Source organism: Macrotis lagotis, chromosome 2 (genome assembly GCF_037893015.1).
Source record: "Macrotis lagotis isolate mMagLag1 chromosome 2, bilby.v1.9.chrom.fasta, whole genome shotgun sequence".
NCBI lineage: Eukaryota > Metazoa > Chordata > Mammalia > Peramelemorphia > Peramelidae > Macrotis > Macrotis lagotis.
In genome coordinates, this window is record NC_133659.1 from 221,030,481 (window position 1) to 221,102,569 (window position 72,089).

The 72,089-nt window shown below is 40.7% G+C and overlaps 1 protein-coding gene across 3 annotated transcripts; it reads right to left on the minus strand.

Annotated features, from left to right (window-relative positions):
- Positions 1–30,384: 30,384 nt before the first annotated feature.
- Positions 30,385–52,902, minus strand: GCGR (glucagon receptor). 3 transcript variants are annotated; one of them, XM_074224897.1, is made up of 16 exons: positions 52,454–52,532; positions 51,530–51,607; positions 43,186–43,247; positions 42,873–43,019; positions 42,641–42,743; positions 41,629–41,736; positions 41,380–41,501; positions 41,181–41,287; positions 40,555–40,711; positions 38,991–39,150; positions 38,766–38,826; positions 37,954–38,023; positions 34,731–34,819; positions 33,349–33,487; positions 33,106–33,147; positions 30,385–32,485 (listed from the first exon to the last, which is right to left on the minus strand). In XM_074224897.1, exons 4-16 carry the CDS (start codon positions 42,918–42,920, stop codon positions 32,186–32,188), a joined length of 1,506 nt encoding a protein of 501 aa, XP_074080998.1. In that variant the 5' UTR covers positions 42,921–43,019; positions 43,186–43,247; positions 51,530–51,607; positions 52,454–52,532; the 3' UTR covers positions 30,385–32,185. The 3 variants fall into 3 exon arrangements, with proteins under 3 accessions (XP_074080998.1, XP_074080999.1, XP_074080997.1); XM_074224898.1 differs by lacking the exons at positions 51,530–51,607; positions 52,454–52,532 and adding an exon at positions 52,815–52,902; XM_074224896.1 differs by lacking the exon at positions 51,530–51,607 and having other exon boundaries at positions 52,454–52,523.
- Positions 52,903–72,089: the final 19,187 nt, after the last annotated feature.

The following is a 72,089-nucleotide window of genomic DNA, read 5'->3' on the forward strand; positions in this document are numbered from 1 at the left end:
GAAAACATCAGGTATAAGCTATTAATTAGTCTGGTTCTGTGATTCAATACAACAGATATCCACTGTGTGACAAACATTGTGCTAGTTACTACAGATAAAACGGAAAAAAAAATATTCTCTGCCTTCAAATAGCTTACATTCTGCTGGAGAAGTAGCAACAAGTACTTGGAGGAGAGAGCACTCACCAGAGAGATTAGGAAAAGTTTGGTGTGGAAGATGTTATCTGAGCTGAGCCAGGAATTTTAAGAGAGAGAGAGATGAGATGAGATGAGATGATCAGGGAATACTTATGCTGGTTCTTTATTCACCTCAGGCCCACTAACCTTGGATGTCCCCATTGTTCTGTTCTGGTGCCTTTTCCCTTTTCAATCTATACTATTGGTGATCTCATCAGATCAGTTATCTCTTAAAAGATGATTACTATATCTGTATATCCCTTAGGATCGCAAAGTCAACATATTCGACTTTTCCCAAACCCTCCCCTCTTCAGAACCTTCCCTATTATTGTTGAAGACACTATCATCCTCCCAAGTTCAAAATTGCTGTCAGCCTCTACTTGTTCTCATTCCCAACACATGTCCATTTGATTGTTAAATCTTGTCATTTCTATATAACATCTCTCCTATATGTCCCCTTAGCTCCTCTCAAGGAGTTAAGTGCCTTCTCATCTCTTGATTGTGTTATCACAGTAGCTTTCCAATTAGTCTCCTGGGTCTTGAGTGGCAAGTCTTTACTCGCTGTAATCTATATTTCAGTTGCTAAAGAGATTTTTTAAAGTTGTGGGTCTGATCATGTCTCTGTCTTAGTCTACTCCAGGGACTCCCAATATTAACTCTAGGATCAAATATAAAAATCTCTGTAATGCTTTTCTGACTCCGATTTTTCAAGTCTTTTTAAACTTTGTTTTTACAAAAGGGTTATTTATCAAGAAGATAAAGCAAGAACAGAAATACAAACATATCCTTTTGAATCAGGGGTACCCCCACAGCTCTGCCACCACCTCAACCCCTGGGGGGGGAGTGAGCTCATAGTTGAGTTGGTTGTTTCAAAGTATTTGTTCTACCAATATCACTTCCAAATGTAATATAGCTGATGAATGATGAAGCCCTTCCCTTCGACAAACCAGCTTCTTGATGTCGATCCTTTCCTGAACCATGTCAAACAAGTTGGTTGAGGCCTTATTTCTTGCTGGGCTTGGCTGCCCACAAATCCTTGCTCACATACGTTCCAGTTCCTTGATCTTTAGTGTTCTCCTGATCTTTTGAAGCTCTTGAAGCTGTAACTTAATCCATTCCCTCTCTAGTGTTCCTTTGCTTAAGGCAGGAAAGAATTCACATTGATTGAAGTGGGCTACTCTCCATCCAGGCTGCCAGTTTTCCTTCTTATACTAGACTGTCTTCCATCTTCTCCATAGTCCAGCTTCACTGGCTTAATTGCTGTTACTCACACATGTTATATTCCATTTCCCTTCTCTGTGCCTTGGCATTGGTGGTCCCCCTGCCTAGAATGCTCCCTCTTCTTACCTCCTGCTCCTTGAAGTCTCAGCTCAAATCCCACCTTCTGCAGGAGTTTGTTCCCTGTTCCCTCAGTTACTAATGCCTTAGCCTCCCCTCTATCTTGTATTATCTATATATTGTTTCCACCCATTCAAATATAAGCTTCCTGAGATCAGAAATTTTTTTTTTAACCTTTGTATTTTCTGTGCTGAGCAAAGCATATTGTAAATGCTTAATGAATGCTTTCAATTTGACTGATTCTAGGCTAGGGAATGGCAAATGCAAAAGGCATGAAAGTAAGAGATGGAATATTGAATTCAGAAAATAATAGACCAATTTTATTGGAATAAACTATATGTATATGTGAGTAATCTAAAACATTTGGAAAGGTAGGTGGGAGCCAGGTAGTAGAGGGCTCTCTATTCCTGGCTGAAGATTGTATTTTACCCTAGAGGCAACAGGAAACTACTAAACATCTTTGATCGGGGAATAACATGTTCAGATTCCATCTCATTTATTTTAATGCTCCTACTCTGTGGTGGATGGTTAAGAGAGGGAAGAGAATGGGAAATGAAAGCTGGAAAGGTCAGTTAGGAGACTATTGCAGAAATAGTCCAAGACAGAGGTAATGACTGCCTGAGCTTGGATGGTGTCCATATCAGTGGACAGAAGGATACTAATGCAAGAGATGTGGTAGCACAATCAACTAGGCTAAGTAATAGATATGGGGGAGAGGAAAGTATAAAGAATGACTCTAAGGTTGTGAGCTGCACGCATTGAAACATGGTGGTACAATCAATGGAAATAGAATATATGGAGAAGAGGTTAAATTTGGGAGAATATGTAATTTCTAGGGCTTAGAGTCAAAAAATTTTACCTTCCTTAGACACTAGCTGAGTGACCCTGATCAAGTCACTTAATCTTTCTCTGCCTCAGTTTCTTCATTTACAAATTGGGAATAATTAAAGCACCTACTTCCCAGGTGGTTGTAAGAATACAATTAAATAATACTTGTAAAGTATTGAACCAACATTAAGGTGCTATATAAATACCAGCAAGCTAGCTATCAGTTGATCTGAAACTTGAAGTTTCTTCCTTTTCACCCCTCTTTACATTATTTTGGTACCAAGCAGCTCATGGAGTTAAACCCCTTCATTATATGAATAAGGAAACTGAGGCTTAGAGTGACAGTATGAATTAAAAAATAAGGTACAAAGAGATTTAATAAATGGTTTCCCTCGGCATTGGAAATGAATCAAATTTCTTCGAGGCTTGAAGGGTGCTGATTAACCTTAGAAGTAAAGAGAATGGGAGCTTGGAATAGCCCTGCCACCCATTGTCATGTAATCTTGCACAAATCATTTCCTCTTCCCTCAGCCTCAGTTTCCTCATTGTAAAATTAAGAGGTTGGAGTGTAGGATTTCTAAAGGACATTTCAACTTTAGCATTGTGTTGTTTAGATGTAACCTGTGGCCCAGAGTCCTCAGAATGCCCTGGGCTTTCACAAACCATTTCTGCTCCTAGGAACCTGACCCAAGATCAGTTTCTCTCTTTGGCTTGTTATATATTACCACCTCAGAATTTATTCCAGGGAAATCTTAGGTTTCCAGAAGCAGAAGGAAGTCCAATCATCTGCTGCTGCCTGTCTTCTGAACTGGGGAAAGTTTAAATAGGCAAAAGGGAAAAGGCCAAGAGATGACTTGTTCTCCTTTTTAAGGAAGCCTTACCCTAAAATGGCAGCTAGTCTGTTATTGTGGGGTACTTCCAGGCACTGAAAAATCAATTGAGTTTTCTTTGTATTCTTAGCAAGGTCACAGTGGACCATGGACCCATTCTTCAATGAGAAGGCATCCTCTAAATGCTTCCAACCAAATCACCTATCTTGACTCTTCATGATCCTATTTGGATTTTTTTGTGTTTTTTTTTTAATTTTTTTTTTTTGGCAAAGATACTGGCCTGTTTGTCATTTCCTTCTCCAGCTCATTTTATAGATAAGGAAATTCATACAAACAAGGTTAAATGACTTACGCAGGGTCACACAATTTTAAAAAAATTTGAGGCTGGATTTGAACTCAGAGCTTCCTAACTCCAGGCTGAGCACTTTATCCACTGTGCCCCTAGCTGCCCCAAATTATCCATACATACATACTCTGTAATCCCATCCAGTTGATTAGGGAGCTCATCTTTTGGAGGGATTTTGGGGTAGGTGGTAAACCTTACATAAAATGAAAAGTATTCTTGGGGAACTATTTCCTTTTTCCTCAGTTTGTCTTTAGCCCTCTTCTCTTTGGAGAACTCGGTATAAGGGGTGGGAGCCAAATCCTTATGAGTGGTAGTTATTTCTACTTCCAGGTAGAAACAAACAAGTACTAAGTGTCTTAGGGGTAGGAACTTCTACAAACTTCCAGAGGTCAGTGGAATCTGTCACTGAACTGACTGGTGACTCCAGAAAACCACTGCCTCAAATTATCCAACAGCGTGCCCTGGTGGGGAAAGCTTCGTGAGCTTGCCTTGACTGGAATTTTTCCCAGAAGATAAGTCATACAGCAGGTGAGGCAAGAAAATTGACTTTTGCCTGGTTCCCTGGTCAGGCCATTTCTCCCTCTTTCTTCCCTTCTTCCTGCTCTCTTTACTCCATGACCTAATCCTAGAAAGAGTAAAAGTTTGAATATCCTAATTCAGATAGTCACAATACATATATGACAATCACAACTCTTCTGAGGAGTCCCCATTATACACTGGGAAGGACACAAGTCAGAGGACCTGTGATTTAATCCTAGAGCCACTCTGGAATTACTAGCTGTGTGACTATGGTCAAGTCATTAACTTCCCTGAAGTTTATCATCTGCAAAATAAAGGATTTATATTATAGATAGCTCCCTAATGTCCCCTTCCAGCTGGAAAGTTATGATGCCGTGATCCTTCTGAAACTAGTGAAGGGGGAGGGTTGAAGTGAACAAACCTAGCCTCCAGGCAGTGAGGTCCAGAGGAGCCACTTTGACCCAGTGATCACTCTACTAAGAATATTTAAAGAGAACATTATTTGCAGGGCATGAAAAAGAGGACCTCTGCATTAAAGTATTCTTACCCATGCTACTTCATTCTATACAACTCTGGTCCTCTTCCCAGAAATCCTTCCAAAGAGGTCCCCTAAGTTTCTTCCTTTTTACCCCTTCTTACATTATTCTGGTACCAAGCAGCTCATGGAGTTAAAAGAAATTAATCAAACCCCCTCATTACACAAATAAGGAAACTGAGGCTTAGAGCAGTAATTTGCCCTCTTCTCTGGGCTTCAGCTTCCTCATGAAGGTAATAGAATATTATTGTTTCCTTAAGAAATATCAGAGACTAAGACCACAAATAAGGGAAGATGTATAAAATTAAGCCTATTAAAGAAAGCAAAGTCCAAAGCACAGTGTAAATATCCTAACAGCATCTCAGTAAATAATAATAAAGGCAGTATCAACAAGATGAAGTAATAAAATGACTTAGAAGGGGACACAGAAACAAGTTTAAATTTTCACCACCTTATTAAAGTTGATAGACTGTAAATCAAAGAAATTCCTTGTTTAATTATTTCAGTGTGTCTGACTCTTCATGACCCCATTTGGGATTTTCTTGGCAAAGATGCTAGAGTGATTTACTGTTTCCTTCTTCAGTACATTTGACAGATGAGGAAATTGAGGCAAATTGGTCTAGACACTCAGAACATGTAGAGGTCAGACTTGAACTCAGGAAGATGAGTCTTCTTGACTCCAGATACTCTTTCCTCCTACACCTAACTGCCCCAGCTTAAGAGTTTAATATATATATAGTTGTTTTTCTTGTTTGCACATTTGGATGTGTTGAATATAATTTTTTAAAAAGTTAGTAGTTGACTTGTGTGGTTTCTTCCTCCCACACAGAGCATAGGCTTTTCTCCTGTATTTCCTGATGTCCTCTGTAGGTAGCACTGCTACTCTAGGGGATAGACTACAATCTATCTCCCTAATTGGGGAGCCAGCAAAAGAGTATGTGTCTCCTCTTTCTTTCTCTCTCCCTTTTGATTTGTCTCTGCCTCTCTCACTTTCCTCTGTCTCCCTGACTTTGCTCTTTCCCTCCCTCTGTTTCTCTCTACTTCTATCTTTTCCTTCCCTCCCTTTATCTTCTTTTCTTTCTATCTTTGTCTCTATCTCCTTCCTTTCTTATTTCCTTTTCTTCCTTCCTCTCTTCCTTCTTCCCTTCCTTCCTTACTCCCCCCCATCTTTTCCACCCTCTCTCTCTGTACCTGTTCATTTCTCTGTCTCTATCTTTGTCTCTTTTTCTCCATTTTTGTTCCTGTCTGTTTGCTATCTTCAGTATTGGTGTATGTGTTTGAGTTGTGTTTGTACGCTCATTATGTATGTATTTGAACTCTTTGTTTGGATGTACTTTGAAGTAGGGGGAGGAGGAAGGGTGCAGCTGTGGAGAATACTGGACTCCAGTGAACTCCTTTCCTGCCCTTTTTTGGTTCGCCTCATTAAATGTAACCTCCATCTTCTATGACTTTTTCCTCCTTCATTCAGTTCTCTCCCCTTCCTTTATCTGACATTCCACTTTCCTGAAACTCTCCCAGATTTATCTTCTCACCCATCTCTGCCCTCTCCCAGTAGCTTCCTTTGTGGACAGAACTGGCAAAGGAAGAATTGCAGAGAATTTATAGTTAAAAAAAAACAACAACAAACCTCATAAAATCATTTGGAAGAAGTTCATTCTGTATCGGGGAAACATAAAACCAGGCACACAAAATGAAATGACCGTCTCCAAAGATATACACACTACATAACACACTATAATAACCAAGATGATATACAATAACATCTATTATTTACATCACATTTTTAGATTTGCAAAATGCTTTACATGTTAGCTCATTTGATCCTTAGAATAATTCTGTGATGTAGAGAGGTGCCTTTTACAAATGAAGAAACTGAGGCACAGAGATTTTGGGTGACTTTTACTTGGAAAGATAGCTAGCAAACATTCGAGGCAATGTGACACCTTTATGCCTATGCAGCATTACCTGCTCCTCCACACAATTCCCATCTACACAGGTACTACTTCCTTTTTATTCTGTCCATATATACACACGTTATACCTACTGTTTCCTTTGCAGTTGATCTAAGACACTTAAGCTGTACATAAGCAGCTGTCCCTTTCTTTCTGTATTTTATACATATATATTCTATTTGGTTAGTTATAACTTCCAGGGGACACAGAAGGGAAACTGGGTCACAAGGAAGAGACATCAGAGTAGCCTGTAATCTCAGAAGAAGGGCAAAAGTGTATCAAGAACACTGAATCAAAAAAAATTGACTTTTAAGTTCTTAACACTTACCTTGCCTGACCTTGGGGAAGTAATTTTCTCTAGGGGCTTCTGGAATGGGACAAATGGTATCTCAGGTTCCTTCCAGTTCAGATATGCTGTGATTCTGTGAAAGTACAAAGGGAATGGGACTTGGTCCTGTCATTGTTCTAAAGCCTTACTTTCCTGATCTGAAAAAAAAAGTTGGTGTTTGGACTCATGCTCTCTAAGGTCTCTTCCAGCTCTGGACCTAAGAGGGGAAGGAAAAAAATTTGGTGCCTGGAAGAATACTTCACTGCAAGGTGCTAGGGATGTAGCTAACAAGGTTCCCAAGAAGCAATGGCCACATTAAGTGAATGTATGGCCCAGCCTAAGAGCCTTGCCATTAAAGTGATCACCATTGGTTGGGGGAGTCCAACCCCAGCCCAGATCACTCTTAAGCCCCTGGAGGCTCCTGCTCTGTTCCTCTGAAACCCAAGCTGAAAGACCTGGATGGAGGAGGAAGAGGAAGGCGGGGGACTAGAGAGCAGCAGAGAAGGCTGCATAAGAGGGAGGGAGAGCAAAACCTGGGGCCTTGGGAGGAAGATGGGGGATGGTGGTGGGTCAGGAGGTGAGTGTGCTCTCAGCAGGAAGCATAAATCCCAAAGAACTCAGCCTGCGTGAAGGAGAATTTATGCGACACCTTTGCCAAGCCTCTGAGGCAGCAGTGTTCTTGTACTGATGGATGGTTGGTTCTGGGTATGTTGGGTGGGGGGAGGCAGAATGGGGTGGATCATAGAGTAACCCACACCTCCATTTCACTCGTTTCCCTCCCCCAACCCTGTGCAAGGACAGCCAGCAAGCCTCAGCCCTTCAGGAAAGGCTGTGCTCAAGTAGTCCACAGATTCTGTTTCTGAAAGTAGATGGCATGGGTCCATTATGCATGTGAGCTTTGTGAAAGGCATTGGAAGGCCAGAGGGAATGGGACAGCTTTAGTGCCAGAGATTTAGAGCTGTGAGTTCATGCCTGGGATGGACAGCTCAGAGATATGAAGAGAACAAACGTCTAGCCTTCTTTCCATAAATAATCTTGATGTCGCCAGCTTCAGCTTGGTGGTATCCTCAGCAGGAGGCCCCCGGCCTAGGTTTGGGACATTGTTATTGTCATTACTGGATTTGGATTATAGGGAGAATCCATAGGATGATAGTATTTAGACCTAACATCATCTCATTCAACTCCATTTTATAAAGAGGCCCATGGAGATTGAAGAATTCTTCTAAAGTCTCTCAGTGAGATACATTGGGAAACAAACCCAAGTCTGATTCCACATTTAACATGCTTTAGATTTACCTCCACCTGCACCAATGTGCAACTGTCAGCAAGAAGCAGTTCTGAATCTCACCCCAGGAACTAACTGTGATGGTGCAAATCCCTTTACTTCTCTGGCCTTCAATGTCCTCCTTGATAAAAATGAGGTTGATAGACTTAAAGACCTTTCAAATTCATTTCAGCACTTGAGTGAGAAAAATGAAAAGTCTGAGAGTTTCTGTGTAATCAGTTTATTAATTAAGCTAATAATCAATGAATTGATGGTTAATGGTTTCTCTCTATAACTAAAGACATCTAATGGAAATGCTGAATGCCTTAAATTTTTTTTTTTTAAAAGGTCTGCCCTTGATGGAGGAAATTAACTCTTAACAGGTAAAACAATGAACGAGGGGGTGAGCAATTAAATAAGAAGGTGGGCTAAAGTCTTCAGCTTCTGCTGAGAATGGATTTTGATCATGAGACTCGGCCTCCTCCAGCAATCTGGACAAAGAAATCCATCACTAGGGGCAGCTAGATGGTGCAGTGCAGAGCACCAGCCCTGGAGTCAAGGAGGACCTAAGTTCAAATATAGCTCAGACACTTAATAATTACCTAGCTGTGTGATTTTAGGCAAATCACTTAGCCCCATTGCCTTGCAAAAATTTTTTTTTTAAATCCATCACTACCCAGATCACTCTGGTAGATTTTCTTCTCTATGAGTTGGGTTACACTAAACTCCAATGGAGGGTTGCAAGGGCAAAGACAATGCTTTAGGACTAGTATTCATCTAGATTAGATTCTGTTTACACTCAGAAGTAAGGTCTTACAGCAGATTTGGGCAATCTCATTTATCTATTTTATCCTTCAGAGATTGGCAATCTGACCTACGGGGCTGTTCCCTGAATGAGGAAATAAAGAAAAAAAGCTTTGATCTTAATTTAATAATTAGTTATGGATATTGTACCAGTGCTGATAAAAAGGACTCAGCTGGGATGAGGGGAAATAAAAAAAGTGAGGGAAAATTGTAACACCTGTTAAAGGAATATTTTAAAGGCTATCAATAAAAGACCCAGGGGGTAGTAGTGAGAACCCAATCTTTATGCCTTATTTGAGAGCCTACTAATTGTAGAATGGTAATTAAGTTTTTGTTTTAGGATAGCCCAATTTAAAGGGCACTGACAGAAACAACTGAGTTTAGCACCAAGTTAGTAAGAACAATTGGTTACAATAGGAAACTCTGGTTAGTTTTGCAGAATTGCCTTTTTTTCCTTTTTTTTGTTTTTTAATCTTTGTAACAAAAGACAACAGGATAGATAGGGGAGTAGGGAAGGATATATTCAGAAAGGAACATGATGACGAAACAAAAGACATCAATAAAAATAAATTTAAATTAAAAAAAACAAAACTACCAGATAAGCTTTTTCTTCCCTTGGGAGGAAAGGGGGGAAAGTGTTACCTCAAGTGAGCATCCATAGGCAACCACTTCAGCAACAGTCTATGAGAACTTTTGGGTGGTTTTTGCTAGGCGGTGGGATTAAGTGACTTGCCCAAGGTCACACCCCTAGGTAATTACTAAGTGTCTGAGGTCCTCCTGACTCCAGAGTCAGCACTCTATCCACTGTGCTACCTGGCCATCCCTGGTCTATGAGAACTTGCACTACAATGGATCAATTTCACTCCCTCACCCATCCCAAATGAATGGTCTTAGAAAATGGATTTAAGGGTGGCTTTTGTTCTTCTTAATCCAGATGCCCATTGGGACTGGAGCCAGGGTCAGGGCAGTAAGTAGATGTTTCAAAGAACCAGTAGAGGTGAGTGTGGAAGGAACCACAGATTTGAAGCCTTGATCTCCATTCTCATTGAATCTCCAGTTCAAAGTATAAATATCAAATATTGGTTCCTGTGGATCCTTTCATACAGAATAAGATTACTATGGTAACCATCCATCATCAATATGGCAAAACTAATTTATCTCATGAACATTGGAGGAGGGATCCAGACCAGCTATCCTTCATTCCTCTCTCAGCCCTGTTTCTGATTCTGGACTTTGTTACCATGTCTTCTCTCCCCACCTTAGCCTGCATCTTACTAGCTTTCTTTTCTATTCTATCTTACCTTTTTTAAAAATGGAAACTCCTTAAGAGTAGGGGCTATCTTTTTTGCTTGTTAAATTTTCTTCTTCTCTGTTTTGTTAATGTATGTTTTTATGGTTATAATTTGTCTCCTGAAGACTGCTGTAGCTGCAGCAGTAGCTTCCAGGAATTATTGTATGTTGTTTCATAATTACAATTTTCTTTAACACCATCATTATCTATTTCTGTGATAGAGTACCAGGCCTGGAATCAGGAGTTCAAATCTGGTCTTTGAACACTTAATAGCTAAATGATACTAGGCAAGTCACTTAACCCTGTTTGCTTCAATTTTCTCATCTGTAAATTTAGCTGTAGAAGGAAATGGCAAACCATTTCAGTATGTTTGTCAAGAAAGCTCCAAATGGGGTCACAAAATATCAGAGAGGAATAATAACAACAGATGATTTGATCTTTGACCCATTCATTATTTAGGATTTCGTTATCTGCACCTGAATGTCTTTTGTTTGTTCTTCCTTAAATTAATATTCTTTTTATTGCTATGTTCTATAAAGAATGTGCTTACTATTTCTGTCTTTTTACATTTCTTGATCATATCTCTGTTCTCTAATACATAGTGAATTTTTGCAAATGTTCCCACGGTGCTGAGAAAAATATATCTACAACTATACTGTTTTATATATATATATATATATATATATATATATATATATATATATATCTGTTTCATTTAGAAGATGTCATAAATCTTTTAATTCTAATTTCTCCAGTAATTTATTCAGTTATGCATTATTTCCTTTGTTAATCTTTCTGCTTGATTTGTCCAAAATTGAAAATGGGACGTTAAAATCTGCCACTATTGCGTTATTGTCTCTATCTTCTTATAATTTACTCAATTTTTTGTTTATGAATTTAGGTGCTGAAGCATTCGGAGCATATGCATTTTATATCCATGTTGGTTTGTTGTTTTTGACTGCTTTCAACTTAATGTAGTTTTCTTGTTTATTTCTTTTTATGTTGTGAATTTTTTTTTTTATTTTGCTGATAACATGATTGCAATTCTTGCTTTTTTGGATTTACTTGATAAATTTTGATCCAGCCCCTCATTTTAATTCTGTGTATGTCTGTTTTTTAAATGTTTTTCTTATAAGTGAGAGATTGTGAAGTTTTGATTTTTTTTATCCCACCTTGTCATTTCCCCCCATCATTTTTTGGATTGCCCACTTGATTCACATTTAAAGTTATAATAGTACGTTTATAGTTTCCTCTGTCTCCAATGTTCATTTTTTTTTTTCCTGAATTAGGAAATTTTTTCCTTTTCTTTTGTAAAGATGACTCTGTCTCATCAATTATTTTGTTTAATCTACTTTAAGACAATCCTCTTCCTACAGGTTTTCTTCCTCTCACCCTCAAAACCCTTTCTCATTTGTTATCCATTAAGATGGTAAAGTAGATTGAAAGTTGGACCTGTACTCAGGAATATGAATCTTCCTGAGTATAAAACTGGCCTCAGACACATTAGCTGTGTGACCTGGAAAAGTCACTTATACTCTATTTGTCTCAGTTTCCTCATCTGTAAAATGAATTGGGGAAGGAAATGGCATACTACTCCAGTATCTCTGCCAGTAAAATTCTAAATAGGTTCACAATGAGTCAGACACAGCCGAAACAACTGAATAAAATCCCTAGTTTTGAAGTTTTGTTTAACTTAATTTATTCTTTTTCTTTTTTCCTTATACCCACTTATCTAATTCTTCCCCTCCTTTTTCTTCTCAGTTAAGTAGTCAAGTAAAATCCCTCTTCTTTTCAATTTGTTTGTTTTTACTTTTATTTTCTGTTTTTTTTTAAAAATTTTTCTTTATTTTCTTCATTATTTCTATTATTCTAGAATTATATTTTTTGATTCATAGTCCTTGTACTTATTTATTCATTCTTCTTTTAGTCTCTATTCCTCAAGGAATTAAAGCTTCTAAGGTACCTATTTTGAGTTCCTTCTTTTAAACAATTTCCATGTTATTGCCTTGTAGTAAATTTTGCTGGTCTTAGAAATATCAATTCCTGCAAGTGATAGACAAACTAGAAGTATTACCCCATGATAAGAATTTTCTTATGTCTCCAATTGTATAGTTCATTACTACCTCTTGTCTTCCCCATGATCAGTTTTTTCTGATTTACCATGCAATCTCTCCTTTGGGTCCATGCCCTCCTTCTGGGTGTCTCCCAGGAATTCCAGTTCCATTCTTCTGAGGGATGATGAATGAACTCTTTTAACACCAAATCCCAGCTGTTTATACCCATTGTAGGATCTCCATCTTCCATTATAGAATATCTTTTTTCCCACTTGGGCATAGCCTTTATTGGGATCCCCTCCTACTACTGAAATGAGAATTCTTTTCTTTCCAGTTGTTTCAGTCCTTCCCTTGTCTCCTCATCCATTCTTATCCATGCTCTCTTCTTTTGAGAGACTATAGGATTTATTCCCATTCATTGTTATCTTTTGCCTTTTTAGGGTTTTTCACATATTCCCCTCTAACTTCTTTTTCTCTTCTCCCCTTTTACAAACCATTATATTCTGAATTGTTTCCCAAAACAAAAAAAAATTATTTGTTTCTAGACAGGGTTCAGGATTGTTTTTCTTGTATTTTTTTGTTTTAGGTTTTTGCAAGGCAAATGGGGTTAAGTGGCTTGCCCAAGGCCACACAGTTAGGTAATTAAGTGTCTGAGGTCACATTTGAACTCAGGCACCCCTGAGTCCAGGGCCAGTGCTATATCCACTGTGCCACCTAGCTGCCCCAGGATTGTTTTTCTACCATTTCTTGTGCTATTTGATTTTCTCTTTTGCCCTTGTTTTCTTGCATGCTTTTAAAAAGAAATAGAATTTTCTTTTAGAAAGTTTCTTTAAGAAAGAAACAATAATTTCATTATTGTTGTTAGCCTATTTTTTGTTTTCCTTTTTACTTTCACCCCCCCTTTAATTTATTTCATGTATTTCTATACCTCAGAGGGGTCTGCAGAGCATACAATCTACTCAGGCCTGGTTTTCTTTGTAGGAATGTTTCAAATGTCTTTTTTTTTTAATTGAATGTCCCTATTTTTTTCATTGATTATTAGGTTCATGTCACTTTGCTCTTTGGAATACATTATTACATTTCTCTGCTGCACTTCAGATGGATATAGAATAGTCATATCATTTGAATTTACTTTCCTTTATATTTGAAGGTCTCTCTTCTGGTTGTTAACAAAATTTGTCATTGGAATTGATCGATTCAGCCCCTTAATGTCTTGGAATTTGCAGCATAGAGTTTTTTTATTTGTTTTTGTTTTTAGGAAATCTTTTAATTTTTTTCAGTTGGCACTTTGTTTTCTATATTCAGAAAGAAGTTCTGGGCATTTTTTCTTGCATTATGATATTCAGCTAGTTTGACTTCTTGTGCTCTGGAAAGGTATCCCTAAGGTATTCTTTTGTATCCTGTCTGATATCAGTATGTTTGGTAGGGATCATGTTTTCTGTTAATACTATTGCTTTTTCTTCTCTTCTTTCTGTGTATTGTATACACTTCTCTGTATTTGTGTCTTTGGTGAGGTTTGGCCCTGTGGATTCAGATTTTTCTATTCTGCTGCGCAGGCCATAAATGCTGCTATCACAATTCCAGTTTCTCTCTTAATTTAATATTTATTTTCATTTTGTACAAACAATTTTTTAATACATTAATAAAATACTCTTGTTTGAGAGTAAACAAAGTATCCCTCCCCCCAACCTGGCCATACCTACAATTATTACTATTATTTTTTTATTTTAATTTTTTTCGCTCCCCTTTACTTTATTGCTCTAGTTTCTCTCGTAAGCCATTCCTATGCCCTGCTTTGGTTCTAAGTTTTCTTGGGTCCTTTGACTTGTCAGGTATTAATTCATTTTCCTTTATCTTGAAATTTTATTCATAGCTATCTGGACTCAAAGTGATATCGAGGTCATATTTCCTTCTGTTCTTAATATTTTTTCCATTTGTTTATCTGCTTGTGCTCATTTTTTTCTGCCTCCTGAGATCTTTGATCATTTCATTCTTTTTTTATTATTTTTTTCTATCTTTCACTTTCTCACTTCTTCCCCTCCAATGGTGATTTTCCTAGGGGCTGACCAGGGCAATTCTTGTTTCAATGACCTCAGACTCTGCTGCAGATAACTTCTGCCAGGACAGAACTGGCCATAGCTGGTGGTCAGTTCCCCTTTTTTCCTCTATTGCTGTACAGTGTATTGCCGAACTGTAATTCCAACCAGAGCAAGCTCCTGGCTTTGGGCTCTCTGAGGTGCAAGGAAGAGGGGCAGAATGGACATGTGAATTCTTTTGCAAATCAATGAGTTAGTTTGAGCATCCTTGATAGTGTAGGGGCTGGAGGGGACCAAGGTAGAAATGCTGAGTGAGCAGATGAGAGATTAGTTTTCTTCAATGTGGATTCATCAGGTTGTTCTTTGTCTCAAAGTAGCTGAAATTGCTTTCTCTCTTGCACATAATTCCTGTTTTGAGAGGTTTCAGAGATCAGGAGGATCAGAGAAAGAGAAAGTGTCTGGTCTTCCATCTAGTTAACCCTGTATTTCTATTAGTTAGCACTTGTATTCCCAGCACTCAATGCACTAGGAAGCAATTAATAAATACTTCTTGACTGACTGATTAACTGTTAATCCTGGGTTTTCTCTCTCAGAGCTTGCATCAAATAGCAAGCCTCCTTCAGCCCCCCTCTTCAAAAACAAAAACAATCAAAAATCCCTGATACATCAGAGCTGGTGAACAAATGAATGTTTCTGCTGGGGGACCCCTAAAGAAGTCTGCACCCTCACCCTAAGAGGCTGTGATGGCCTTCACGGTTGAGGATGATAGGTGAGAGGAGATGAAAGAATCATGGGGAGGTGGTGGCCCTAGGGCAGTTGGCTTCCTCTGGAACTTTTAGGTGTCTTTCTCTCCTCAAAACTGTCTCACTCTCCCATGAGGAAGCACAAAGGTTCTGGGAGTCCTCTGCCCTGATCACTTTCTGGTTCAGAGCATTCCTTCCCAGGACAAAGACAGGACTGGTTTTTTCAAGGTTTCCTCTTTGCCATTCCTTGAAGGTCATAAGGTTTAAAGGTTAAGTGATCTAATACAACTCCCTCATTTATTTATTTTGGTTTTTGCAAGGCAGTGGGGTGAAGTGACTTGCCCAAGGTCATACAGATAAGTTTTAAGTATCTGAGACTGAATTTGAACTCAGGTCCTCTGATTCCAGGGCTGGTGCTCCATCCACTGCACCACCTAGCTACCTCCAGCAGCAACCTCATTAAAAAAAAAAATCTTTCTCTCTTGGATTTGATAGAGGAGGGTTTAATTTTTATCTAGTTCCCTCATCCTGAGTGGCTTCTGAAAAGTAGAAAAGGGAATCTAAGCAGAGCTGTAACTAGCAAATTTTAGCTCCTGGCGAAGTATAAACTGCCCAGCAAATGGGGAATAAAAAATATTTTCTGGTTACTCCTGTTAAGGATAATGGAAAGCCCTGGTTAGGTTCACTGGGAAATTATTCATGAAGTAGTCTCAGATAGGAGCTCAGTTATGCTAGAGAAGTGGTCATCTAGTATTTTTATTATTTTTCCAATTTCTTTCTGCTAAGTAGGTGTTAAGTACTATTACTTCTTGCTGGTTTTAGTACCTTTCAAATCTGTGACTTGAATCAAAGCTCTAGCTTTGTTGCTTTAGCCTAGTGATAGATCTGGGTCTGGGCAGCAGAAGGGGCCCTATTAGTTTCATAAAAGAATTCTGGAGATAAAAGACAATGGAGATGAGTAAACAACGAAAAAGATGAGAAGAGGAGACTTTGTTAGGGGTGAAGTGAGGGGTGAGGGGAATCCAGAGGGAAAAAGGACTTGAAGTTGGGTTTGGACAGTGAAGGTGAGAAGGGAGAATGAGGCAAGAGAACAAGAAGGAAATAAGGTCTCTGGAGGTTTGGGGACAAGGACATAGAGTTGGGGCATCTTTGAGAAGGTGGCTTTTGGGTGCTGGTGCTCAGTGTATGAAGAGATCAGAAGGAAGATATAAAATTTTAGAATAATAAAAAGAATTTTGGGAGGACTTTTGGACCAGAGCAGCAGGGGATTTGGAGCCTGTGGGAGGGCAGGGATTTAGGATGGGAATGGACAACAAGGATTTATTCTTTGCCTAGATCTGGTGGCGGTTTGTATGCTGAGAGAGGGTAGGATATATCGGGAGAGGCAATATCATTTGGGGTGGATGAGCCACTCCATCCATTTCCCATCGAGGGCCCCATTCATGGGTGAGTAATTCTATTTACTTTCCCTGAGAGGCCTCCTGTCTTTCCATTTGTCCAATTAGCCTTGGGATCTGCTTGAGTGGCCACGTACCTCTGTGCAGCTGTGGAGGAGAGAATCCCCTCCCTGTGCTCACATAAAAACCTCTTGACTCAGTTAGCTTCCACATCTCCTCCCATTCTGTACCTCTTGGGGCATCTGGCACTTCTTTGGTCAGTTACAACTGCCTTGAGGAAAGATCCAGAAGGAAGCTTTTGCCTTTGGGGGCTTTGCAGCTTTTCCCCTCCTTTGTCTCTTCTTTTTCTTCCAGCCTCCTCTTTCCCCTTTGATCTTTTCCCTATTTCCCTCTCCTTATTGCTACATCTGTCTCCCTTGGTACTTCCTGGGTTTCGGGTTTTCCCTACTCCTTATTAGCTTATTAAGACCTTTTAGTTCTCTTCAGTCTACTTCCTTTGCTAATTATCAATCTTTCTCTGCTCTTCCTTGTGGTACTATGGGCAGTGATTTTAGAGTCATTGGCCTGCCTTCACATCACAATTCTGCTTTTCATCATGAATCTCTCTGGGCCTCAATTTCCCCACTCTATAAAATGAGAGGATTGTACTAGATGATTTCTAAGTTTCTTTCAAAGTTTAACTTTCCAATCCTATGCAAGAATGGGACACAGTAGAGAATTCAGAATTCAGGGAGGCCACCAGCCTTTAAAATGTTGTTCATTCTTTTTTTTTAATCTCCTCAGATCTGACCTGACCAATGGAGGTAAAATGAAGTTTTAGGTGTCCCTGTCTGAGGTTACCAGATGTCCAGCACTTCCTTCCTCTTCTTCCCTTTGGCCACCTGGCATTTGAAAGAATCATTAATATCAACTATTATGTAAAATCATTCAGAACATTCTAGTAGTGGTGACTATATGAATTCTATTAGTGTTATAAGTTGAGCCTGCCCAAAGCTAGTCTGATGGTTCAGGGTCAGGATCAGAGTGTAATGGGTAGCCTGCAGTCTATTTCACAGTTAGTAAAAGAAGGTTTAGTTAGCCATAGCCTGGCAAGGATATTGCAAGGAGACAGTCCTGGCTCAGGCAGGCACAGCTTCCTTTTGTTCACACAGAAATGTGTCTGGTCAAATGTGTCAATGCAAAGTGTGATGCCTGAATGGATGAGAAACATCTGTTGAATCTTTTCCATGGTCTTACAGCTCATGGGCTGGCTTCTCTTACACCAGAAAGTCTCTGGGCATTAGGAGAAAACTAGCCTAGTCTACATGATGGTAGACTTTGGTCCAGACTGATCCTATCACATTCCATTCCTTGGTGGTAAAGTCCTAAAGGTCTTCTAGAACATGTTTAACAAGATAAATAAGAATACAGAACATCATAGATAAGGGCAGCTAGGTGGGCTTAGAATCCAGACTCATCTTCATGAGTTAGAGTCCAGCTTCAAACACTTTCTAGCAGTGTGACTCTGGCCAAGTCCCTTAACCCTGTTTATCTATAAAAAGAGCTAGAGAAGGAAATGAAAAACCACTACAGAATCTTTGCCAAGAAAACCCAAAATTGGGTCATGAAGAATTGGACATGTCTGAAACAACTTAACCAAAAAACCTAGATAATATTAACTTGTGGTTTTTTGAGTCAGTATACAACTCCCAAGGATCCTTTCTGTCTGAAATTGAGTGACACTCATATAGAAGATCTTCCAACATGATGGCTTTAGGGCTATTATTAGAAAACTTTAAATATCCAGAAAGTCCAGTGGACCACTTTAAGAACTCTCAACTATAGAAGAGCACAAACCCCTGAAAATCCAAACCCTTTTGGAAGGACTGAGTCTAAGATCTCAACAATCATTTCCATGTTGTGGGTAACACCAAATCTGTGCAGTACATGGTGGGTCTCTTGACAATGGGAGCATCAAGGCCAGGTATGAGTGTTGATACTTTGAACAGTCACTGATTCTTTCTCTTTTTTCTTTTTTTTCGTTTTTGTTTTTTGCAAGGCAAACTGGGTTAAGTGGCTTGCCCAAGGCCACACAGCTAGGTAATTATTAAGTGTCTGAGACCGGATTTGAACTTGGGTACTCCTGACTCTAGGGCCGGTGCTTTATCCACTATGCCACCTAGCCGCCCCCCCACTGATTCTTTCTCATGGATCAGGGGCATCTGTAGTAAAGCAGCCCATCCCCAGTATCTGGATCAGTACACAGATTTTCCCTATTCCACCATTCTCTCAGTGTTCCTCAGTCACCTCCACCAAGCCAGAATAGCCCTGCCCTAGGAGGGCCAGGGGGTAAGAGGAGAGTATAAAATCTTTATTCCTTTAATGGCATCTGCTGAGGGGCTGCCCTATATTTTCATAAGGATAGATAAGGACTCTTTCTAACTCTGTCTTTGTCTCTGTAAAATGAGGGGATTGCATTAGATGATTTCTAAGTTTCTTTCATAGTCTAAATCTCTAATCCTGTGCTCCCTCTGCAAGAATGGGACACAGTAGAGAATTCTGAATTCAGGGAGACTACTACCCTTTTAAATATTAGTCAATCTTTTTTATCTCCTTAGGTCTGACCTGACCAATGGAGGTAGAATGAAGTTCAGACTCTGTCTCTGTGGCTCTCTCTATTTCTTTGCCTGTCTATCTGACTGTGTCTCTCTCATACCTTCAGCCAGCCAGGAGACCCACCACATCAGCTAGAGGATCCCTTTTATTCTAAATTCACACTCATCTTAATTATGCAGAGACTTATTTCCTCCATGTTGTTAGAAAACAAAGCACCTTCCCACATATTATCCCTTGGTTCTCTCAAGCTCTTTTCTACCATCCTGATAGAAAGGAGACCTACCAAATGAGGGGGACACAGGATGTGTCCTCAGGATATACAGAATTGTCTGAGGTGGTAGAGAACTTGAGGTTTGGAATAACTAAGAGCAAGGGAAGGAATAAGGAAGAGTTGGAGAGAATCAACTGGAAGTAGGTGTAAAAGCAGTTTGCCCCTTATTGGGTAAATCTTCCTGGAAGATGCATCTGAGAAACAGCTGGCCCAGAGAGCCTTGCTAGGGGGTAGCATGGTTTCTAGGAGGTGGAACACCTGGCCCTGATAGTCAAGGACTTGATGACAAAGCTCTTGTTTAGCAAGGGCAAACCTCTGATCCAGAATGAGGGACCAATTTGTCAGTTAGGAACAGGTCAAGAACTGCCTGGCTCTCAGATAGACATGATAAGGATTGTGGGAAAGAAGTAACTGTTTCCTTGGTTAACCATATCATCACACACTCTGCAAAACAAACCATCAAAGTCTGCATGCCATGGTTGGCAATAAACTCCATCCTCGACTTGTGCTTTTCCCATAATGACTTCACTCTGTTTCTTTAGTGCAGAAGAAGGAAGGCATATGATTGTTGCTCACATGCCTCACAAACAACTATAGGAAAGTTGTAGGAGAGACATTGATGGAATTTTCTTCCAACTCTGGAATTCTGCTTTTCTGATTCCTTTATGGATCCTGACCCTGAAGGGGAGCATCTTTGTCAATCCTGCTTTTTCTAGTCCAAAAATCCCTTGGCCAGACCCTGGTTCCTCCTAGGAATCAATGCAAATGAAGATCTTACCCCACTATCCCTCAAGGCTTTTTTCAAAACCTACACTTGGGAAAACAACAGACCAAGAATTAAGGTGTATTTATATGTTTCTGGCTAAGAATTAGAAAGGTAGATCAGTGGAATACAGTAGACATACAATTCACAATAGTAAATGATAATAGTAATCTTATGGTTGACAGATGTAAAGATTTAAGATTTTGAGATAAGAATTCACTGATAAAAATTGTTGAGAAAATTGTAAATCAGTTTGGCAGAAACTAGGTTTTAGACCAATATCTTACAGATCAAAATGGATGCATGACCTAAATATGAAAAGAGATATCATTAGTCAATTAAAAGAAGATGGAATATATTACTTATCAGACATATGATTAGGAGAAGAATTTATGAATAAACTTAGAGACAGTATTGTGAGATATAAAATGGATTATTTTGATTACATTAAGTTAAAAACAAAGTTTTATACAAATAAAGCAAATGTAGCCCAAATTAGAAAGCAGAAAATTAGGGGGAAATTTATAGACAGTTTCTCAAATAAAAGTCTCATATCTCAAAAAAATAGAAAACTTTATCAAATTTATAAGATTATGAATCATTTCCCAACTAAATTAGGGCTAGAGTGCTAGTTTGGAACAAGAAAAATCTAAGTTCAAATAATGCCTCAGCTGTGTAACAAATGACTTAGCCTCTCTCAGAATCAGTTTTAAAAATTGATAAATGGTCAAAGGATATGAAGAGACATTTTTTGATGAATAAATCATACATATATATGTATATAGAGACATATATATATATGCTCTAAATTACTATTAGAGAAGTGCAAATTAAAACAACTTTGAGATAACATCTCATACCTATCATTGGCTAAAAATAATAGAAGGGAAAAATGACGAATGCTGGAAGGAATGTGGAAATGTGGAAAAATTGGAGCCACTAATACACTGTTAATGGAAAGCAATTGGGAATTATGCCCAAAAGTTATAATTATGCCCAAAGAGTTATAAAACTGTTATCCTTTGACTCAGAAATAGTACTATTAAGTCTGTTTCCCAAGGTGATCAGGGAAAAAGGAAAAGAATCTATATTTTCTAAAATATTTATAGAACTTATCTTTGTGTTGACAAAGACCTGGAAACTGAGGGGATGGTCACCAATTAGGGAATAGCTAAACAAGTCATGGTATATGATTGTGATGGAATACTACTGTGCTGTAGCAAATGATGATTTTAGAAATCATGGAAAGACTTGTATGAAATAAGAGTGAAATGAGCAGAAGAGAAGACAATGTATACAGAAATAGCAATTTGTTAGAAAAATTGCTATAAATGACTGAGTATTGTAAATATTTCAGATCAACTGCAAAGGACCTTGAAGAAAGATGCTATCCACCTCCAGAGAAAGAACTGATAAATAGAAATATGTATGCATAAACAAGTATATTTGTGGTTTTACTATATATCTATATCTATTGTGCAGGGTGGAGAGGGATGGAGACAGTTTGGAACTTAAAATGTAACAAAAATAAATAAATAAAATTTAATTAAAAAAAAGGCTAGCTGTACAGTTTATATCTCAGCTCATTGGGAGGAATTTCTTTCAGGGTAAACCACATTACTAGATTAATTTCTGGTTTAACCAAAATCCAGTTATATATGCCTTTCTTATAGTAAATATTGTCACTGATGAATCAGACAAAATGACAGTCTTCATAGATGGGACTTGCAGATGAGATAGGGTGTCAAATCTGGGATGGGAGACTTCATTCAGTTTCTGGTAGAGTTGCAGACAACTGGGCAAGTATGTTTTGACTGCACTACTTCCATCTTGTTAGAAAGACTATCTTGCATCATCTCCCTTATAAGAGGCAACTCTAGATGAAAGGTGTCATCTATTTGATGGCAATGAAGGTCCAATTACAGGTGAGCAATTGCTTTTCATAAGTGGAACAGAGAATAGCCTCTTTAAGATGTTGCAGCTCTGTAAGCCTGATGGTTATTTGGTCTGGCCACTCCCTAGGATACTTCTTCTTATGAAGAGACTTCCAAAAATATGGGCTTCATGGTATCATAAGGACCCAGGGGGAGACTGTTGGATGATTCAGTTTAGGTCTTTTGGGGCTAAAGTTTATTCTAGGTCCTTCTCAAAAGAAACAGATTCATAGTTACCTGATAACTGGGAGCTATCAGGATACTCAGATGAGGAATATTGGTTCTCTAAAATTTAAATAATCTAATTCGCATGCTTGTCATGGCATCACCCCCCCCCCATGTCATGGTCTTTGAAAATGAAGGACAAACATTATTTTAAGATCATCAGGAATAGCAATTATTGTGCTGTTCTATAACATAGAAGATAATAGAGGTATATTGGGTGACTTGGCCCTCTCCTAGATGGCCCTCTCCTATTGTGCTTCTCTAGCTCTTGTGTCTACTTCTTGTAAGTTTTTCCACTTATAATAGTTTTTCTGGTCCTTTCCCCTTTTCAGGTCAGCCAGCTCTCATTCCTGGTGGTGTTCCTTCCTTGAGTAGCCACCCCAAATTTACTTCTAACTTGCTATTGATTGGGAATCTAGATAATAAAGTTTATGAGAATTGTATCTCACAAGTAAGAGGAAATTGTATCTCAAAGTAACAGGTGCTGATTGAGGGTCTATATGGCTCTTCTGTAAGTAAAAGTGCATGAACTTCAGAGCATGGAGGCTATGGTATCTGTGTTGACAACTCATAAGCAAGTCTTTATTGCTTTTTTTCTGATTATCAGATATATTTACATAGTTGAAGTTGCCAAATGGCAACTCTGGATTTTTTGTATGAAAGGAATTTTATTTCTGTGATTATTCTCTTGGGTCATTCCATGTCCCTTTTTATTCTTCATTTATATCTTTAGAAAGTTCCTTTGAATACTCTGACATTTCTATTTGGATTTCTTATTAAATTTTATTGTTGTTATTTCAGTTGTGTCTGACTCTTCATGACTCCCATTTGGGGTTTTATCTGCAGAGATACTGGAGTGGTTTGCCATTTTCTTCTCCAGTTCATTTTACAAATAAGGAAACCGAGGCAACGAATTAAGTGACTTTCCTAGGGTCACACAGCTAGTAAGTGGCTGAGGTCAGATTTTAATTCAGGCAGAGCATTCTTCCTGATTTAAGGCCTGGTCACTGCGCCACCTAGCTGTCTTGTCTTACCAATACCTTATACTCAATAGAAACAAAACTAAGTATTCATTATTTTTCTTCAAAAATCTTTTCATCCTTATTCTGACTCTCCTATTTCTGACTTTGTCATCACCATTTACTTAGGTTCACATTTTGATAACTTTGATATCTTTGACTCTTCCCTATTCCTTATTTCACATCCAATTAATTAACCGATTTTGTTGCGTTGAACTTATAACTCCTTTCAAGAGTATATTGTTAAATTTTCAGTGTAAGTATTTACACTTTGGAAATCAATAAATGCTACAAATAAGAGATTGATTTATTGTTTTCTTGATTTTTTTAGACTTAATAAAGTGATGAGAAAATTTTTATAATGCAGAGTAAGCTTAAAAGCATGTACATTTTCTTCCCAAAGAGTCTGTCTTTCAACATTTGTTAGAATGCCACTGCAAACATGTAGTCCTGCCTCTTTATTCCTAGGACTGTCATCCAAGAATAAGTGCTGATTACTGCCAGCCTGGACTCTAGTTATTGCTTCTCAGAGTTATTTTTTTGTCTTTCCCCTCTATTACTCTCCCCTCCTCTAACTCATCCCTCAGATCACTGCTAGAAAAATCTTACTTACATATAGATCTGACTATGTCATTCATCTGTCCCAAAATTTTCAAGTGTCTAACACAGTGTTGGCGGTCCTGCTGAGACTTGTATATTAGCAATACATTGAATATTCTGTAAAAATGACAAATATGAAGAACAAATGGAAATATAAAAAAAACCCTTTGTGAAGTGATGAAATGTGAGTTCAGCACAACTCTAACCATATACAGTCAATCCTCAACTTTTGTAGGGGTAACATTCCTGGAAAATGGCATAAAAATAAACGCAAATGTTAATACATTGCTTATATGGGAAATAAGGGCTAGGTTTCTTTAATCACAAAAAACTGTAATCTTTCACTAGAGAATACTGAAAAAATACTTTTCTGCATACAATTCATTCTAATAAAAAATTAATTCTGATATGTACTTTTCCTAACACAGTAACCATGTATCCCTAAAGTGCAGTACACAAAATAAAATTGGTAACATGCAAAACAATTTTTACACTGGTAATTCCCTAGAATTTTGTGACCTTGTTATGCTAATATCTCAATTAAAAATATTGATTTTGGACAATATTCATTTTTCACAATATATGTATTATACATGTCATAAATACTATATGACAAATAAAATTTTTAAAACTAAAGCATGTTTTGACTTGAATCTTACCTTCTATTTTGTTGGATGATAGTGTGAATGTATTGTATTGTAGCCTACTATAAACCTCTCTACATTGGCCACCATCTAAAAATCAATGGAGAGGTTACTAAGACTTTAGTCTTGTTTTTGGAAGATGCCAAGACTGGTGAGATCTTGACATCATGTTAGAGCCCAAGGACTTGAACTATGCTTTGGGAGCATAACTGTAAACCAAAACTTGAGTTTTAAAGGCAAACAATGAAAATATGTAATTAATTCTAGATGAGCTCTTAAATCCATATCTTTCATGTATATAAAGAAAACAAAACTGAAGATAACAGAACTTCAAAATTGTTGAAGGGGATGATATTTTTTTTTGTTTGTTGTCTGCTGATCCACTTGGTTCTATTTCATTAAATGATAAGAATTTTATGTAGTATTTTGTTTCTTATTTTATATGTTTATTTGATTATGTATTAATCAGTAGTTATTGCATATTCAATACAAAATTAAAGATAAAATTTTTTTATGAGGCTCTATACTCTATTTATTATTAAAGATCAGGCTCCTTTGCCTGGTAGTGAAGGCCCTAGCCTTGCTAGCTGTATCTCATATTACTCTTTTCCCTCCTCCAGGAGGGAGACCACTTTGTCCATACTGTTCACAGAATCACCGAATTTTAAAGTTGTGATGGACCTCACTAGCTATCTAGTTCAACCCTTATCTAGACACATAGCCAAGACAAGAAGTCATTCATCATCTGCTCATACATTTCCAACCTGCCCTTTCCTGACTTTCACTTTTGGACAGTTCTAATCCATGAAGATGTTTTTTCCTGACATCAAACCAAAATTTTCCTCTTTTCTTCCTTCAGCATTCATATCACACATTGCTTTTGATTTTACACTCTGGGACCAAATGAAACAATTGCCATTATGATGATCCCACAAATACTTAAAAGGTGGCCATCAAGTCCTTCCACATTCTTCTCTTTTCTATACTAAACTATGAAAGTTCTTTCAACTTTAAATCATCAAGATTCTTGACCTCATCTCCTTGTATAAAGGGTCCTCATTTCTGGAAGTTGATATATCTCACCCCATGTATTCAGTTGATTGGCAGATATTATATTTTCTCTACACAATGTCTCTTGGGTGTGTTCTACCCTCCATTCACTCATCTAGTTCAAGCTTTCATCACCACTCCTCTTGACCACTCTACACAACTACCAAGTAATTTTCCTAAAGCATAGGTCTAGCCATATCAATCCCCCCCACCCTCCACTCAATAAACTCCATTGGCTATTTATAACCTCTAGAATCAAATAATTAAAAATTGGTATTTGAAAGTCCTTTTCTATCTTTCCAGTCTTCTTTACTACCCTCCATGCATTCTATGGTAGGACCTTACTGTGTACTCCATGTTTCTTGAATTTCCTACTTCTACAATTTTGTGCAGGCTGCTCTCCCATATCCCTGTAATACTCTACCTCCTGAATTCCATTTCTTAGAATACCTGGCTTCCTTTAAAATCCAAATGAAACACTTCCTTCCATGGTTCTTCCTCCCAGCTTCTAGTGCCTTGAGGCTGTTTTCTATTCTGTTTGTAGTTGATAAATACACACACACACACATATATACATATACATATACATATATATATATGTATATATATATATATATATATAGTCTCCCCATTAGAATGTAATCAGAGACTATTTTTGCTTTTTTCTTTTTATTCCTAGTTTTTAATAAATGCCTGGAACATTACAAACAATAACTTAGTGATTGATTAATTAAACTCATCCTCTTGTGACACAGACCCAGGGTCCTTCACCATCCTGATTGCCTTCATTTTATGACCATTCTTCTCAAATTATGATTTCCAAACTATTAACTGAAAATAGCATCCTAGATAATATCTGAGGAGGGCAGAGTATAGTGGAACTATCATTGCTTTATTCCTAGAAGTTATTGCTGACTCTTAATGAGCTTTTGGGCTGCTAAAAGCTCTGGATCTTTTTTGGACAGATTGCTGTCTAACCTTGTCCATACCACATTCAAAGACTTAATATTTATTCCTTTTGAATTTCCTCTTATTAGATACAGGCTAATGTGCTTGCCTGTCAAGCTCTATTTGGAATGTAACTCTTACATCCAGTGTGTTAACTAGACTTCCCAAGGTTGGCATCATAGTCAAATTTAATGGTGTGCCATCTAATTCTTTATCTAAAGGTAAAAATGTGAAAGAGCATAGGGCCAGGCATCAGGGTATTCTCTGGAGCCTTCCTGCCATGTTGACATTGAATCATCATTGGATACTCCATTTACTCTAGCCATTCAATCCATTTTGAATCTATAACTTTTTTTTTTTTAGCTTTTTGCAAGACAGTAGGATTAAGCGGCTTGCCCAAGGTCACACAGGTAATTATTAAGTGTCTGAGGTCACATTTGAACTCAGGTCTCCTGACTCCAGGGCCAGTGCTCCATCCACTGCATCACCTAGCTGCCTCTGAATCTATAAAATTGCTTTATCATTTGGTCTGCATTTCTCTTCTTCACAAGAATAGGATGAGCTACTTTATCAAACCCCTTGCAAAAATCTAGATGAATTATAGCCACAGTATTTGTTGCTGTTAAATCATTTTTCAATTGTGTCTGACTTTCTGTGATGGAGATACTGAAGTGGTTTGTATTTACTTTCTCTAGCTCTTTTTACAGTTGAGGAAACTGAGGCAAACAGGGTTAAGTGACTTACCTAGAGTAATATACAGCTAGTAAGTGTCTGAGACTGGATTTGAATTCAGGAAGATGAGTCTTCTTGACTCCAAGCCCTCATTCTATCCACTGAACAAGCTAGTTGTCCCTATCCACAACATACTCCTCATCTATCAGTTTAGTAACCCTGTCAAAAAGGATTTAGTTTGACATGTTTTGGTGAAGCCAAGTTGGTTCTTATGTTGTAATCATTGCCATTGCTTCCTTTTCTAGATCTTCACCAACTGTCTCTTAAATGATCTATTTTAGAATTTTCCCAGGGTTGAAGTCAAGACCAATGATCTATTATTTGCAGACTCTATTCCCCCCCAATTTTTAAAATTGGGATGTTTGTCCTTCTCCAGTCTTGGAGTACAGCTCTCATTTCCCATGCTCTTTCAAATTTCAGTGACAGTGGCTTAGTAATCATATCTGCCCATTATTTCAGCACACAAAGATACATGTCTGAGCATGATTTATATTCTTCAAGGGTACCTAGCTACTTTCTTAGTAGCTCCTGACTTATCTAGTGTATCAACTCTCCATTACCTATTTCTGTCTGCCATTTCAAGGGCAAAGGTTATTTTATTTGGAAGAGAAAACAGGAGTAAAAATAAGACTTAAGTAGCTATTCTTTCTCTCTATGGATGGTTATCATCTTCCCATCCATCCCATACATTCCCTTCCAGTCCCATTCCTTCTGTGAGCTTTCTCTTTTCCCAACATGGTTTAAAAATATCCTTTTATGTTGACCTTGGCATCTCTTGCTAATCTCAGTTCATTCTGAGTATTAAGCACTCCAGATACTTTCTTTACAAGACTGTATGTTCTGTTAGCTGCTAGAGGGAGTGCAATGGATAGAGCATGGGCCCAGAGTCAGAGAGATCTGATTTCAGACATTTGCTAGCTGTGAGATCCTAGGCAAATTATTTACCCCTGTTTGCTCAGTTTCCTCATCTGTCAAATGAGTTGGAGAAGGAAATAGTAAACCACTCTAGTACCTTTGCCAAGAAAACCCCAAATAGAGTAATAGTCAAACTAAACAGCAACAAAGCTGACCTACCTCCCTTCCATCTTTCTAAATCTTTTAAAAAGTTATATTGGTTGGTGAACTTCCTATGCATCTACATTTCTTCAGACAATTTCTGTTTCTCTTTCTCATTGGGATATTAGATTGGGTTAATACTTCTAGCTTAACTTTTTTTTACTTTATTTTATTTACTTGGTATTGAATCTTCTCCTCAGATAAAAATGTAACAGCCATTCACACCCCAGATCCTACTGCTGATTTTCTTGAATCTGATCTATTTTCCACTTTGGCTGTTTTACTTTCCTGTACCAAATCTGCCTGCCCTCACCCCTTCCCAAGGCTCACCATATTGGTTTTAGACTTGATGCAGACACCTGATTGCTATAGTTTAGAACTCCAGAACTCAAATAATCCACTATCCTTGGTTTTCTCCCATTTTATGGTAGTGAGGATTACATGCATAGGTCACTGTACTTGGCTTCTCTTCATTTTACTTATGTAGAAACTGAGACCCAGAGATGTTAAGTGATTTGTCCAAGGTTAGAGAGAGAGACAGGATTTGAATTTAGATCTTCTGAGCTTAAGGTCAGCATTTTTTTCACTATTCTACATCATATCCTCAAATTTCATTCCTGAGAATTTCTCATCTTTCCTGGGCTGAATTAACTTGAAGAATTGAAATCCATGGGTTCCTACCCATACTTCCTCTAAACTCCTTATGCCTTGTGTTAATTAAGCCCTGGATAGACAAAGAAAGGCAAAAATGGCCTCTACTCTTAAGGAGCTTATAGTCTAATGGGGAGAAGTAACTTGCAAATAATTTTGTACAAAGTAAATATAGGATAAACTGAAGATAATCTTGGGGAAGGAGTTAGTCTTAAGAGAGATCAGGAAAGGCTTCTTACAGGTGATGGGATTTTAGATAAAATTTGAAAGAAAAGAAGTGGAGATGAGGGAGAGCCATTCTAATGTAAAATTATATGGAGTCAGGAGTTGGGTTATAGAGAAGTTGAGCATCTCCTTGGAGGAACAGCAAAGAAGCCAATGTCACTAGGATTTAGAGTATATGGAAAGGAGTAAGATGTGAGAAAGAAGACTGGGAGAATTGAAAGGACCCAGGTTAGGAAGGACTTGAAAAGGCAGACAGTATTTTCTATTTGATCCTGGAGTTAATGAGAAACTGTTGGAGTTTATTGAATTGGGGGGATGGGTGTGTGCGATATGATCCTACCTGCACTTTAGGAAGATGAGTTTGACAGATGAATGGAGGAGGGGCTGAGGTGGGGAAAGCCTTCAACTCCAGGTCATATTGCTGACTAGAGCAGGATTCAAGTTTTTCTGCTCATTGTCTTCATCGGGAAGAGGGGGAGGCAAAAACTTAAAAGACTGATTCAATAAACAGATGGTTTGGTTCTTCCCCACTTGACTGTGGTCCTTTCCTACTGTTTGTCCTTTGTTTTTGAATACCAGTGACATCACAGGCAATGTCTTGACTCCTGTGTGAATTGGATTTATGTGAGGCAGAATTATAGAGGAGGAAATTGTCTCTGAGAGTGCTTGGGTTATCACCAGTTGCAGTCCAAACAGCCCAGCAACTCATTTAGGGGCTAAAACAGCAGCAACACAGCCTTATTCCCTCGTATCAGTCTTCTAAGGTGGAACAAATCAGGGGTGCAGAGACCAGACCCTCCTGGCTCTTCTTTCAGGTTCTGAATATTTCTAAAAGTTGATATGTTTTTCTTGCAAAGACCCTCAGAGTGTTTTCTACACATTCCATAACCTCATTCAGCCTCTTTGACCTACAGGGTCCCTTCCATCCTTGATATTTCTCTTTCTAAGGACCCTCAGCTCCAACATTATAGAAGGGGCAATAACGGGGCAGGAACTGATGCTTCCCTGAACTTGCAGTTGTTTTTCCTCTTCCCCAATGATCCAGGCTATATTGAGTGAAGCCTGACATGGACTTCACCCCATTTAGCCTTTGTTTTATTCTTCTGGGTTTGGTACTACTATAGTGATACGCATCTGATTTTAACCTGTAATTGAGTGTGAAGATTATTCTTTCATCCTAAATCACCATCCCTTGTCCTCCTTCCACTCTCATGTAAAAGCAGGGAAAATACAGATCATGAAGAACTGTGGGAGTTATTTATTTTGCAGCATACAAAAACCCACATGCATGCAGAAACATATATATATATATGAAGATAACACACATTCGTAAAAACACACACAGACATCATACACAACATATTGACTCTCCCCTTCATTCCCCCTCCACCATCGACCTGGCTCTGATCCTTAAATGATCATAGGAATCCAGGGCTTTCTTCCTATTATGCAGATGTGTACCATCTACTTCATACCAGTTGATTTTCACATTCTCTGCCCATATGTACAAAGATCAAACTGGATGGTTCCTGAGATCTGGGGCAGAGTCTGACCCGGCATCAGGAAAGGAGGAAGGAAGTAGATAAGGAAGTTGGTCCATCACAGACTTAATCACAGAAAAGAAGCCGAGCCACTGGTGTTAAAATTAGGTATAGAAATTTGGCTGGGCTGGGCACTCCCTTTATGAGGTACAAATTATGAGGTCCCTTGAATGAATCAAAAAGGAAGCAATATGATAATATGAAGAATGATAGGTCACACCTCTGGGTTACAAGTCAGTTCACTGAGTCCAGAAAGTAGTCTTGAAAGGAAGCCCTTCATTTTCTGAAGGGACCAGTAGAAAACTCATGAAGCTGAAGAAGGAAATAAGCCATGCAGAGCTGGGGAGAGTGGGAGTACAGGTAGAGGCAACCACCATGATGAAAGGGTCTAGAATTCTGAGAATGAAGCTCCTTGGGCAGGAGGTATGGCAGCACAGAAGTTGTATTGCTGAACCCTCACATTTCCCAAACCTCTCCCTTCACATTACTGATTCCAAGGCAGTAATCCTATCTCCCCTTAAGCTTTTTTACATGAACCCAGAGTTTTTCCTCTGGACATAAGTTTTACTTTTCTTTCCTTTAAACTTTTATTTAGTCTTTATAAAGACAACATAGTGTCTTTAAAGGTTTAATTACCTTAATTTTGTTAATATATTGTATTCACATGTTAATCACCTCATCTGCTAGTCAAGATGCACTTAGTGGGAATATAATTGTAAGAAAGCTACAGAGGGGAAACATTCCCAGGAAGGACATAGAGATAAATATAACACTGAGGTGTTTTGCCAAAAAGTACTGTCTTTGTCTGGGGACTTGAAGCTAGCAAAAAAAGCTATGGAGAGTTGCAAATCCTTTGATACTACTTCCCAGAATGGAGAAGGAACATTTATACTGGAAAACCCATCTGGACAACAGTAGTAGCAGAAGGCAGAAATAGGATTAGTTAAGCATCACAACATCCCTTTAACATTGCTCCACAGATACAACTCCATGCAGAGATGCTGGTCCATCTCTATAAGTCTGTTCACTTCTGCAGAGAAGAAAGTGATAGCTACAGAAAGCACAGATAGCACTCTCTGGTACCCAGGCTTTCCTTCTCCAATCACACCTCACTCCATCTGCCAGGCCTTCTCTCAGCCCTAGTCACTGAATTCCAGGTTCTGCACTGCAGATTCTAGATTTATAGGATATTAGAGCTGAAGGGCTCCTTGGAAATCATTTAGTTCAACATTTGCAAATGTAGAAAATAAAATTCTGAGTGGGGAAAATATTTGCCTAAAGTCACACAACTAATTAACCACAGAATCAGAACCTAAATGAGGGGTCTTTTCACAGCACCCCTCTCTCTAGCTGGGCTACCTTGGCTTTCTAAGTTTCAGATGGCAATATTCTCTTTCTCCTGACCAACTGCTCCAAGCTTCCAGGATCCAGGTTCTGTCTTCTAGGTCCTGGGTCTGGGCCTGGGTCTTTTGCTTCCTCACCCAGAAGACTCAGAAGTTGCTTTCTGCCACCCCAGGGAAGGTATAGCAGTGAATTCCCTTGCCCTCAGTGCCTGGATCACCAGGGCTAGCCCCAGTCTTCTCAAGGTAGGCGCTTTGGGTCAAAGTGTTTGTCTGACTACTGCCTGCCCCATTGCTGGTGCTGCTACAGCTTACCAGCTGACGCTTCTCTCCAGGGCAGGTGGACCCAGGCCGACCGGTGCTCGTGTGGCTGTATGTGTGGCGATGTTCCTCTTCCAGGGCCCTTCCGAGTTGCCAACGGTGCCAGCTTTTCAGTAGCTCTGCCTGAACCTGCCAGCCAGGGATTGGGCATATTTACATTTGTGTATTCAGAGCATGTTATACCACAACCACGGGACTGGAAGAGGATAATCCCAGCAGGAATACATATGGGCACAAATGTCTACATTGATGGATTCATTAGAATAGGAGCTTGTTTAGAAGAGCACAGCTGGCATGGGGAGAGGGAGCTATAGAAGGTTAGAAGAAGCCAGTGCCGGGATCTTATTGAGAGAAGCTGCATGTTAGAGAGGATAGATGAAAGAACACTGGACAGGCAATCAGGAGATCTGAGTTCTAGGGCTGGCTCTGCCATTTTAATCAACTCTATCACCCCAGTAAATCCCTTTTCCTCTCTCTGAGACTTTATTTCTTCCCTTGGATAAGGGGCCTGGGCTCAGCTGTCCTCCACCTCTCAGGAGCTGTGCCTTCTATGAGCTACTTGAATTTGAAAGGTCTATGCTGATAAACAGCAGGGCCAGCACCCAGACTAAGAGTAAGATGTCAGAACTGGTGTCAGCTTTGTTCCTTTGGCTCTCCCTGGCTTCTTATCCATCAAGGATACAGATATTGGCCTCACATGGGAGATATGGAGAGTGGGAAGGGCCCCAGATCGAGACTGTCACACTTACCTCCTTGTTGACAAAGCAATACAGAATAGCCACCAGCATGCCCTAGGGTAGGAGACAGAGAGCCAAATCAGGGGAGAGAGGAGGAGCAGCACCCATCTCCCTCCACTGTCACCAGCATAGATTCTCCAGAGACAAGGACTCTAGCAGACCCAAGACAGGGGAGATAGAGTGACTGAACTGACTGGCCAAGCTTGGTCTCAAGCTCGGGGATGTGAGGACTCTGATGTCAAGAAGCACACCCACCTGGAATGAACTGAGAAAGAGGTCAAAGAAGAGCTTGACAGAGCGCAGGGTGCCTTGCGCATGCTCGTCTGTCACGAAGGCAAACACCACCTCGTGGATGCCCAGAAGAGGGATCAGCGTCAGCGTTGACTTGGCTAGCCTGCCAGAATGGATACTGAGTCATCATTCCCAGGAGAGAGCCACAGACACACCTCGTAGACAGTGGTGTAGAACAGGGCAGGCAGAAAGATCTAGAAGACATCCTTCTGGGAGTGGGGTCCCAAGGGCCAAGACACATCTGGACCTCCCCAACAGCTATTCCCCAACTCAGTATCCTGGGATGTTTTCCTGAAGCATTCATCACCCCCTGGTCTCACCACTTATTGACTATACCCTGGAGCACCTCCTAAACCACTCTAAAACTCAATTTCCTCACCAATGAAAAAGACTTCCACTATCTACCTCCTAGGATTGGTATGAGGAAAGCACCATGAATGTGCTACATAAATGTGTGTACAATGGTGACTGAGAAGTAGGGTGCCCTAGTGGATCATCTGCCTCAACCACAGAAAGAGCTGGGTTCAAGTTCTACTGAGGGGACAGCTAGGTGACATAATAAATAGAATATTGGTCCTGGAGCCAAATCTGGCCTCTAACGTTTTTTAAAAAATTTATTTATTTAAGGCAATGGGGTTAAGTGACTTGCCCAAGGTCACATAGCCAGGCAATTATTAAGTGTCTGAGGTCAGATTTGAACTCAGGTCCTCCTGACTCCAGGGTCAGTGCTCTATCCACTGTGCCAACTAGCTGCCCCAGACCTGTGACATTTGATACTTACTAGCTGTGTGACCTTGGGCAAGTCACTTAATCCCAATTGCTTTGCCAAAAACAAAACCAAAAAAACCAAATTCTATTATTTATGCATGCTGGCTGTGTGATCCTGGAATAAATCCCTAGGTCAAATGCCCTGGTGCATCTCAGTAGTACCCAACTCAAATAGAAGCGGGGACCATTGATCCATTGACAAGGAGCCCAGAGAGTCAGAGATTGACTTAGTTTTACATTTTGATATTATCTATGTTTTATTGAATTTTATTTATTTTGTTACATAATTTTCAATTACATTTTTTGGGTTTGCCTTGCTTTCTGCCTTCTACACCTTTAAGATTATAAACTGCTAAGGTATTGACTTGCACTAACAGATCCTTACCCTGGTGTTCTCTAAACCAATGAAAGTAAAAGTCTACTCACCATCCTTATCATCATCAATATCATTATTACTTCATCAGTTCCCTTGTCCATGTGGAAGACAGGTAATGGTCAATGAGCTAAGTTCTAGTAAGTTTTGCACATTTCTATCTCTAGCCATATACTCACATATACCCACTCTACCAGATACTCACCGAAACTTGTAGTCCGTGTATCGCATCTGGTGGGCTTGTAGTTTAGAGACAAGGATCTGGATGATGCGGATGAAGATGAAGGAGTTGATCTGTAGAGAAGGGTAGTAGCAGGTCAGAGAAGGGAAGTGGAACACTGCCCACTTCCAACTCCGCCACTTGCAGAATTCTGCAAACTCGAAGAGACAGCTGGTGGATTCACTCCAGCACTTTGAGCTGTGAATCTAGAATTAGGAAGACCTGAATCCAAACCTGACACCAGAACACACTTGCTAGCTGTGTGATCCTGGGCAAGTCACTTAACCCTATTTGCCTCATGTACAGGGTTGTTGTGAGGATAAAATGAGATAATATATGTAAGAATCACTTAGAAGGCTAAGAAATGCAAATTCCTTCCCTTCCCTGAAAATTGTAAATAGTTCTTTGACTGATAGTTAGCTTGGGTCTTATGACCCCCCCCCCTTTTTGTATTGCCTTAATCAGAGCAGATTTCTACTCTGTAAAACCAATATAGCGTAAGAAGGGGAATTGGGTTCATTATTTTTAATTTAAATTTTTTTTAATTTCTTTTTTTTTTAGGGTTTTTTTTTTTTGCAAGGCAAACAGGGTTAAGTGGCCTGCCCAAGGCCACACGGCTAGGCAATTACTAAGTGTCTGAGACCAGATTTGAACCCAGGCACTCCTGACTCCAGGGCCGGCGCTTTATCCACTATGCCACCTAGCCGCCCAATTTTTTTTTTTATCTCTAAAGAGTTTGGTTTCTATTTTGACCCTTCACCCTGACTTCTGTATCTTCTAGTTACATCTCTGATGTTATTTCCATTTCTACTCCTATTGTTTTAAAAGGGCTGAGGTCCTGTCTGTGTATCTCCAAATAACACTTATCATCATGTTTCTACACATAGAAAGATAGCCAGTGTAGAGTATTGTCCTCCCATGACTAATTAACCAAATGACCAACCAGTTGCCTGTTGATCACATAATTGATTGATGAAATGTGATGAACTAAAAAGGGAGATCCTGGTAGTCCTATAAATGGTAGTTTCTTTATAGCTTATATTTGAGCTTGAACTAACCAAATGACTGACTGACCAAGTGACAATCAACAAACTGACTACTTGCTAACCAATTGATGGACTGGATCAATCAATCAATTACTAAATACTCATTAAATATCTACTTTGTGGTAGCTAGACACTATACTAAGTCTTGGAAATACAAAAAGAGGCAAAGGCAGCTCCTTCCTTCAAGGAAGTTATAATCAAGAGAGGAAAATAACATGCAAATGAATATATACAAAAGAAATTATATACAAGATAAATAGGAGTAATTATTAGAGGTTAACAATAACTAATAGAAGTAAGACTTTGAAATTAAGAGGCTATGGGAAAAGTTTCTAATAAAACAAAGAATTTTTAGTTGGGACTAGGGAAGATGATAAGCAGAGCAGAGAAGAAAGAGTGTTCCAGACATGAGGTTTATCAGAAAAGTACCTGGAGTTGAGATAGGTGTCTCATTCATGTAAAAGCCAGGAAACCATTGTTACTGGATTGAAAAGAAATTGTAGGGGAGTAAGGTGTAAGAAGACTGGAAAGATATGTATGAGGCAGGTTATGAAGAGCTTTGAATGACAAATAGAAAATTGTATTTGATCCTGGAGGCAGGAGGGAGGCCCTGGAGTTTATTGAGTAGGGAGTGACATGGTTAGACTTGAACTTTAGGAAAAGCACTTTGGTGACTGAATGGAGGATGAATTGGAATGGGAGAGATGAAGTAGGTAGAGACTATTGTAGTAGTTCAGGCATGAGGTCATAAGGGCCTGCACTAGAATTGTAGCAGTGTCAGGGGAGAGAAGAGGGTGGAGTCAAGATATTTTGCAAAGGTAAAATCGACAAGTCTCTGACAAATTAGATATGGAGGGTGAGGGACAGACCAAATGGTCAACTGCATTGGACTAGGTGTCTTGGGGAGTCACTGACCAACTGATGTTGAACTAAGAGCCAAATGATCAGCCAAACAACAGGTCGTTGCTAACAAGGGATGAAAAAGTTAAGACAATATAGGAACTTTATGATGGATCTCTTTAAAGTATATATAAAGTATTAAAGTGAAATATAGAAACTCAAAAGGGGGGTACTGCTTGTGTATATGTTAGGAGGGGCTTATTTATCTCATATTTGAGTTGAAACTAATCAGCTGATTGACAGATCAAGCAACTAAAGGCCAAATACTTGACTGGCTACCTGGTCAAGAATCTGACGGACCAACCAACTGACTTTCCAACCAATTTGACTAACAATTGACTAGCTGACCAAACACCCAACTGATAAATTAACATACTGACCAACTGAAAACGTAACAAATAATCAGCTTAAAGATTGCCTGGCCCAATGACCAACTGACAGGCTATTCAAAATAGTAGGTAATTCAGAGACAACATGTTACGTGATTTGTATGGTAAGTATTGACAAGTTCAGAGAAGATCAATTGAGAATGAGGTAATCATGAAGGGCATTATATAGAAATAGGACCTTCAAGGATAGGGGTGATTCAAATAAGGATAGTGTAAGGAGAAGTATAAGGCTGGGGAATAGCTTGAAAAAGACTGGAAAGAATGATCATTAAGAATTTGAACTTTAATTTGTAGGTAATGGAGAACTACTGTGAGTATGGTTTTGAGTAGGGATGTGATATGAAAAAATAACTGTAAAATGAATTTGAGATTAGATAAGAATGGAGATGAGAGGCTAATAGTGGGAAGATTAGTCAGGACTGTATTCATTTCAGTAGACTGGAAATGACAGTAGAAATAGAGAAAAAGGAATAGACTTGAAAGGCATCTTGAAGGAAGAACTGATAGGACTGGGTGATTGTATATGTGAGGAAGGGAAAGAAGTGATCAGTGAAATATTACTCTTTAGTGTTAAGCCTTGGTGGCTGATGGCACCACTGATGGCAATAGGGAATCTGGAAATAGGTTTGATGTGATTGCCTCTTTCAGTCCCAGTTTCCTCATCAGTATTTTAGGGGCTTAGACTAGATGATTATAAATTTTCATCCAGCAATAACATTCAATGATCTTATGATTGGTTGACCAAAAAGTCAACTATTTAGCTGACCAATTGATTAGCTAACCAAGTGATTGATGAAACCATTGATTGACCAACCTGCAAAAGATGGAAGCATCATTTGGAGGGTTTGGTGGTTGGTGGATGCTGTTACTCACCAGGATAGCTAGGAAGACAGGAAAGCGGAGGATCCACCAGAAACCCATGTTATTATTGCTGGTCCAGCACCTGAAAAAAGGGATGAGTGTCTGTGGGGTGATATATATGTCTATTCCAGGTTCTTCCCCTCTTCATCTTAGCAATTATTAAACACAAATCCAACTCATTCCACAGGACATGAATCAATAACAAGTTACCACCACCCAAAACCACAAGACTCAGGGGCATATAGCCTGATGACCAGACAGTCTAAGAAGCACACAGTTAGAGGGAAGGGTTGAAGGAGAAAATAAGGACCAGATGTTGTACATACATGCAGAAACCAGTCCCTTTTGAAGACTAAACAGACACCATATTTACTGTCTTTGGGTGACCAGTGAGACACTAATACAGACACAATCACATACCTAATCACCAATACACTCATAATCACACACATGCAACACCTGAGATTCAGTTGCCTGTACACAAATACACAGAGACACCTCCACTACCAAAGAGATGCCAGCTAAACTCTTACCCACCACACTTCAACAATCCCAGAGTTGTAGTACCCAGACACTATACAAACACCCAGAATGAACTAGGTAAAGAAAAAAAGTCTAGAAATTGAAGGGGTGGAGGAATTCCATCTTGTAAGTAAAAAGCCCTGGCATCTTACCCAAGAAGCCTCCCAAGGCAGAGAGCATGAAGGGAGGATCCCCCTTTGGAGACACATGTTTCCTTTCCCCTGTCCTCTACCTTCCAGAAGCCCTGTGGTCCCTTTCCTTCTGCTCTCCACCTCTATCCCCCATTATTTTCTGGTACTTACTGGATATTCTCATAGAAGAATTTTACCACAACCCAGGGAATGACAAAGAGAATGGGGGCTCCTATGGAGACAGTTGAAAAAAATAAGATGAGCCCCCCCCAGCAGGGGAGATAGGGCTCAACCACTGCAGAATCCTTGCCCAATCTCCCACTCCCCAGTTCCCAGCCCCATGCCATATAGTCCAATTTTTGGCCACCTCCCTCCAGTTATCCCTGGTTTGCTCACCCCAGCCAATGACCAGGTAGAGATTGAAATAACTCTTCTCTGAGAAGACAGCCAGCACCAGCAGGTTGTGCAGGTAAACACCTTCCACCAGCAACCAACAGTAATTGGCCACGATGCCATACTGCATGAACACTGTGGCCACTCGGCATCCTGCCACCGCCTGGCACAAATAGTGACATGGGAGAGAGCACCATGGATACCTCCTGCCAGGCTTTACACATATCCACCCTCTGGGCTGGAGTTTCTAGGATGGGAGCAACCCTCACTTGGGGACCAGACTTGGGGGGCTATATCTCAGAGAAGAGAAGTGATGGTGGAAGTTGATGCAGCCATGCTGCAAAAGAGGAAGGGTCAAAAGAGGAGGTAAGGAACCTGAAAGACCAAGGAGATGGCAGAGCTGGAGCTTCTTATATATAAAGGGGAAGATGGGGAAAATTCTAAAGGAAGAAATTCTTGGTTTTCATCACAGGCTAAGACAAGGAAACAATTCCAATGGAATGTAAGCTCCATGAGAGCAGGGACTGCTTCATTTGTATCCCCAGCATCTAATACAGTATTTGGCTTACAGTGAAAAACTTAATAAATGCTTGCTGATTGAATAGTTGCATTTGAATTGAAGGAATTCTGGAGTTTGGCTTACCAGAGGAGTGGGGAAGGGCTTAGGAGAGAGCAAGAAATAGCTTATTAAGCAACTACTGTGGATTGCATACTAGTTTTATCAAGGCAAAATTGAAATAGTGGCTGCCCTCGTGGTGCTTACAGTCCAGTGAATAAAACAGCATGAACTCTCACTCTCTCTCTTTGGATATGTATATTTGAAAAATATAAAGCAGATCCAAGGTAACCTTGGAAGGGAAAGCACCAACAGTTGGAGGGACTAGAATGGCCCCAAGCAGAAGTAGATACTTGAGCTGAATCTTGTAGGAAATGGGATTCCAAAAGGAGGAAGAACATCCCAGGGGTGAGGGATGGGCAATGCCAAGGAAAATGAGAGATGGAATGACCTATGTTAACAAGAGGAAGGGAGCATATTTGGGAGATGTTGTGGAGATAGAAGTTTTGAGATTTGGCAAATGATTGTTTACATAGGGTGAGGACTGAGGAACATGATATCTAGTGCAAACCTAGCAAGCAAATCTGGGTGAATGGAAGGATAGATGTGTCTTTGGTAGTAACAGGGAAGCTCCAAAAAAGGATGGGTTCTGTTTTGGACATTTTGAGTTTGAGACATCCTCAGGACAACTGAATGAAGATGTCTAATAGGCAGGTGGTGATGTGGGATTGAAACTCCACAAAAGAGACTAGGATTAGTTATGTAGACCTATAGGTCATCTCCATAGAGATGATAAATGAACCCAAGGAGCTAATGAGGTCACTAGTAGAAAGAGAATATAGGGAAAAGAGAAGAGGGTACAAGATAGAGCCTCAGGGCACAGTCAAAGGGGGTGGGGGAACATGAAACAGATCCTAATCCACCAAAGGAGGCTGAGCAGGAGTGGTTAGGAGAGGTGGGAGAGAAAGGCTTGTGGGCTGGTGTGGGCTGGGCTGGGCCTGAGGCACTGACCTCGTCACTAAGCCAGATGCTCACACTGAGGTCATCTCCAATCTTCTGGCTGTATCGAGTCTTGAGCAAGGCATCAATGACCAGCACAGAGCTGGCCTTGAGAATGAAGGAGACAAATAGGTTCATGTGGATGTAGTTACGGGTGCAGTGCAGCTTGCTGTGGGAGAAGAGCAGGAATGAAAGAACCCTTGCCACCCTTCTCCCCACCCTTCCAAACTAGATGCTCAGCTACTTTCCAAGATTCCTTGACCCCTCCTAATATCTGCTCCATCTTCCTCACTCCTTACTGCCCCCACAAATGTGCCTCCAAATGCAGAAACTCCTCTCTATTGGCTTTCCCATCCTATAACTCCCACAAAGGATAGTTGGGTGGTGCCGGGGGCAGGGACTACACTGGCCTTGGAGTCAGGAAGACTATCTGACTTCAGGCACCAACTGTGTGATCCTGAGCAAGTCACTATAATATATGTCAAGTCAATATATGTCAAACCTGAAGCTGCCATTTATGTGGCATAGTTCCTACAGCCTTCTGGGTTTTTCCAGACTCTCATACTCTTTCCTGTAACTGAGAAACCTAAGTTTCTCAGAACCCCACCCAGGTTCTCAGGCTATCTTTCCCCAGGTACCTGAAGCCCAACAGGATGAGGAGGGCAAGAAGCAGGGCTCCTAGGGACATTGAGTAGCCCACAGTGTACATCACCTGGAAACTGTTGTACATCTGAGCAGATTTATTCTGGGAAGGAAGAGTGTTGTCAAGGGCCAAGGGCCTGCCTCATCTGGCCACTCCCAGCTGATCACCTTGCCCAGCCAAGGCTCCTCACTGACCTGTGACCAGATCTCATCCATGTCCATCTGGCACTGAGAGGCATTGCGCCAGGCCTGGCCTTGGGGTCCCTTGACCCATTGCCCATCAGGTCCACATTTCTTGAAGACAAATAGATGCTGCACTAGAAGAGTGGGGCAACATGGCATTGCTTAAGGGCCTTCTCAAGTGAGACCCTTCTCCCAACATATCCATGCTCTCTCAACCTCTGGTCCCCCTTACCCCTCCCTCCCTCTGTTCCTAAAGTCTACCTTTGTGATGCCACGGCAGGTACCAAGGGCAGGAGATGTTGGCTGTGGTGTTGGGGAGGGTGTCCGGCCAGCAGGAGTATTTGTCAAAGGTTCTGTTACAGACCAGCTCTGCTTATGGGGCAAGGCAGAGAAAGAGGAGGAGAAAGGGGGTGGCTCTGGCCCTTCCCCCGCTCCTTATTCTTATCCAGTGGGAAAAAGGCTAACGGAATCAAGTTCCCTGATTTGAAACTTCTAGCCTTCTTCATCTGAGACATGGTACAACCTTGACCCCACAGTCCCCAAATCTGGGCCTCCCTTTCTTAAATTTCTCACAGTACTACTGAGGATTTTATATGTGTGTGTGTGTGTGTGTGTGTGTGTGTGTGTGTGTATCCCAGACTCATTTGTGCTTTAAATAGTTATGTCTCTATTTTATCTTCTCTGCTAGATTGTATTCTTTGAAAGCAGGGATTGAGTCCAATTTCATTTTTTGTACCCCAGGCAAATTCTAAGCACAATTGCTTGTCCATAACAGGTGCTAAGTAAAAGTTTTTTTTCCCATTTTAATTTTAAATCTTGTTTGTTTTGCTGTTCTTAATATTGGGGACAGCTAGGTGATACAGATGATGTGCCTTCTTCCTGAATTCAAATCCAGCCTCAGACACCTTCTATCTGTGACTCTGGGCAAGTCACTTAACCCTGCTTTAGTTTCCTCATCTGTAAAACGAGCTGTAAAAGGAAATAGCAAACCATTCCAGTATTTGCCAAGAAAACCCTAAAAGGGGTCTCAAAGAGTCAGATATGACTTTAAAAATGACGAGACCTTTAACATCATCTTCATTCATTTATACCCCCATCCTCCTTCCCCCACCTAGAGAGCTATCTCTTGTAGTGCTGATCTTTAAAAGAAAATAAATATATCTCTAGCCTTGCCAAGCAAATTCCTGAAGAGGTTGAAAGGGCAGAAGGTTTGAGAATCAGGAAAGCCTAGGGTCATGCAGAAGAAGTGATCCCTGGAGCAAGGATGCCTCACCCGTGGGAGGGGGCAGTAGGCTCAGGTTGTAATGACACTCATCGCTGTAGCTCTTCCATTTTTCAAAGAGAAAATCCATCACCTGGGCAGAAGTAGCCTGCAGCTGAGGGGCAGGAGAAGAGGGAGAGGGATGAACGGTAAAGGAACTTTACCATTACCAGGTTAGGAACAGTGAGTTGAGAGAAAGCAATCCAGGGTATAGGAGGGAGGGGAGAATGAGGGCAGTACTCACCTGACAGGAGATCAATAGCAGTAGCAACAAGACATGAGTGAGAAGCATGCCTCTGGAGAGCTGTCCCCCACATCTGGAAGGGGGTGAGAGGTCTTGTGGCCGCTATCCACCGAAATTCCCCACGGGCATTGAGGCTCCTGTTGGGGCCTAGAGCAAGCACGATTTAATGGAAAGATCAGAGGTTTATCAGAAACAAGAGAACAATTTATACAATAACAAAAATATTGTAAAGATAAACAACTTGGGAATTCTGACCAACAACACAGTGGTCATCTATAATTCCAATAAACTCACTATGAAACGTGTAACTCACCTCCAGATAGAAAGGATATGAACTCAAAGTACAGGTTGAGAGACTGAGGTATATATGTGAACCTAAAATAAAATAAAATTGAATTAAAATGCAAAAAAAAAAAAATCACAGGTTCAGAGTCAGGAGATCTGTCTTACCACTGACTAGCTATTTATGCCTGATCTACCAGGGATTCTCTTTTTTAAAAAATTTGTTTAATTTTTAATCTATAGAATAAAACAAACATTTCCATAATAGTAGTATAATTAAAAAAGGTGATTGTACATGAAACTGCAAATCTAATATATATATATGTATATATATATGTATATATACAACTAGCTCTTTTAAATATATTAAAAAGCAATCACGTAAATTTCTTTTTTTCCCCTTTTTTCCTTTATTCCCCCCAAGATGGCTAACGGTGGTCAGATATAGGTATTTATAGTAAAATTATTCTTTTTTTTTTAAGTTTTTTGCAAGGCAATGGGGTTAAGTGGCTTGCCCAAGGCCACACAGCTAGGTAATTATTAAGTGTCTGAGGCCAGATTTGAACTCAGGTACTCCTTTCTCCAGGACCAGTGCTCTAATCCACTGCACCACCTAGCCACCCTGTAAAATTATTCTATAATGAAAATTTTTGATTTATATTTTTTCTCTGAATGCAAATAGTGTCTTTTTTATATGTCCCTTATTTTAAATTTGTATATTAATAATAAAATTAATAATAAAAATACAGTCACTCAAAATCATTCTAAAAATAAATATTACTGTTACTGTATACAATGTTCTCTTGGTTCTGCTCACCTCATTCTTCACATTTCTTGTAACCTGAAGTCTGCTGACTATCTAGTCTGTGGCTAGATTTCACAGGGTCTGTGAACTCAAATAAGTGGGGGAAAGGTATCTTTATTCTCATCTACCTCCATTTGAAATTTAGCATTTCTTTTGATGATAAATGTAGGCAACAAACTACAGTAGTATTAACAGTATCTACAACTTTGTTTTCAATAGAAATTACAGCTCTTTTCATATCAAATCATAGTTGTGGCAGCTCTTAAAATATCATTTATAATTCATCACTATCTCAAAATTCCTGTAGTTATATTGGGCTGCTGCCAGATATATTACTATACCACAAATTGGATTTTTTTAAAAATATTTTGGCATTTGAAACAATATTCTGAAAAGGGGTCTACAAGCTACTCAGGCTGCCAGAGGGGTCTGTGATACAAACAAGGTTAAAAATCCTTTCTTTAAGACAAGAGACTAAACTTGCCCTCTCTAGTCCTCCTCATTCATAAATGATAATAGCATCTTTCCTTCTTATCTCACAAGGTTATTGTAAGGCTAAAAGGAAGAAGTAGAATGAGCAATGACAAATCACAAATGTTTTCTACGTGTAAGGCGCTACTAGGGATGCTACATGTCCTGTGCCTCAGTTTCCTCCTCTGTAAATGGGGGATGATGATAATAATTCCCAAATGATTGTTAGGAAACTCTCTTCCACCTTTCCTAACAACTCAGTGCAGGGTTAGGATTGGCATGGCTTCCTGTCCATAGGCTGGGGTGACCAGTGGGAAGATCCTGATTATATTCCAATGCCTGGTGCATTCATGAGGTGGCATCTATATTCTTTGGGATCTGCCAAGCAGAGTACAGATCCCCACCTAAAAAAGCTTGTTCAGGCCTTGGAATCTGTCTTTTAACTAACAAAGAGACCATTCAGTCCACAGCTTTCCCCTACCCACCACCCTCTAGGCTGAAATATAGTTCTGAATGCCCTCCTTCAGGTTCTGGTTTTCTCTTGACAGTGGGGAGGAAAACTGTAGAAGTTGTCACTCACCAGCCTTTCCTCCCATCTTCTCTACACATCCCTGGAAGGATAGCTGCCCCTCTGCTAAAAGGCTCTCAGTCTGATCTCATTTGCTGGGACTCATAAGTAGATGGGAAGAATGGGAGTTTGGGAAGGGTGGGGGAGGGTGGCAACCATACACCTGAATTCCTTATCAAGGGCCCCTCACTCCTTTATCTAGGACGACAGGCAGAAACACCTTCTCTCTGCCCCAAACACAGATACCAGATCCTTCCAATCTCCTCTTTAAAACCAGAGAAGGCACCAGGACAGTTTTCTCTCCTTGCTCCTGTCTCTTGGGGTGATGCCAGGGTCTGGGTGCCTGACTGGAAGCTTCCCTCTCCCTGTTCTTTCTCTATCTATTTTTAGCCCTTGGGAAAAATCATCTCGGCTGGATGACTGTGACCCCCAGTGGCAAGCAGCTTAGGAGGCCTCCTAGGGAGGGTGCCCCATTGATCACAGAGTCCCAGCTGTCTTCCAGGACCTGATCACCATATTTAGCAAGGCAGTGACTGGACAGCCACTTCCACCCTCACTGCCCTGGAGGAAGCTAGAGCTTGTTCTGGGATCTCCCACTTAGGAGCAAAGAACTCTAAAAATGCACTTTTTTTTGCCCCATCTGGCTACAAAAAGGAAATGGGCAACCAAATCGTCAGGTCTGGGAACAGGACTAGAGCTATTGGCAACAGCATAGGCAACTAGGTGGCTAGATGGATGGAGTACCAGGTCGAGTCAAGGAGACCTAAATACAAATCTAGCCTTGTGACTCTGGGCAAGTCATTTCACTCTGTTTGCCTCAGTTTCTTCATCTGTAAAATGACCTATCAGTCCATCAATAAACACTTATTAAAATTTTACATTAATTTTTATCTTTAAAATATTAAATTTTAAAATTGAAATTTATCAAAATAATAATAACTATGTTTAAGGGTTGCAAAGTGCTTTGCAAATAAAATCTCATTCTATCCTTACAACAACCATGGGAGGAGAATGTTAGACTAATTCTAAGTCTAGGATCCTTTATGATCATGAGCCCACCAGTCCCAGGGACTTCTTACTTCTTAGGAACCCTGCTTCAATGGAATAGACTCAGCTGTGCGACTGAGTAAGAAACAAGACCCAAGCTGTGACTGGATCTGTTACTGTGCTGTAACTTCCCTACTAGTAATAACCCTCACTTCTCTAACATTATAGGCTTATATAGTACAACAGCCCTTTGAGGCATATTCTACAAGTATTAACCCACTTTACAGATAAGAAAACTGACTTGGGCCAGATAGGTGGTGCAGTGGATAGGGCACCAGCCCTGGAGTCAGGAGGACCTGAGTTCAAATCCGACCTCAGACACTTAATGATTACTAGCTGTGTGGCCTTGGGCAAGCCAATTAACCCAAGATATTTCATAGAAAATGAAGAAGGGGGGTGGCTAGGTGGCATAGTGGATAAAGCACCGGCCTTGGAGTCAGGAGTACCTGGGTTCAAATCTGGCCTCAGACACTTAATAATTACCTAGCTGTGTGGCCTTGGGCAAGCCACTTAACCCCATTTGCCTTGCAAAAACCTAAAAAAAAAATGAAGAAGGTTATTGGGGGAAGGTTATTAAAAACAGGCTGGATGAAACAAGTTGGAAAGTTTAGGGCAGTGGGGTAAGCAAGGTCAGGATGAAACTAATGGGAGGTTCCAAAGAAGACAAGAGAGCAAGTTAGGGCTGGGGGACAAATACATAGAAACAATGAGATCACCAGACTCTGGTTCTTCCATTTAATTTTTCCTTCCTTCCTTCTCTTCCTCCTCCTCCTCCTCCTCCTTCTTTTGCAAGGCAATGGAGTTAAGTGACTTGCCCAAGGTCATACAGCTTAGTATTAAGTGTCTGAGGTTGGATTTGAACTCCTGTCCTCCTGACTCCAAAATTAGTGCTCTATCCACTGTCCATCTAGCTGCCCCTTGCCCATGGAGCAGTGGTGATATTCAGGTTGTTACAAAGCCGGGTTCCTATTAGAACAATGTGCTCACTACCTATTCCACCAAATTTCTAACCCCATTCTCTAACCCTAAAAAGGCATGAACATTTGAGGGTCTGCTTCAGAGCTTTTGGCCTGGCAATGATGATTTGTATTGAGCGGAATAGCCAGAGGCTCTAGGGTCTGGCATGGCCATATTGCTAAGGTCATTAGCCTGCATCCCAGTTTACCTACTCATTCTATCTTATCTTTTTCCCCCTATTATGATCTCTGCCAATCTAGGTGGACAGAGCCAAGTAGGTGAAAGTGGGACTTGGAATCTAGGCAGGGAGAAAGAGGAACTGAGAGTAGACCAGAGAGTAGAGTGAGGGGAGTGGGACTATGGAGCTGGGGACAACAAAGAAAGGCCTGGCTAGATGTCCTGGACCTAGTGCTGGAAAGATCCAGAGGATAGAAAGAGAAGAAAGAAAAGGAAAGAAGAAAGAGAAATCTTTTTTTTAGCTTCTGGGGTGAAGCCTCTGAACAGATCTGGGAAAAAAGGTCTAAGTCAGTGCAAAGGTGGTTACTAGTAGCACAGAGCTCCCAGTTATGAGACCAGCTCTGGTTTCCATTACTGGGTAGGACAAGGAGTACGAGACTGATCTCTGGCATTCTCATCTTGAGATGGATCTTAGGGATAGGTGGGGGGCTGTTGGGGAATAGGGAAAGGAAGACAGGAGTCAACCTTAGCCCTCTATAGAGAACAATTCAAGCATCAGTTATTTTAGATTGGAGCAGAAAGGAGAAAAATGCCTGGAAGGAGGGGTCGAGTTAAAGAGCATGGGATTGGGAATCAGGAAACTTGGGGTGTCTTTTCTTCACTACTAATACATTGTCCAGTCTTGAGCTGCCCAGAGCAATATGCATCCAGAGCATCACAAGTTAGGTAATATGGTCAGGGTCAGAAGGTTTGAAGAATAGAGAAAAAGGGATAGACACTGGTTGCCCACTTCTTCCTTATTGCTAATCCCTAGCCAGGGAAGGGAATGAAGTCTAGATCAGATAGCCTAAAATCATAGAAAACACTATCATAGCCACACCTCCTTGGGTCACACCTCTCCTTACTAAAGCTCATAAGTATCTAGCAGGGGAACATGCTAGCCAATGGCAAGTACAGGAAGAAAGTTTCCCTCTTCTCTAGCAGGATGTGGTTCTGGCTGGGCTTTCTTGGCACTGAAGTCAGAGAAGCCCCTAGGCAGAGGTAGGTAGCATGGCAAGTACATAACTCTGTCCCGTTCAGTCCAGCATAAAGATTTTGGCCTTCTCAGTTTCCAAGGAACCTGACTTCAAGGTCTTGTCAGTACCAGTCCTAAGTTTGTGCCAGAACTTGGCAAAGTTCTCTAGATCCACTTAACCCAGGGTATTGGGAGAAGGGTAAATAGGAAGAAGAAATGTGACTGGAAGGAGGAATCTGGCTCCAGATAGTTGGATCATAAGATTATGGATTTAGAACTGGAAGGGGGCTGGCCTTAGAGACCAATAAATCCAGTCCTTTGTTTTACAGATGAGGAAACTGAGGCACAGTTAAGTGATTTGTCTAAGTTCACTTAGGAGTCCTTGTTCATTCTGCTACCAGTTGATTTTCTGAATGGTCATAGGGATGGGAAAGTTGAATAATGAGATTTGTTTGGTCCGAAAAATGTGGCAAAATTATCATTTTAAGAATGACAGAATAGTGGAAACTAATCCCATAGGCCAAGCTGATCACATTGAAACCAATGGGCTAACACCATGCAAATAATGCCAAAGTCACTGTGTACTGATTGGTCAAATTTTTAGGAATATCACTTTTCCACCTTGTTTCCCTTTTTTTTCCTAGTCACCTTAAAGACAAAGATTGTCCCCTTTCTGTATGCCTTCTTCTATGGGTATGCTGCAGGAGCTGAGAACTGATCCAAGAAAGCAATTTGGAACTACACTTCCAAAATTAATATACTGTATACCCATTGACCCAACTGTGCCACCCCAGGTCTATACCCCAAAAAGATCAAAAAAGGAGAAAAAGGACCCATATGTGCAAAAACACTTACAGCAATTATAGCCATAGTAGCCAAAACTGGAAACTAATTAGATGACTTACTGGGAATGGCTAAACAAACTATGGGACATGATTGGAATATACTCATGTCATGAAAAATTATGAAGTTTGGAAAGATACTGTTTGGAAAGATATCACTATGGACTGGTGCTGGGTGAAGTAGACAGAACTATCATTTATGCAATGATAACAGCACTATTGAGAAAAACAACTTTGAAAGACCTTAGAACTCCGATCAATGTAATGATAAACCATGAGTTCAGAGGGCTAAAAATGAAACATGTCACCCACCTCCTGCCAGAGAGGTGATAGACTTAAAATGCAGAATAAGATATACAGTTTTTAGACAAAGTCAAAGTGGGAGAATTTGTTTTGTTGAAATGTGCATATTTATCATGAGGTTTTTGTTTGTTTGTTTGTTTTAGTTTTTGCTAGGCAATGGGGTTAAGTGGCTTGCTCAAGGCCACACAGCTAGGTAATTATTATGTGTCTGAGGTCAAATTTGAACTCAGGTCCTCCTGACTCCAGGACCAGTGCTCTATTCACTGCGCCACCTAGCCGCCCTATTACTCAATGGAATAGGGGATGGAAAAGAGTGGGATGCAGGCTCAGGATGTTTGAGGGCTATAGGGTAGCTCACAGTTAACCTTGGTGGACTGTATAGTACACCAGCCTATGATTTGAGGGTTATTAGAGCCTAGGAAAGTCCAAGACCCCAGAATCTTCTATTCCTTTTCCTGGTCACAAGAAGGATACAGAGATCCAAGCTGGCAATTCAGGAAAAAAAAAAAGGAAAAAGAGAAAGACCCTAAGGGCATCATTAGGACAAAAAAAGTCTGTGTTTGTGTGTGTGTGTGTGTGTGTGTGTGTGTGTGTGTGTGTGTGTGTTGGGGGGCTGGTGAGGAAAGTTAGATGATACTCAAAAAGCATGTACTTCTTTTTTGTATGTAATTGTCCTCCTCAGTTAGACCTTAATTTGAAGGCAGGACATTTTTTTCCTTTATCTTTGTCTCCCATAGCCATTTATCCCTTAAGAGTGCCAAAGTGCCTTAAGAAATGTTTGTTGATTTAATGTATGCATGGATTTGTGGATGGGAGTGAGCTGGACAGAGATGAGCCTAGATGGTTAGGATGCAGGGGCACAGAGGAGGGAATAGTAGTCATTGCCTTTTGTTGTTCAGTCTTTTCTGTCATGTCTTCATGACCCCACTTGGGGTTATCTTGGCAGAGATATTGGAATGGTTTGCCATTTCCCTCTCTGGCTCATTTTACAGATGAGGAATCTGAAGCAAACAGGGTCAAGTGACTAGCTCAGGGTCACACAGTTAGTAAGGTTCTGAGGCCAGAACTCAGGAAGATTCGTCTTCCTGATTCCCAGTCCAGGGCTCTGGTCACTTCACCATCTTCCTCCCCAGGCTTCCTCTAAGCAATAGCCTTTAAGAACTGAGCCAGGAAAAAACTCAAGGAAGGCAAGATGAAGGATATAGTTGATACATCTTCATGCCCACCTGATTTTGAATATAGAAGAGACTCTGGTCACAAGCATATGTGTGATTGGCCACATGCCCAGCTTTTCACACTCACACCCCCTACACACAGTTGCATGCACACGCCCGTGTCCACGCCTGACCGAACAGGTTCATGCATGGTTGCTCTTGGAGTCTCTCCTAGCGGGCGAGTGCCCAGGCCTCCCACTGGGCACTCAGGTCCTGCTGAACTATAGTAACTAAGGTCTCAGAGCACAGAGAGGCCATCACTTTGACTCCCCAAGGATGTTGCAGAAGACTGAGAGCAACAGCAGCAAGCCCCGAGGGTTAGAGGGAGGGAGCAGTGGAAGACAACAGAGGTGGGGGACAAGAATCCGGAGTGGAATGTAGATCTGAGAAGGTAGACAACGAGTAGAAGTTTCCCATGCCCAAGTAGGCACCCAGAGCCCTCTGCCAGGGGCTCCTAGGAGGACAGGAGGAGTTTCAAGGGATGTGTATCTGTGGGGGGGGGGGGGGTTGTTTGTGTGAAACCCAGCAAGCAGCAGAAGGTCATAGCCCTGAGGGCACTAGAACAGAGGCACATGCAGTGTTGACACAACGAGATTCCTGGAGCCCACAAAGGGTTCCAAATAAGGGCTTTGGGGCAGCCCAGGGACCAGTGAATGACTCCCAGACTGGGTCTGTCTCTCTTCCCTCTTGAAGAGATTTATCTTGGGGTAGTTAGTCCCCCAGAGGGGAGAAACCTGGATCAGAAGATCAGAGGTCAAATACAACTTAGGGAAAGGAAAATTTTGCCTTGGGAGACTGGATGTCCCCTTCTCCTCCCATGGGTTTACGGAAAGCCTCCATAATGGCAGAGGGCAATGACCTTTACTTTGGGGGTGAAATAACATCTGGCTCTTGGCAACTGAAGTGGCTGCCCCCAACCAAGGTGCTCCTACCCGCCCCCCTTCAGGAAGTGAGAAGATGACCTAATGGAGTCTACCTCAGGTCTCAGGATCCGCTCATGGCAAGGAAGGGAGAGATTTGCTTTTAGGGGTCTGTTCATCCCTCACTTCATCACCTTTAAGGATGAACAGAGAAAATGGAGGTTATTAGCGCAAAAACCTGTGCGTGCGTGTGTGTGTGTGTGTGTGTGTGTGTGTGTGTGTGTGTGTACCAGTGAGTGTGAATGGTGTATGCATAGCAGGAGAGGCCAGATGGTGTTTTAAAATAGTGATTTCTGAGTGTGTCTCTTTGTGTGTGTGTAAACATGTATGTGTATGTGTATGAGGGTGAGTCAGGCAAAAACGGGCAAAGGCCTGGGAGAACTGGAACTGTGAGGGCTAGGTTGTCGGGGGTGGAAGGAGAAAATTGAGATTATTGGCAGTTTCTCCCCCTCCAACCCCAACCCCTAGATCGGGCAGCAGCCGCCGAGGTTTAGACGGTGAAAAACAAGGGAGGTAAGAGCAAGGATAAAAAAGTTCCAGCAAAGCAAGGGACAGAAGGGGTGGCCGGGCTCTTGGAGCAGAAAGCCAGGGGGTTCCCGGGAAGGTAACAAACAGCACCATCTCCCCCAGGCTCGGCCAGAGTTAACGGGTGCCCTCATTTCCAGGGCAGATTTGGGGGCTGGAGGTGATTTTAAAAATGTGGTATGAAACAGGTTGAAGAGGTCTCTGAAATTCTGGGGGGAGAGACGATCTCAGACCTGGGACGTAAGGAGAAAATGGTTGGAATGGGAACATAGCGGCCGGTGACCCATGAGGGTGGACAGAGACCTCTCCAGCTCCGCACCTGCTCCCGTCCCCACCTAAGCCATCCCTCTTCTCTGGGGTCCCCCTTCTCCCCGGCTACCACTCCCTCCCTTCTCCATCCTCCCCTGCTTCATCTCCTGCCCCCTCTCCTGCCCTCCCGGGCCCCCCGGGCTCACCTCCGGGAGCCCGCTGCCCGCTCCGGGCCGGCCCCGGCTCCCAGGCGCTCCGCAAACTTTGCAGCCCGCGACAGCCGGCGGCCGCAGCGGGGTGGGGGGCGGGAGGAGGAGGAGGGCCGTCCCCAGGGGCGCCTCCCCCCAACTCCACCCGGATAGCGTCACCCGCCGGGCGGCTCCTCAAGCCCGGACCCCAGGGACCCCTGCGGCCGGACCCCAGGCTCAGCCTGCAAGCACACGTCCTGCCCCTCCCCAGAGCCGGGCCGGACGGAAATGTGGGTGCCGGGGCGGCGGAGCAGGAGGAGGACTGATGGGGGGGTCATTAATCATTCATTCAATCACCCCCTCCGGGGCCGGCTCCTACCCTGTTCTCCGATCACTAGCCTTCCCAGGGGGTCCGGTCTGATTTGCTGTTTGAGATTCTGGAAGAAGCTGACCCCTTGCTAATAACCAGCCACTGCTAATGAATGACGAGGAGCAATTATGAACCCCTGCTGACCACATCAGAGGTGATGGAGCAGGAGTGGGGTGGGGGTGGGGGAGAAGCCCAAGCAGGGCTAGAGTTCAGCTTGGACCCTGCTGGATGAGGGTCAGCCAGAGGATGGCCAGTGGGGTGGGCATGAACCCCTGGATACCTGGCGAAAGGAGAGTTTCCCTCCCTTGAAGATGCATTTCCCTTATTTCAGGGCTGGCCCCAAGTTCAATCAGGAAAGAGGCAAAATACTCCCTCCTCCACCTCTGTGTCTTTTTAACCCTATCCACACAACATTAGACTCCAGGTGACCAAACCTCATGAAAATAATAATTATAGGCCATCCCATTGTTTAGGATTTACCACTTTCACGTGTCTTATTTAATTTACTTCTCGCAAGACTTACTGGAGAAAAATAGGATAGATAGGACTAGCTCGTTTTCATTAAAGGATCATGATAGAGGGGACCTTTAGAGGTCCTTATTTTACAGATAAGGATACTAAGATCTGGACAGGTTAAATGCTCTACCCAGGTCACATAGGTGATAAGAAGCTGATCTGGGATAAAACCTGGTGATGTCAGTATCATTAATTACATTTTATCGAGGCAAAGAATGCAGGTATTATTATCGCTTTCTCTTTTCCAAGGGAGAAACTGAGTCTCAGATTAAATGAAATGGCAAGCCCAGGGTTTTTCATTAGCAGAACTAGGACTAGAATCCAAGTCTTATGGTTCTAAGTCAAGCTTTTTCCCCCATGCCAGTCCTGCTCCTCTATTGCCTCTTTTATTTCACCAATTTTCTAAGGTGACTTTCCCTTCTTGTTGTAACTGATTCTGAACAAAGAGGAGGTTTTGGTCGCCAATTCATGAGTATGTTCTACTCTCTACCACTCTCTACCTTTCCCTCCTCTGCCAGCCACCCTTGTCCCCTTTATCTGGCTACTATTGATCTCATTGTGTCCCAGTACACCACAGGCTTTGGTCTTTGGGACCTCTCTTCCTTCTGCATCACTGGTCCCTCTCCTGGATGTGGAGTGGAAGCAGGAAAGAGAATGGAGCTGTCTGAGAATGACTGGAAGGAGTAGATTACGGTGTCCTCTCACCAACTTTCTGTGAGAAGTCTAAAGTCACTTAACCCTTCTGAACCTCAGTGCCCTCATCTGTAAAATAAGGTTGATTCAATGACTTCTAAGGGACCTTCTAATTCGAACATTCTATAAGTCTATGATCAATCACCTACTCTCATGAATGGCTGTGCCTGAGTCTTATGGACACATTCCTCTTTGCTTTTCAGAGGGCCTGAGATCTGTGTATCTTGGCCTGAAGAGGTATTCAGCAGTCACAGGTCAGAGAGTAAAGGTCAGAAAATTCTGCCTGCCTAAGAGTAGATATTTTGGCCTGGTAAGGAGTTAAGCCTAAGCTTGTTTGATTCAATTCAACTCATCAAGTCAATTAAATTGAAAAAAATTTTAAAATAAATCTTATTTTTATTGACACATTTTGTTTCTATATCACCTTCTTTTTTATATATATATATATATTATATTATATATATATGTATGTCTATGTATTTTCTTCCTTCCCAATGAGTTATCCCTTTGAACAAAGAGGAAAAAAAGAAAGAAAAAGAAGTCTGGAAAAATTAACTAGCAAATAAATGAGGAATAACAGCATATCCAGTGTAACACATCAATAGTCCCTCAGTTCTAGGAAGAGGGAAAGGAGGTAAAGAGGGTTGTATGTGTGTGTGCATCATCATCTTACTCCAAGCACTGCTTCACTCAGGAACTGAGTGAAGAGGGTGTCATGAGCAGAGAAAAAAGTGGACTAACATCTACAAAGGAGATAACAAAGAAATTGGTATATAGGAGCTCAGATTTAGTACTTTACAAAGTTTGATCTCCATGAAGGACACACAAAGAAAGAAGGAATAAATCAAGATATAAACCATATACCAGAAAATAAAACTCAGAATAAACTGAAAGGGAAGAGAAATAATGAAGAGACTAACAAAGGACAACTTAGAAAAAGGTGCAGTGACTTTGAAAGATTTAACTTGGATCAGTGTACTCAGCAACTGCTATGGATGAGGAAGCCTGTATTGACCTTTTATCAGAGAGATGGACTCAAAATGCAGAATAAAACATAGATTTTTAGTCATGAATGATGTCAGAATTTGTTTTGCTTGACTATGCAAATTTTCTTTTTCTTTTTTTAGTTTTGAACAAGGGGAAGGAGAGAAGCTTAGTGCTAAGAAAGACAATTTAAAAAAGAGAATCACTGAAGCATTTTAAAAAATCTATACAAAATAATACAAGGAAAGTCAAACAGAACAGCTTTGGGAAGTACATGTTGAATTTATCTTATAATTGAAAGAAAAATAAGCTTGTACATAGTAGAGATTCATATTTTAATTTACAATTCTTATTTTCTATTTTATTATGGATTTGGAAATGTTGTTTTGTTTGGTGTTTGTTAAGTTCAGAATTTTTTAAGGTTTTTTTTTTAAAGAAAGAAAATTAATAAGCATAAGAAATTGGAGGGAAAATTCTCAAATAACCACATACCTGAAAATAGAAAGGGAAAATAAAAAGGATAAAAAGGGGGGAGAAATAGATTATTAAATAAAGAAAAAAAGAAAAAAATTAACTTAAGTAAGGTCCAAGAAAGAGTAGGCAAATCAGAGTGGGGAGGAGGAGAAAGCCTGTGGAAATAGATTAGGGTCAAAGTAGTTTAAATAAAACTAATCCAGGGACAAAGTGCTGATTTAAAAGATGAAGTAGATTTTGTTTTAAAGCAATATTAAAGAAACAAATGGAGGAAAAAAAGCATTACTTTAAATGTTAATGGATTAAACAATAAAAGGGAATAATAGAGTGACAGAATATATAAGAAAATAAATCCCAACAATATATGTAAACACAAAACACATTTAAAAAATAATGAATGAATAATCAATATACATAATGAAAATGAGAGGCTAGACCAAAATTTACCCTGCATCAGATGAATTTTTTTTAAAAAGCAAAAATTATCATCTTATTGTCAGATGGAAATGAAAATAAAATATCACAACTTTGCTCCACAGACAGCCTTGATCAATGGAATTAAGAACATTCAATTTCTTTTTTCCTCCTTCCTTCCTTTCTTTCTATTTCTTTAATAAGAGTTCTTTCCTTCATATCCTGTTAATAGAGTTCCTTACAAATCCTGTTTCAGATTTCTTCCTGGAACTCTGTGGGTAAATGAGCATAGGACTATGTCAAATCTGCCTTAGATATATCTGCCTGCCAGGTGTTCTTATCACTTCCCACCCTTGATTCTCCTTGTCTTTAATAACAACCAGCTTCTGGTTACCTCCAGAACCATAGAACCTTACAAGTCCTATCTTCCTCAGTAAAATATAAGACTACTTTTTTTTTCTTTAAACACCATAGTCTAGGAAAGTGCCTTGGCATAATAAAAAATAAATTTAATAAATAATTTATTGAATTGGACTTAAAACTATAGAAAAAGAGTTAAAAGAGTTTTTAAAAAACCAATTAATTCATCTCTCTTCCTTACAGATGAGGAAAGAGAAGTAATGAATCAATGAATCTGGGCAGATAGATTGGGAGCAGGTTGTAAAGAGATTTAAAGGTTATACTGAGGGGTCTACAAATTATAATAGAAGCAAAAGTTATAACCATTGAAGTTTATTGAGTAGAGCTGACCTAGTCAAAAATGTGCATGAGGAAAATCATGTTGGCAGCTTTGTGGAAGATGTATTGGAGTGGGATGTAAGAAGAAAATGGTTGGAATGGGAAAATATTGAGGCAGGAAGACAAGCTGGAAAGCCATTAAAATGTTCTAAGTGAGAGGAGAATGAGGGTCTGACCTAGGGTGGTAGTGGCTGTGTGAGTACAGAGAAGGGTCTGATTGAGAGAAGCCATGAACGTAGAAACAGGAAGATTTAGCAAGAGATTGGTTCTATGAATAAGAAAGAGTGAAGAGCTGAGAATGATATTTAGATGACAGTCCTGAAGATCTGAAAGGAGAGTGGTGCCTTCGACAGAATACAGAAAGTCTGGAAGAGGGATAGGATTTGGTGAGTAGAGAATAAATGAATGAAAAAAAAAACACCACTTAAGTACTTTCTTTGTACAAAACTCTATGTTTTGTAAAGTAGATAAAAAAGAAAAAGTAGGATAATACCTGCTTCAAGGAGCTCACATTCTAATGGGGGGAAGACATGTATGGGAGGTTTCAGCTGCAAATCAGAGGGCAAGGTCCAGACCTTAGATAGCAAAGCAGATGTTAATGCTTCTTTTTAAAAATTTTATTTTATTTTCATTTCATAGAACAAAACAAGCATTTCTGTAGCACAGGGCTGTAAAAAAGATGATTGCACATGAAATTACAGATCTATCGTGCATAACTTCCCTCCAAATATACAACAAAAGTTATTATGTACATTTCCCCCCTTTTTTCTTTTCTCCCCTTCCCCCAACTAGAGTTGGCTACTAATAGATACAAAGAAGTATATAAATATATATATATATATATATATATATGCAAAATTATTCTATACTATTTAAGAGTTCTTTCTCTGAATGTTTCTTCTTCAAAGTTATTTCTTTCTTTGAATTTAATTAAATTTTTTTAACTCAAACACTCCAAAAAAAGGAGAATTTCCACATAAATAGCAGAGCACAAAAAAAAAAAAGAAAATTTCAACTTATTAATTCTTTGTTATTCAAATTGACATTTAACTATTGGAAGTGATAAGGACTTGGTGGGGAGACATTTCTTTTCCATATCTTCTGACTATAGCTTCTGGGTAACATCTAGAGAAGTAATTGCCAGGTTGTATTGAGGCAGGGAAATTCTGAGCACAGAGAAAATGTAAACTTTTCAAGACTTTTCCGGAACTGTGGGGAGTGTTCTCCATTCTGTGTTGTCTCTTTGCTATCTCCATTTCCTAAGCCACCTAGGATTTTTTGGTCATGCCCTTTGGAGCATACTCATGCTCAGTGAGTGCTGTCTTAGTCACTCCTTGGAGACCCTCCTGTGGCATGAATATTGGAGAATACATGCAGCCAAACGGCCACTCCTCAAGCACTACCCTTGTCCTATCCTCCACAGTCCCATCCTCTCAGGTGGAGGTCCCTGGACTGCTTTGTCCTCTTCTCTTCTCTTCTCTTCTCTTCTCTTCTCTTCTCTTCTCTTCTCTTCTCTTCTCTTCTCTTCTCTTCTCTTCTCTTCTCTTCTCTTCTCTTCTCTTCTCTTCTCTTCTCTTCTCTTCTCTTCTCTTCTTTAAGCTGGATCCACATGATGTGATCTGGTCCATGCTGCCAGGAAAATATGGCCCGGGTCCTTTGGATAATATCTGTGTTGATCTAAGCTTCTTTTCTTTTCCTTTTTTCCTGCTTCTATCTTCTCTTTCTTTCTCTAAGATGGATTCACGTGTTCTGGCTCATGATACTATACCAATATGGTCTATGTTAGAATAACATAGCTTAGAATTAGCTTCTTTTCTTTACCCTTTTTCCTTTTAATTTGACTACTTCTATCCCAGCTCATAACTATCCCCTTTCAACTATCTCTTTTGCTTAATTTTATAACTTTCTTAAGAAACTAAACTACTATCCCTTTAGAAATGACTGTCTCCTTTAACTCACTCTCTGTTTCTCTACAGGACCCAGTTTGTGAATTTGTATAGTAATTTGTAGACTTTTGGTAGAAACCTGAGAACTTTCTAGTAACTTGTAAACTTTTGTGCTACCTGTGAATTGAAGTCTAAGCCTCTGTATCTTCCCACCCCAGTTTCTCTGGGAAAAAAATTGGCATTCCTGGATGGGTACAACTGTCCATCTCTCCGGCTTCATTATCTCCATAAGGTTGTTCCCCTTTATGTTGGTTGTGGGGCTGGTGATCTGGGGGAGCATTGCTGTTCCTGAGACTCTTGGATTCTATATCCTGGGCTGTCTCCATCAGGGTTTGTAGGGAAGAGTAGTCAAAGTGTGGCAGTGGCCTCACCCACCTGGCCCAGTTTTCTTCCTGTCTCTCCCTTAAGATGCTTTGTTGCTTCAATTAGGTTGACTTGCCTTTGTTCTGGAAGAAGACCATGACATCAAATAGGTGATGCATGACAAGCATGTGAATTAGATTTGAGTGAGGGGATGTTGTGTTAAGTCACTAGTTTCATTTTTTTCCTCTGGAGTCATCTGGGTTCAGTGACCACATGTGACTCTGGATGACTAGAGATAGACCAGGATGTGACTCAATCAGGGTTAAATGATTTTCCCAAGGTCACACAGGTAGTAAGAGGCAAGTGTTGAGGCTGGATTCAAATTCCTGTCCTCTTGACTCCCAAGTCAGTGTTCTAACTATTGTGCTGGTGGCCAGAAGGAAAGGAGCTCCAATCCAACCTCAGACATTTGACACTTGACTATAGGACCTTGAGAAGGTCACTTAACCCTGATGGTCTCAATCAGGGCCATCTCCAGTTGCACTGATACATATCTGGCCACTGGAGCCAGATGGCTCTGGAGGAGAAAGTGAGGTTGATGACTTAGCCCAGCCCCTCCTCACTCAAATCTAATTCACATGCTTGTCATGCATCACCTATTTGATGTCATGGTCTTCTTCCAGAACAAAGGCAAGTCAACCTAACTGAAGCAACAAAGCATCTTAAGGGAGAGACAGGAAGAAAATTGGGCCAGGTGGGTGAAGCCACTACCACCACTTTGACTACTATCTCCCGATAAATCCTGATGGAGACAGCCCAGGGTGTAGAGCCCAAGAGTCTCAGGAACAGTAGTGCTCCCCAGATCACTAGCCCCACAACTAGCATAAAGGGGAACAACCTACTTTAGTCTGAAGTGATTAAGTCTTTGAGCTACCACCCCTCATCTACATATCCCAAATTATCTCATCTCTGCACTTGGAGTTACTGCCTCTAGTTAACATATACCTAAATTACCTCATCTCTGCTTTCTGAGCTACCTACCCCACTTATGTTCTCAATGTCTTCCTTAAAAGCTTACTCACTTCCCGGTTGAGTTGCTCCTCTACCTTTGAAGGACAGTCTTTTTTGGAGGGGCATGATCCTCCCCACCTTTACTCGTTTCTACTGCTTGTCTCCAACTGGCTTGTCTTCCTATGGGAAGCTAGCCCACTCTGGGAGTATCATTTCCCAAATAATCTCTCACTGCCCTTTGCTTTTCTGTACTACTAATTCCCTAGTTGTTTCCTCTATACTCAATTTTTCATGGTGGTTTTGGATGTTTAGGTTATTTAGGAATCAGTTGTTTCCTGCTCTATAGCCTCTTTTTTCCCTTTAGCTCACAACAATTCTTAGATAGTTGTCTTTTTGTCTTTAATGTTAAAAAAACTGTGACCTTTTTGTAGTAACTTGTGAACTTTCATAGCAGTGTGTGAATTAAAATCTAATTCTTTCCTACCTCCCTGAGACAGAGAATTGGTGATTTCATCACCCAAATGAACCACAGTAGTCCTTCTCTCCAGCAATAATTGGACAGGTTAAATCTGAAATGTCTCTGAGAGATCTAGTATGAAATATTCAGGGGGCAGGCAATTGATAATGTGGAACTGGAGTTCAGGAGAGCTATGAGAGCAAAGGTGTACTGGAACCCACTTCACTAGCTCTGAGAGCTAATTTTTAAATTTCCAGCAAGAGTATTTACATCTTAGAAATTGTTACTATAAATGGAGGGTTGCTTTATTGATTTGTAGATTGTCTAGATATAAGAAAATGATGGAGAAAATGTTAATAATGTAGATTAAAGTATATCCTGCATGCATTTTTCTTCCTTCTTTCCTCCTCTTCCTTCCTTCCTTTCTTTTTCTTCCTTCCTTTCTTCTTTTTGTTCTTTCTTGACAGCCAGTTGTTAAAAAACATTTACCACAATATCATTTACTAGCACATCACTGTCTCTGAATTATCTTCATAGAGATAATAATTAAACTTTTGCAATTGAGGAGGTATTCAAGGTAGAATACAGAGAAAAGGGCTCAGGACAAAACCTTGAAGAAAGGACATAATTAAGAATATAATATTTAGTTGAGTCATTAAAAGAGTTTGGGGGCAGCCAGGTGTTACAGTGGATAGAGCACCTAGAGCACTGGCCCTGGAGTCAGGAGGATCTGGCCTCAGATACTTAATACTTACTTAACTGTGTGACCTTGGGCAAGTCACTTAACACCAGCCAAAAAAAAAAGGAGCTTGAGAAGGAACAGCTAGAAAAATAGCAGAATACAGGTGAGAATATCTAGGAGGAGAGCATGAACTACAGTATCAAATGCAGCAGAGATGTCAAGATGGATGAGTACTGAGAAAAGACCAACAGATTTAGTAATTAAGAAATCATTGAGAGGCAACTAGGTAGTCCAATGCACTGGCCTCAGAGTCTGGAGGACCTGAGTTCAAATCCAAATGCAGATACTTACTAGCTGTGTGACCCTGGGGAAGTACTTATCCATATTTGAAGAAAGAAAGGGAGTGAAGGAGAAAGGAAGGAAAAAGAGGAAATTATTGGTATCCTTGAAGAGAATAGTTTCAGTTGAGACCAAATTGCAAAGGTTTGAGGTCTGGGGAGACGTTGAGACAATGAAATTGGACAACTTCCTCTAAGATTCGGATTGAGAAAGAGAAGAGAGAATAGAATAGAATGATAGTTCTAGAGGACAATAGGGTCTAGTGAGAGTTTTTTTGGTTTGCTTTTTTTTTTTAAGAAGGGGAGATTATGTTTGAAGGCAGTAGGAAAGAATTTAATATTACTAAAGATTGGGACAAGAGAGTGTCATTGGGTGGAAATCTGTTGGAGAAGGTGGTAAGTTGGGGTCAATAGTATAATAGAGAAAAGTTGACCTTGCCAAGGAGTAGAATTCCCTCACTGTCAAAGACCAAAGGAAAGGAGCAGAGACTGGGGAATAATGTCAAGGGATTTTGAGATAAAGGAGAGTGGAAAAGAAGGAACTTCAGGATCCATGGTCTCAATTTTCATAGGAAAGCAAATTATATAAACACATACATGTATATATATATATATATATATATATATATACATATATATATATACATACAAACACTCACATATTCACATACAGAAATCCAGAATTTTGGGAAATGTAGGTTAAAATGAGAAGTGGTATGGAAAAGAGGAATGGGGAGAAAAAGAAAAAAATAAAGAGAAAACAGGGAGGAAAGGAGAAAATGGTAGGGTGAGAAGAGACATAAAGGGAGAGAAGGGGCAATGTGTGGGCTGAGTGGGATGGAATGTGAGGGAGGGGAGAGAAGAGGAAAGGGAGAAAGAAGGGAAGGGAAAGCAAATGAACCAGACATACATATTTCCTACTACCCTCCCCCCAACAATGACAACTCCATTTCCATAACTGAATTCATAAGATATAAACAGATTCTGAGCCAGAGAGCAAGGTCCAGAGCTGAAACACAGAGGAGACCCCTACATGGCCTTCTAGGGCAGGAAAAGCTGATTTTTCCCTAATAGGCAGAGTGAGGATGGGGGAAAAAATCCCTAAATTTAGCCCTAAAAAAGGACTGGCCCCCAGGATTACAACAGATCTTTAAAGATTCTACTGAATCTGAAGTTTAAAGGGCTCACTAACATTTTTTGCCATTCCTATTCAGAATAAAGAGGCTTGATATTAATACTCCATAGGGACAGCAAGGTGGATAGAGTCAGGCCCTGTAGTCAAAAGGACCTGAGTTCAAATTTGAACTCAGATACTTGACACTTAATACCTACCTAGCTGTGTGATCTTGGGCAAGTCACTTAAACTCACTGCTTTGCAGCTCTACCTAGCTGTCCCAAGCCTTTTTTCTTTTTTTTAATAAACACTAATGTTTTTAACAAGTCAACTTAGACCACAATCTCTATAAGAAACAAAGTTGTGGGGCAATCTAAAGGACAATGGCAAAACATTTCCAACGAGAGAGAGAATGACCTTAGGAAGAATATGTAGAGATTCCCATGTTCTTGGAGTTTGTTCAGAAAAGAAGCTGGCATCATGTGTGTTCCTTAAAGTTCCATTTAGACAAATAAGATCAATTTGCTTTTACAAAAGTTTATTTATTGAAATGATATAATATGAACAAAAGTACAAATGTTTTCCCCTAATACCTTCTGGACATATTTTCTCTTCTCCTGCCTGAGTCTCTGGGAAGAGTGGGCTCAACCTTACTGCACTTCTTACATAGCAGTCATTCTACCAACTTTACTTAAAAAATACAGTCCAGATTCTAATTATATTTTCATGTCAGCTACTGATGGGTTGGTTGACTGCAGAGCCAACATGAACATCAGCTCCTGAGTGTCTCTTAGTTTACAATTCTAACCTCTCAAAGCCCATGGGGTTACAGCTATCTCTAATATTCTTTTTCCTTAAAAGGGGAAAGAACAAATACAAAAATGGAAGAGAATAGAAACCTATTCTTAGGCCATGTGTTGGGTACACAGAGGGCTTTTCTCAGGCAAAGGTGTATAATGTATCACTCCTCAAATATTACCATGGAGGAAAAGAGAAAGAACCAGACTTTGATTAATTAGTATATTTTTAAAAAGGCATCCCAAGTTCCTGATCCAAAGACATTCAAAATGACTCCCCTTTGTTATATGGTTAGAAGACTGAGTAGTTACACTTGGTCCAAATCCCTTTTATTACACATCATCATGTCTTTCCAGAAGTGGGCTTCCTAGACTCTTCTACATGGGGATTGTATTGGTGAAGTGTGCTGAGCCTCCTCACCAGCCTCCCTTTACAAATGTTAATAAAAAAAGGTGGACTTGGGGGCTTATCACCTTGGGATCAACAGATTATTTTAACAAGTCAAGTTGAAGCTACTGCAATTATGTTTAGTAGCTTCTCATCATTATTCTTTCTTCTAATTTGACATAGATTCTGCTGATTCTGCTATGACTCCCACATTGGTAACTAGTCATTTCCTGTTGCCATATTATTCTGTGGTTCTATTTTAGGAAAAGAAAGGGTTGGGGGAAGGGGAGGAAGGTGATCCTGCCACCCCTTCTTAGCCCTGTTCTGTTCTAACAAAACAAGACAGATGAAGTCTGATCCATTTGGATTGTCCTCAAGCCAGGAGAAGGGTATCTATAATCCTGCTTTGGGAACAGGGGCACATTATCTAGGGAAGGCTTCAAGGAGGAAGAAGAATCTGAGGTTTCAAGAAGGAGGGGTGATCGATAAGGAATGGAAAATTCTTTTTATTTAGCTCTGGAAGGAATGGAGAAGAGACAAGTGTAGGAAGGTAAGACTGGAGGAACAGTGAAACCATGAAAAATAATGGAAGGAAGGTCATGGGGAGAGAAAGGTTAAGATGGAAGCTTTTATCTATGGGACTGGTTCCGAGGAGATAGTATAATAGATGAGCAAATCAAGATCCAGAATAATTTCTATAGTGGACTGAGGTAAAAAAAAAAGATAAATTTCATTTATTTATTTATTAGGTTTTTGCAAGGCAAATGGGGTTAAGTGTCTTGCCCAAGGCCACACAGCTAGGTAACTATTAAGTGTCTGAGACCGGATTTGAACCCAGGTACTCCTGACTCCAGGGCCAGTGCTTTATCCACTGCACCACCTAGCTGCCCCCAAAAAGATAAATTTAATAGAGGTAAATATAAAGTCTTATTTTTTTTTATTATTAGTTGCACACATGTAGGATGTAGAAGAGACATGATTAAGCATCAATTTGCATGGAAAAAAGATCTGGGGATCCTAGATGATTACAAGCACATTATGAATTTAGCAGCATGAGGTGGCTGCTAAAAAATGCTAAGGTAATCTTAGGTTGTTTTCAAAGGAGGCTGGTATTCCAATCGTGGAGAGCCACAGTTCCACTATGAATTTGGTACCACAAATCTAGGGCAACTAGTTGGCACAGTGGATAGAGTGGATGGGCCTAGAATCAGGGAGACTCATCTTCATGAGTTCAAATCTAGCCTTAGACAATTAGCTATATGACTCTGGACTGGTCATTTCACCATGTTTGCCTCAGTTTCCTCAACTGTCAAATGAGCTGGAGAAGGAAATGGCAAACCACTCTAGTATCTCTGCCAAAAAAAAAACCCCAAACCTTAAATGGGGTCACGCAGAGTTGGACACAATGACAATCCTCCTTATGAGAAGGTCTCCTTGACTCTTACTTAGTCCCACCCCCTCCCAGTGTACCTCCTGGGTCACTCAGAATGTATTATCATGTGTATCTATATGTCATCTTTTCTAGATTGTAAGAGTAATTGAATCTTATAAAAACACAGAGAGTTTAATGGATTCCTGGATGTGGATTTGGGAGAGACTTACTGGTCCATATCCTGTCTCAGATATTTACCAGTTGTATTCCATGTTCATTGAGCCTTGCTGAATCTTACTCTACCTGTAAAATGGAAATAATAATCCCTCCCTCCGAGATTGTTGTGAGGATAGAAAAAATAAATGGCAATAATGGAGGCGGATCCTCAGGTGTGTAACATTGTCTATAATATGGGGGTTTTTCAAAGTATTAATAGGTTTTGCTGAATTTTTGTCCTCATCTTTTTCGGTGTTATAAGGGATTGGCTTTCTGATGGGAGAAATGGAAGGGTACAAGAGGAGATCTGGGTGAAGTAAAAACAAAAGATATCATTAAAACAAATTCGTTTATTTTAAAGTGTCTCAAATCTTTGTGTTATAAAATCACCAGCTATTATCAATCATCTTTGTATCTGTTAATATGTATAGTGCTGACATATAGTCAGATGCCTAGGACTCTTCTCTGAGGATCCATTCTCCTCTCCTCCCCCACATCTTCATATATCTTGTCCTTATGGTTTATTTTTAAAGTTTCACTATCTTCCTTAGCAGTCCTTATACACCTCATCCCAATCCCCAACTCCTCACCCCTGGGCTCCATCCAAACTGTTTAGAACCTGCTGGACTGCCTGCCTTGCTCAGCTGCCCGCCCCCCTTGGGCTGAGAGCCACCCTTGGACCAGGAGGTTGGATCTTAGACCTGGGGGCTGGTACTGGCCGGCTGGGAAACGGTCTGCTCTCTAGCAGGCCCAGATTAGCCTAGCTCTTAGCTATGGAGGGCACATTTAGGTAAACAGCACTAGGGGAATGTCCATAAACACAGCCCAGACCTTAGTTACTTATTGACTCGCCAATGGGGGCTGGGAAGTGACTGATGGCACCAGGAAGTGCTCTGAGTGTGGATAGGGTCAGCACTGCCCATGAGTGGCCATGCCAAGGTGAAATAGCCAGGCACCTGGAGAGGAAACCTTCAAGTGACACCTCTAAAAGTCTCTCCCACATGTTCTATGGACCATCTCTAGTGGTAAAGTTGAAGAAGTGAACTCACAAACCAAAGCCTTGACCCTGGATCCTGGTTCCCTTCCACTGAAGATGCTCTGATCTCATATAAACACGTCAGCTATGCAACCACGGCCAAATCACAGCTTTGCTGAGCCTTAGTTTCCTCATCTGTCAAATGGGAATAATAATACTTCGACTATGAGAATTACAAAGTCATTGTGAGGAAAGCATTTTGTAAATCTCAAAGGGCAATATAAATTTGATTTTTCATTATTACCTGAGTCTACGTGAAAGGTCCCACTAAATCACACATGGTATGATGGAAAGAATATTAGAGGCTTGTAGATCTGGGTTTAAAACTTGGTTCTGCCATTTATTTCCTATATAACTTTGGGCAAAGTCACTTAACCTTGGGCCTCAGGTTGCTTATCTGCAAAATGGGGGAGGGAATAGACTAAGCTGCCTTTCAAAGTCCTTTTCAGGTCTAAACCAATTATCCTAAGATGCCTGCTGTTCTTTGTTCACCACCCAGGCTAGGTGCCTGGGCTCCTCCTCCCCCGCCAACTCCCCCCAGATGTAAGGAGTGCTGGGCGAAGAACAGACAGGTTTATAAGGGCAAAGCCCATACTTGTAGGCAAAGAGCTTGGGCATGGCCCAGTAGGGTGTCTACCCTAAATGAGGGGCCTCAACACCCTGTGGCACAGAGGCTTTTTCTCCTATTCACTGGCTCAGATGAAATAATCCACACTCTCCAGTTAGTTTGTGTCCTATGTCCTGTCTCGAGAAAGGGGGAGGAGGTGGAAGAGGGAGCCAGAAGGCCTCAGGTTGAAGTGAGATCTTGGGTGCCAGTTGGTTCCACCTGGTTCCACCTCCTTGCAGAGGCTGAGGGCAGGGGTTCAGCTCTGTGAGCTCCTCCTGATTCCAAGGCCATGCTTTGCCCGGGAGCTGAGCACTAAGTACATTAGCCTCCCCAGACTGCATTAACCAGAGCAGACAGCACCAGCCCTATCAAATCAGGAGCCGTTTGAAGGGGAAAGAGATGGAGGTGGTAGGAAGGAGCCTGCAGGGGTGGGACCTTTTTTATTGGGTCAACAGGCCATGCTCTCCTCAGCAATTTGAGAGGCATAGAGAAAGCTAAATCGGATTAAAAAAAGAAAAAAAGTGAGTTGGTCTTCATTGTGCCTGTCTGGGAAAAGAACTGAGTACTAGCACGAGGCTAATACAGAATAAGGACAGACCCCCATTTCCCCACTAACACTTGGGTAATGTGGGCATCACTGCTGAGTGCTCTAATGGAAAGATTGTTGACCCCAAACCCCAGGAAGCCTGGGTCTATAATCCTGGTTCTGGCACTGGGTGATCACGGGCAAATCATTTAATTTTTCTGAGCTTCAGGAGCATGTGTAAAATGGGGGATAATTTTACTTGAATTACAAATGGCACAAGATGATTTTGTGAAAAAGAACTACAAAATGTACAAGTGCCCTAAATGAGGATTATCTCTCTTATATCTCATCCCCAGGTGGGGCTCATAAGGGAAGAGACTATGGCTTTCCTGCTCCTCTATACCCGTGGCCTTGATGGAGCTGCCAGCTGTATGGGAGGGGACCCCCTCAGTCAGACCAATTGGTGCCCACAACAAAGTTTTCCCTCCTCTTCCCTTCCATGGGCTGGGCAGTTATTTTGTCACCCTGTGGAAAGCAGCTTCAGGTTTCCAGGTTCCCCGATTGCATCTTTTCCCATCTCCTAGTATGGGGGATCTTAGGTGGTCTCAGGTCTCAGATGCCACTCTCCTGTCCATGGCTCTGCCCAGCCTAGTTATGCAGATTAGAAAAATTCCTCAGGTCATGCATATAAGTCAAATCAGTATTAAGGACCATAAAAAATCTACATATACATTTTAATAATATGGACAACAAAAGTTTTAAAAAATGACTTCCCCTGACTACAAGGGGAATTCAACAGAGGGTATGAAAAAAAAAATCAGGAAGTTAAAAGTTTTTTCCATCCCAAAGCAAATCTGCCTCTCCCTGAGGGGGACAGAGGAAGAATAGGAAGGAGTGTTAGCTGTGCAGAAGTTCCTCAAAGCCTTTGGTCACAGGTCACTATCTCCTATCTTCCTGGCTTGTATCTGGGGTCAACCACCCAGTCTCAGCCCTGTCTTTATTTCATAATCTGAATGTTTCTGGAACCCTTTGCTCCCAGTCACCATCACTGTGATGACTTCTCTGGTGTCCTATGGATTCAGCTGTCTCCCCAATTTAACCTAAAGGGCATCTGGAAGCTCTGGGAATTTGTCCCAGGTTAAAAACAAGGTCCCTGGCCCTGGAAATTCTAGGTCTGTTTGACCAGAAAGTAGACCTTTCCTGAGACTTGGGTTTCCCCAGCAATACCTATGAATATGACAAAACAGACTACAATAGTAGACATTGTCACCATGACATTGGATAATGGAAAGAATGATGGTGGCAAAGCCAGCAATACAGGGGAAAATGACAAATATTGGAGGGGCTGCTGGAGAATAGGCACATCAGTGCATTGGTGGAGCTGAAAGGAATTTGGAAACTATGCCCTAGAAGTTACTAAACTGTACCCTTTGTGATACCATTACTCAACCTTTATTCCAGAGATCAAAGAAAAAGGAAAAGACTCTTTTTATTGTTGTTTGTCCATTTTTGAAGAGGATCAATGATAACTTGGGTTAATGTCTTGACTTGCTCATGAATAGAATTTAAGTGAGGCAGAGTTCCACAAAGCCTCATTCTCTCTTCCCAAATCATTGACATCAGGTGGCAAGATAAAAGTCAGTCAACTATTGATGGTTGGGGATGCAGTGGAGGACCAAACTCTAAACCATCTTTATGACATTGGAACAAAACATTGTTCTCATCTTCCTATTCCACTGAGGGAAGTCTTCTTATATTTGGGGTAGACATTCCTCCTAATTTACAATTAAGTTTGAAGTCTGTTAGTGACTCTCACCTGGTTGAGCCTATCTGCTGAGTGATTTACTAGGCGTGTCCATTGTACAGGCTACAGCTGGGTCCGAATGGTCTGACCTCACCCTCTCACTATCTGGATTATTTGTGATACCTTATCAGAGTAGGGAGTTTCTCTTCTCTACTCCCATTGGTGCACCCCCCCCCCAGCTGAGTTAGGTATAAATGACTAATATCTAGTTCTGTTTAACTATTGAACATATAGTACTTATAAAAAGATAGTAAAGGGGCAGCTAGCTGGTGCAGTGGAGAGAACACCCGCCCTGGAGTCAGGAGGACCTGAGTTCAAATCTGAACTCAGACACTTAATAATCACCTAGCTGTGTGACCGTGGGCAAGTCACTTAATCCCTTTGCCTTAAATAAATAAAACAATAATAAAAATTTAATTTAAAAAAGAGATAGTAACTTCAAAGATATAGCAAGAACAGTAGTACAGATATTTTCCTCTAATATCTCAGGGGCATCCCCTCCCCTTCCTCTAGGAATAGTGGGCTCAAATTCCTATATTATATTAGTCCCACCAAGTTCAGATCTAGATGTGGTTTGGCTGTCAGATGAGTCCTTGTCACTGGGTCCTTTAAAAGTCACTTCTAACAATCACTCCTTGCTCCTCTGGGAATCAGTTCTGGTGGGGTTGTTGAGGCAGCTAGTGAATAATGCATAGAGCCCAGGTCCTGGTGTCAGGAAGACTCATCTTCTCGAGGTCACATCTGGCCTCAGACAATTAGCTGTGTGACCTTGGACAAGTCACTTAACCTGTTTGCTTCTGTTTCCCCAATGAACTAGAGAAGGAAATGGTAAACCACTCCAAGGAAACCCCAAATAGAATCATAAAGAGTTGGATATGACTAAAATGATTAAACAACAATAAAGATGCCTGGTTGCTTCAATGCTTGCTCTCTGGACCTTTTGAAAATCTGGTCACAGCTCCAAATTCCTTTACCCTAAAATGGAAAAGAACAGGTAATGGTCCAAAAGGCCCCATCCATGTCCATAGGGTCACTTGTCTGCCTCTCTAGGGAGGGCCCAAGGCTTCTTCCCTTATAGCATTATCTCCTACCAGATGCTCTTAGCAAAGGAGTCGAACTGAGAATAGCCAAGAAAAAATGGCCAAGGCTCTGCAGCTCATCCTTTCTGAATCTTAGTCATCACAGAGTTAGCTGACCTGAACCACTCACAAAAGTCTACATTGGCTCTGAGGTCTCTGCCCGTCATTTCCACTACATGTCATCATGGTTCTCCCAGAGGCAAGCACCTTGTCTCTTCCCTATGGGGAATCTGGATCAACCAAGTAAGCTGGCATACTCTATGGATGAGACAGTCCCCAGTTATACACATAAAAATATTTATAGCTGATCTTTTTGCAGTGGCAAACAACTCAAAACTAAGGGGGAATTCAGGAAATAGAAAACAAATTATGGGAGCTTCATGTAATGAAATACTGCATTGTAAGAAATTATGAAAGAGAAGGTTTCAGAGAATCTTCCAGACCCTCCAGACTTTTTCAATTCTATTCCAGCATCCTCCTCACTTGGAAGATGCTTCTGTCTCCTCTTCTGATTGATGTGTTTCTCTTCAGAACCATGATGTCAGAGCATGAAGATGAAATATGTTTCCACCTCCTGACTGAGAGGTGATGTATTGATATACAGAATGGGATGCACATTATTGGATGGGGCCAATCCAGGAATTTGTTTTGCTTGACTATGTATATTTGTTACAAAGGGTTTTTTTTTATTCTTTTTTTTTCCATGAAGAGGAAAGTTGTTTTTGTTCAGTCATTTTTGGTTGTTTCTGACCCCATTTGGGGGTTTTCTGTTTCCTTCTCTAGGTTGTTTTACAGATGAGGAACTGAGGCAAACAGACAACTACTATCCACTGCACCAGCTAGCTGCCCAAAGAGGGAGAAAGTAAGAGAAAAATAAAGGTTTGACAAAGAAAATAATTTTAAAAAAGGAATGAATAGTGTTGGACTTAGCCTTGGGGAGACTGGAATGGAATAATGCCTGTCATGCTTACTAGCATGTATGGTCAAATCACTCCGTCTCTTTAAGCCTCAATTTCTTTATCTGTAAAATGGAGGAATGGGTTAGATGGGTTAGATGACCACTAGGCTCTTTTAGCTCTAAATCTAAGATCCCATAAATCTATAGTTCCTACTCCTCAGAGTTGTTGTGAACCGCAAATGAAAAAATATGTAGTGTTTATTTAATCTTCAAGTATTACAGAAATATCAATTATTCTTGTGAATCTCTTTCATAGTCTGGGGAACTCTGGGATCCCCTCACCAAAGGCCTGGCCTCCAACTCACCAACTTCCCATTCCTCAGCCCACTCCATTCCTACATAAAATTGGTCCAACCAAGTTCACATCTAGATGTGGCACGACTATCAAGTGAGTCTTTAATAATAAATATGTAATAATAAACATAAGCACCCACATCCTGCAACTAGGAGGCAAAGTAGATAGAGTGCCTACCAAGCCTGCAGTTCAGATATGACCTCAGACACTTACTGACCCTGTGACCCTGGGCAAAATCACTAACCTTGTTTGCCTTAGTTTCTTCATCTGGAAAATGAGCAAGAGAATGAAACGGCAAACTGTTCCAGTATCTTTGCCAGGAAAACCTAAAATAAGGTCACAAAGAATTGGACACTACTGAAAAAAAGAGTGAACAGCCATGTTAAGTGCTGGGGATTCAAAGACTCGGATGGAGGTAAACATGCAGATGACTATGGACAGACAAGTTATATATGCAGGATACACTGGAAATAATCAACAGAAGGAAGGCACTAATATTAAGAGGGATAAGAAACTTGAAGGAAGTTAGGGCAGGT

What these genes read in the sequence shown, in the direction of transcription:
- GCGR (XM_074224898.1), bottom strand. Translation starts at nt 42,920, where the DNA reads ATGCTTCTCACTCATGTCTTGTTGCTACTGCTATTGATCTCCTGTCAG. An exon ending in TGCTATTGATCTCCTGTCAG is followed by an intron (nt 42,744 to 42,872) that starts GTGAGTACTGCC and finishes CCTGCCCCTCAG; the next exon opens with CTGCAGGCTACTTCTGCCCA. An exon ending in CTACCTGGTCATTGGCTGGG is followed by an intron (nt 38,827 to 38,990) that starts GTGAGCAAACCA and finishes CTGTCTCCATAG; the next exon opens with GAGCCCCCATTCTCTTTGTC.